The sequence below is a fragment of the Mirounga angustirostris genome, unplaced genomic scaffold (assembly GCF_029215605.1).
Source record: "Mirounga angustirostris isolate CCGP_5_RB_7025 unplaced genomic scaffold, mMirAng1.0.hap1 SCAF_3, whole genome shotgun sequence".
Taxonomy (NCBI): domain Eukaryota; kingdom Metazoa; phylum Chordata; class Mammalia; order Carnivora; family Phocidae; genus Mirounga; species Mirounga angustirostris.
In genome coordinates, this window is record NW_026991711.1 from 128813082 (window position 1) to 128885170 (window position 72089).

Genomic DNA, 72089 nt, shown 5'->3' on the forward strand with positions numbered 1-72089 from the left:
TCCAAATGTGAAACTTCCATATTTCACTCTCTCCTAAGCACACCATGAACTTTTCTACCTCCAGTTTTAATTCATGAGACTGGATTCCCAGCAGTTCTTTTTAAAGATGCGGCTTCATGAGCCTCACTCAGGTCTTTCAGTTCATAATCTCTGTGGGTAGAGCTCAGAAATATCCCATTTTGACTGAGTCCATAGGATATTTTTGTGCACAGTGAAGGTGGAGTATTACTGCTCTAGTCTATTCATGAAAACTAAAAATATAACCCAAGCATGGGATTTTTATTTAGTTTGAGATTTACAGGGTATGCTGATGCTCATTAGGAAATATAGAAATCCCCAAAGATTATAAACAGTGTAAATGTGGGCTCATATAATATTTTCAGTGTCCATAATTTACATTTGGCCTACTCTGCTTCATCTGTGCTCGAATTTCTTGATTGCTTCTCATGCTTAATCATCCACCAAATCTGATCTCTATACAAATTTTAAACAATACTGTGGAGAACAGTTTCCTTGCATTTAAATTTCCTTCGTCATATCTTTCCTCCGTCCTCCCACTCCAGAGCTCAATAACAGAATTGTCCTACATTTGTAAAGCAACTGAAGTTGCCAAGTGCTTTCACAAGCATTAACTCATCTGGTCCTCACAAACCTCTCTGTAATGAATTAAAGCAATTATAAGTATTCCATTTTATAGAGCAAGAGCCTGGATTCATCAAGGGGTTGTTACTGGTTTGGGAATAAATTGAAACAGAATTCAGGTCTCCTGACTTTGTTAGCACATGACTGCTGAACCAAACGGTCTCACTTAAGTCTCCACAAATTTGGACTTATTACAAAAGTTCTGATACGAGGAAACACTAAGGGGAAAGCTAGAATTATAACATTAACACTTAGCTCTTTGATCCAAATTTGAAATAGTCCACGTTGAGGAACCTACACTGCAATTGATCACTTACTGTGAAGGATAGAAGTTGCAAAGCAAAACAATTGCTACATAGGAATAACACATTAAAAATTTGGCCATTAGTCCATAATGTATGAAATGGCCGGATTTTTTTTTTTTTTACAGCCTGGCTGTTTTTGAGGTTTGAAAGTGCCTCTGTTCTTACACTACTAGTGTTGTGTTTACAAAAGGAAGAAGATAATTTCCTATAGGTGGAATTGCTGCACTGTATTCAAAAGTATATGAAACATTCTAGGAATTTAAGCCAATATGCAAATAATTCAAAAGGATGATGTTAAACCCAAAGTGCTGTAGGTTGGGCTACAAGTAAATCTTGTAGCAGTAGGTAGGCTGGCATAGATACACTCTCTTTCCTGTCTAGGGGAACCTAGAGATAAAATCCCACTAGAGACCATATTTTTCTAGGCTTTTTTCCCCCTAGCTAGACAGATTGGCATTTCTTAAGCTCTTGACAGCTGGACATTACAAATTTGACGACTCAAAGATGTGAAATAAGTCATGGAGGAGAAAAGACACCTGCTGACTCTACTCAGATCACCTGAAAAGGAAAAAAATATACATTGGGGTGTGAGAATGGGGCTGAGTTTTAACACTTGCTCATTTGTCTACTGTACTGAGATGTTATGAAGGGGGAGAAATCGGAGGGGTAGACGAACCATGAGAGACGATGGACCCTGAAAAACAAACTGAGGGTTCTAGAGGGGAGGGGGGTGGGAGGATGGGTTAGCCTGGTGATGGGTATTGAGGAGGGCACGTTCTGCATGGAGCACTGGGTGTTATGCACAAACAATGAACCATGGAACACTACATCTAAAACTAATGATGTAATGTATGGGGATTAACATAAGAATAAAAAAATTAAAAACAAAAAAAAACACTGTCATGAGAAACACCACTTGGGTTTTACCTTCAACAGATATTGCATAAATTGTTGAAAAAGAAATAAAGCAGAGATAAAGTCTGTTTCTTACAGGAATTAGGTATTGGAAGAGCCCAGTATCGTGAACTCCACTGCATAGCAGGCCATTGCTAGTAACTCTTATGGGCAGAATACTCTGGCGCATAGACCAGATTTGACCCAGAAAGGAGTTTTTACAGTGCAGGAGGTTTCCTTTTAAAAATAATTATACCTGTAAGCATAGGGCCTACATTTCCTCTGTAGTGGAATATGAATGCTTCAGTTTGGCAGATTTCCCACCCAACCCGCCTCTCATTTATGTTTGCCAGGACCCCGTGGCTTATTCAACTTTTCTCATTCTCCACTGAAGGTGGCCAGAGACCCAAGTCTCCTAGCAATTTCTCTCCCATCACTCATCTTGCCCAGTTGGCAAACGGTTGGTGTAGAGATTTTTTGAGATGAGAATGTGTATAATGATTACACTCTGAGGTATCAATCACTGTGTTGTTAATAAAAGTAAAAATTAGACAAGAGCTAGCAGGGGATTGGTTAAATACACTAGGATATATCCATAAAATGGAATACAACATTGAAACAACTTTTAAGAGGAACTTTTGTTGACAAGGACAGATGTTCATGAACATTGATGAGGGAAAGTCCACCATCAGTGTGCAGAGTTCAGTGATGTGCTGGAGTGGCTTGTAGCCACACTGAAGAACCAACTGGGCACATCCCTTTCCATCTTGTCCTTCAGTGACTTTACATAAGTAGCTTGAAATCAGCCGTAGTGAGAGTATTTCCACTACACAAATTGGCAAGTGCTACAAATCAGAGCTTTATTTCTTTTTCTGGAGAGTTAGTTGAGAAACATTTACCTGCACACTACTATTATCATATTTTTTTAATATAAAGTTGGGAAGGGGGTGCCTGGGTGGCTCAGGTCATGATCCCAGGGTTCTGGGATTGAGTCCCGCCTCAGGCTCCCTGCTCAACAGGGAGTCTGCTTCTCCCTCCCCACCCCGCTGACTTGTTCTCTCCCTTTCTCTCTCCCTCAAAAATAAATAAATACAATCTTTAAAAAAATAAAGTTGGGAAGGTATAGATGAATACAAGAAAATGATGGGAGACCTGTTATGTGAAGCCCTAATACTGTTAATGTATTAACAGTGGAGTTATACTTTCTTTTTTCTTCCATTTGCTTGTCTTTTCTAGATTGTCTTCAACAGTAATGTCACTTTTGTATTTTCTTAAAGTAATGCAATTATGTTTAAATAAAAGTGTTCCCTATATAATGAACTTATTATTAAATGACAACACCTCACCCAGCTGCTATTTCTACATTTTACGAATGCCGAATCTCAAGATTCCCCTGAGAATGCCTGAGATTTAGCTAGGAGTTAAAAATTTCAAATCAATTCACATATATCCATAGCTCCCTAATTTTTTTCAATGATGTCTAAAGTACAGGAGATGAGCTATAAGGACGATAAGACCATGGAGGATAAAGAAGAAAGCAAAGCACTCATCTTTCAACAGTGTTCAGGGCTTGAGAGAGTCTGGTTTTGAAAGAGTCCTGACCCAAATACCTAGGAGAGTTCTGGATATCCTAGGGGTGCTGGGATTGTCCTGGTTTAAAGGTTTCTGGTGTGTAGACAGACCAGCAACACTGGCATTAGCTGGTGGGAAAAGGTAGCCAAAAGGGGCAGGCATGACCATGGGTCGTTTAGTTCTGGTTATAACCACTTTGCATGAGATGACTCCTGACATCAGTGGCAAGTTGCAAGCTAGCTCATCCTCCACTAGACACAGCCTCAAACAACTCAAAGTGTGTAAGTGCACGGCCAAGTACCCAGACCTAAACGTAAATGTGTTAGCTTTCTTTATATAATTCCTAAACATAAATATACTGTGTCAAGGAAAAGTGATCACAGAGATCCTGAAAGGCCTCTCAAAATGCTGTTAAAGTAATATATTCTGTACATAATTCTTAAAATTTTGGGTGCCAAGGTGTGTGCACGTGTGTGTGCGTGTGTGTGTGTAAACCTTTGTCCAGTGCTAGAAGTATGTAGAAGTGGAAGAAATTGGCAGTATTTTAAGCAAGAAGAAACATGACAAATCTTTATTTAGAATCTGAAAACTTTAAGCCTTTTTTTTCCTGGCTGTGTAAGAACCTTAACCTTTTTCTTTTCTTTTTCTTTTTTTTTTTTTTGAATTTGTACATTCACTAATCTAAATTCACCTTCGGAGAATTAGCCTTAAATTTGTTATCCCTGAAATGCTCTCTAGTGGCTGGCATGGGAGTTCACAGTCCTATGCACTGGTGGTTGTTAAATAACCTCGGGAAATTTGTGTGTGTTTGCTTGATTTTTACCTTTGGAGAAAATTTCTTTTGGAAATTATTTTATCTTTCTGTATTCCCTATTCGGTTTTCAAGGACTGCGCTGCTTTTTGCCTCTTGTCATAATTATCTGTAACGTTGAGTCAATTTTGAAAGTAAGCCTAGATTTGCCCTAGAGGTGGCAGAATTTCTGTGGTGGGTAAGTGAAATGATTGCTCCATATAACTTTATAAAGTGTAAAGACCTCTGAGATGAAAGGAGCTATATAAATGTAAGGCTGTCATTTTAAATTGCCATTACCGTTTGAAATTCTCAAGAGAAGCATTACTGAAATCCGGCGTATGCACCATATTAGATTGCTTAATATCATTAAAGCATGTGCGGCAAATGAAAATACCAATTTCCTCTTATATGTAGTTCGTGTTTAAGGCAGCGTATCCAAAGCTAGCATGTTCACAGCTCATTCCGGCATATTAATAGTCACCGAAGGAAGCAGAAGCTAGCAAAGTATGAAGACAATGGTGTTTCTCTAGCCTGGTGATTGCTGTTTGTGTGTGTGTGTGCTGGTGAAGACAGAAACAGATTGGAGAAACTAAATGAAATGAGGTGTAGGCCAGAGAAGGTTTGATAGGACCTGCAGAGAAGCCTGGGCAGAGACATACATGGCGTATCACTATGTGATTTATGTTTAGCTTTGGCAATAAGGAAGCCGAGAAATAATGTGTATTTACAACAGCAGAAAAGAATTGTAAGAACAGGAAAATTATCAAAACAGTGAAAATGGCCTGCCCTCCAACATGAGACTAGCTGTTTCTGTCGCCTCCCTGTTCGCAAGCTTGTTTTAGGAAAGGAGGATGCTCCGTATTATTGGAGCCCTGCACCACCTAGCAAATGCCAAGAAATACGCAAGTGAGAGCGAGGCATCAGTGGCAAATTGGAATCTAAGGCCTTTTGTGCTTGTTAAATGGTGGAGTGATTATAATTGGAAAAAGTGATGTGCATTAGTTCTGAGTGAATGTACAAGAAATGACAAGCGTGTAACTTAATGATTACTTCACAACACTCAGGACTGCCTTCTAGTCTCACACTGAAGAGTTCAGCCCTACAGCAGAGAAAGCCACATGCTTTCTCCTCCTATTCATGAGTATTCTCCACAGGTCACATGGAAATAACCCTGAAGTGATAAGTCTCGGTTTAGGAAGTCTGCTGCTTAAGCTTGTGACAAAGACTGGTGGGATGTATTTTTTTTCTTTTCCTTGCCAACCATCACAATCATTGGCAAGTGAATGGACAGAATCTTGTTTTAAAGGAAATAGCATATGTTTACCCTCCTGGGGAAAGGGAGGATATGAGAAAGTTCCCTGAAAATCAAATCTAATATTCAAATGAGTCAAAGTGCGCCACCTTTCTCTTCACCGTTAAAGGAGATGTGTACACAGTACGGCGATTTTCTAATAACGTCGAAAGTATATCCTTAGTCTTTCTGAACACAAAATTTACTGCATGGAATTCTGCTGTATAGAAGTTAAAAAGTGAAAACAAAGGTAATTTTCAAAAGGTTTCCATAGTGAGAAAAAAGTATCCTTGTGATTTTAGAACCTGAAGTATAAATAATAATAACAATATAACAGAGTCAATAAACTAAATTATTAACTAGAGTCAATAAACACGTATAAAGTGTCAGGATGCAGCTTCGATTTCATTTTATCTCGGGGACCGATTCTGAAACTACCGTGTAGACCAAGCTATGATGCAGGAAGGCTTGTGTAGATGACATTTTCCTAAAACCCAAGCAAAGTCAAAACCGATTTATGATTGCTAGCTAGAACACAGCTTAAAGACTGGCTCTAGAGTGAGGAAAACATTTAAGAGAGGACAAAACATTACAGAAGTGAGAGGAATGTATAAAATTCTCTCACATATTGTAATGTGAAAGGTGAGAGTTTACGCAGAGATGTACTCCGGATTTGTGTACTTTAAGTTCCTCACAAGTGCTCCCACGGAGCTTCCACCAGCTGAGCTGTGACCGGGCAAACTCAGGAAAGCTTACTGAGGCCTTTTGTGTGTGTGTGTGCTAATGACGTAGTCTAGCGAAGAATACTAAAGAAAACCAAGAGAGCCATAGAAGAGCCATAGAAGTGTTCTACTCTTTGTAATTAAAGTTTTCCCTTTTTATTTAAATCCACATCCTCAACAACATAGGATCCCTAAATGCTTTTGCCAACATTTCTGGAAAGGCCCAATGATAGTCAGTGTAGCAAAATTTAACAAGCTTTTCTTGGCATAAAGGAAAGAAAGTTCTTTATTATCTCTCTCCTTTTTTTTTTTTTTTGAAAAGTAATCTTCATTTAGAAATATGATTTACTGTGGAAGGGTTTAATAAGAGAGCTTTTTTTTCCCCCTTTTTAACATCTATTAGTAGGATGAAGTGAAGATAGTTACGATGTGAGAATGTATTATCAAGACCACCGTGCAGGTAATATCCTGCATATTGAGTCTAATCACCCATTTAAGTTAAAGTAAGAGTTGTTAAGAATATGGAGACTCTCACTCTAATGATTAGTGATGAGAATCACCTAGATAATGAAATTAGTATTGAGAAACATATTTTTAGGCAGAATGATTATCCTGGGAGATTGATTAAAAGGATAATTGAAGAACAAAGTAACCTTTTTCATAGTTATCAAGTTGAACTTGGTTAAGGTAATTTATCATAATAGTGTGGCTATGACAAATCATAAAAGGACTGGCCACTGCTTAAAAAGATGTTTATTATATTTTAATTCAGATGTTGTCATACCAGTGAAATATCTCCAATAAAACTGTGGAGGATGATAAGTGTAGTGGAACAATATCTCAAGCCATCTCAATAACTCTTGAGAAGCAGCTGAAAGGAGTTTGCAACGTATGAAAGAGGATTCCTAAAAAGGAGTCACAGTTAAATGGTTCTGTTAGCAACAACAGAAAAACTACTGCTTCAGTCTTGAGATATTTTTTTTTTAAAGATTTTATTTATTTATTTGAGAGAGAGAGAATGAGAGACAGAGAGCATGAGAGGGAGGAGGGTCAGAGGGAGAAGCAGACTCCCTGCGGAGCAGGGAGCCCGATGCGGGACTCAATCCTGGGACTCCAGGATCATGACCTGAGCCGAAGGCAGTCGCTTAACCAACTGAGCCACCCAGGCGCCCTCAGTCTTGAGATATTAACAAGGATTACGTGATAATAATTTTCTTCTTCGTAAATAAAACGAGAAGCAAATGCTTACTTACTTCAAATCAGTCATGAAAATGGACAGAGAGAGGAATTGATTAACTAATTGAAACGGAATATAAAAAATGGTAGGATGTCCCTTGCAAAAATCTGCATTGGCTTTGTGCTGTCTCTAACTGGGCCTTCTTGCCACTCACATTTTTGGATAATTGAATTACTATTCTTTCAATGTCTCTTTTTACATTTTTATTTCTTAATTATATTAAAATGAACTCTTTTAATGAATGGAATTTTAAAGTTTTTATTTAAATTCCAGTTAACATACAGTGTCATATTAGTTTCAGGTGTACAGTATAGTGATTTGATTCTTCCATATATCACCCAGTGCTCATCCAAGTGCCCTCCTTAATCCCCAACACCTATTTCCTCCATCCCCCCCCTCCACTTTCCCTCTGGTAACCATCAGTGTGTGCTCTATAGTTAAGAGTCTGTTTCTTGGTCTGCCTCTCTCTCTCTTTTTTCCCCTTTGCTTTGTTTTGTTTCTTAAAATGCACATGGAGTGGGGCGCCTGGGTGGCTCAGTCTTTAAGCGTCTGCCTTCGGCTCAGGTCATGATCCCAGGGTCCTGGGATCGAGCCCTGCATTGGGCTCCCTGCTCGATGGAGAGCCTGCTTCTCCCTCTCCCACTCCCCCTGCTTGTGTTCCTTCTCTCACTGTTTCTCTCTCTGTCAAATAAATAAATAAAATCTTAAAAAAAAAAAAAATCCCCGTGGAGTGAAATCATATGGTATTTGTCTCTCTGACTGACTTATCTCGCTTAGCATAATACTCTCTAGCTCCATCCATGTCATTGCAAATGGCAAGATTTCATTCTTTTTGATGGCTAAATAATATTCCATCATATATATGTATATATATATGAATATATATATATCAAGATGGTCATGATGGAGAATATATCTATCATCTACCTATCTATCTATCCATATATATATGTATATATGCCACATGTTCTTTACCCTTTCATCAGTTGATGAACACTTGGGCTGTTTCCATAATCTGGCTATTGTAGGTAATGCTGCTATAAATATCGGGGTAAATGTATCCTTCAAAATCAAATTTTTTTTGTCTTTGGGTAAATACCCAGTAGTGCGAATTGCCGGATCATACGGTAGCTCTATTTTTAACTTTTTGAGGAAACTCCATAGTGTTTTCCAGAGTGGCTGCACCAGCTTGCATACCCACGCACAATGCATGAGGGTTAACTAATGGACTTTATTTTTTAAAACAGTTTTAGCTATGGAGAAGTTGAGCAGAGGGTAGAGAGAATTCCCATACACTTCCCTTCCTTCACCTCTACCCCCCACACACGGTTTCCTGTATTATTAACATCCTGCATTAGTGTGTTACATTTGTTACAGTTGATGAACTAGTATTTATACAGTATTATTACAATTAAGGTTCCTTATGTTGTACAGTTCTATGGGTTTTGCCAAATTCATAATGTCATGTAGCCAACATTACAGTATCATACACAATAGTTTCACTACCCAAAAATCCCCATGTTCCACCACTGCCTTTTTTTTTTTTTTTTTTTTACTGTCTCTGTTGTTTTGCCTTTTCCAGAACATCATGTAGTTGGAACATACAGTATGTGGTCTTTCCAGCTTGCCTTCTTTCACTTAGCAGCCTGCATTTAAGTTTCCTCCATGTCTTTTGATAGCTTGGGAGCTCTTTTCTCTTATCATTGAATAACATTCCACTGTCTGGATGTATCACAATTTATTCACCTAATGAGGGGTATCTTGATTGCTTCTAAGTTTTGTTGACTATGAATAAAGCTTCTATGAACATTCATATGCAGAATTTTATGTGGATGTGTTTTCAACTCATTTGGGGATCTCGGGGCACAATTACTGGACTGTATGGAAAGATCGTGTTTAGCTTTGTGAGAAACTGCCACACTGCCTTCCAAAGTGGCTGTACCATTTTGCATTCCCACCATCAGTGAATGAGTTTATTTTGTTCTGCATCCTCACCAGCATTTGTTCTATCTGCTTTGGATTTTGGCCATTCTGAGAGGCACATGGCAATATAAAAGTGGTACATATTGGTGTACTGTTCTGTGAATTTTAACACATGTATACATTTGTGTAACTACCATAATCAAGAACAATTTCATCATCCCAAAAAACTCCCTAATACTTCCTCTTAAATCACACCCTCCTTTACTCCTAACCCTTGGTAAACTTCGATCCATTCTCCATCTCTATTCTTTTGTTATTTCACGAATGTCATATGAATGGAACCAGACTTTATGTAATCATTTAGGCTGGCTTCTTTCACTAAGAATGATGTCTTTGAGATGAATCCAAGTTGTTCCAAGTATCAAAAACGTGTTCCTTTTTATTTATAAGTAGTATTCCATTGTATGAATATATCACAGTTGAATTATCTATTCACCCATTGAAAGATATTTGGACTATGTCAGGCTTTTTGCTACAAAGAATAAATGTACTGTAAATATTTATGTATAGGGTTTTGTGTGAAAATGTTTTCATTTTTTCTAGGGTAAATATGGAATAGAGTAGAATTATTGGATCATATGATTAGTATATGATTAATATATGCTTAACTTTATAAGGAACTGTCAAACTATTTTCCGGAATGTCTTTAGCACTTTGCACTCCCATCAGGCAATGAGTGACAGTCACAATCACTCTATATCTTCTATAGCACTTGGTATGGTCATTATTTTTATTTTAGTCATTCCACTTGGAGTAGACTGATATTTTATCATGGCTTTATTTTTCATTCTCCTAGTGGTTAATGATGCAAAACGTCATTAACATGCTTATTTGCCTTTTCTGTATACTTTTTTGTGAAGTGTCTTTTGAGTCTTTTGCCCATTTTTAATTAGGTTGCTTTTTTTTTTTAAACTGTTGAATATATAGTTCTTATTGTTTTTTACATACTCTGGATACCAGTCTTATGTCAGGTATGTGATTTACAAATATTCTCTTTTATGGTCATGCTTTTTTTTTTTAAAGATTTTATTTATTTATTTGAGAGAGAGAGAATGAGAGAGAACACATGAGAGGGGGGAGGGTCAGAGGGAGAAGCAGACTCCCTGCCGAGCAGGGAGCCCGATGCGGGGCTCGATCCAGGGACTCCAGGATCATGACCTGAGCCGAAGGCAGTCGCTTAACCAACTGAGCCACCCAGGCGCCCAATGGTCATGCTTTTAGTGCCATGTCTAGGAAATTTTTGCCTAACTCAAATCATAAGGATTTTCTCAGATGTTTTCTTCTAACAGTTTCATTGTTTTACATTTTACCTTTAAACCAATATTTACTTTGAATTAATTTTTGTTTAATGCTCATACATGTAGATCAAAGTTCATATTTTTGCATATGGATGTACAATTGCTCTAGCACTATTTGTTGAAAGATTGTACTTCCTCAATTAAATTATATTTGTATCTTTGTCAAAAGTCAACTGACCATATTTGCATGGGTCTTCTTCTGGGTCTGTTCTATTGATCTATGTCAATAGCAGTCTGACTTTATTACTGTAGCTTTAGAATAAGTCTTAAAATCGGGTAGTGTGATTTATTCCTTTTTCAAAATCATAGTAGCTCTTCTAGTTCCTTTGCCTTTCCATATAAATTTTAGGTTCAAATTATCTATATCTACAAAGAAACGTGTTGGGGTTTTTACAGGAATTGAGATAAATTTGTAGATTTATCTGGGAAAGAATTGACATTTTTACCATATCGAGTCTTCCAATCCATGAACTCAGTATGCCTCTCCCTTTATTTAGATATTTTTTTCATTTATTTTGTCAGCATTTAATAGTTTTCAGCATGCAGATTTTGTACATGAAATAGATTTATGCCTGGGTTTCTCTTTTTTGAGAAATGTTAAAATGAATTTTTTAAAATTTAGGCTCTAAATTCCTTATTACTAGTATATAGCAATATAACTGATTGGGCGCCTGGGTGGCTCAGATGGTTAAGCGTCTGCCTTCGGCTCAGGTCATGATCCCAGGGTCCTGGGATCGAGTCCCACATCGGATTCCCTGCTCCTTGGGAGCCTGCTTCTCCCTCTGCCTCTCTCTCTCTCTCTGTCTCTCATGAATAAATAAATAAAATCTTTAAAAAAAAAAAAATATATATATATATATATATATATAACTGATTTTAGTGTGTTGACTTTCTTCTCGTCACTTTGCTAAACTCACTTATTATTTCTAGGAGCTTTTTTGGAAATTCCTTGGGAATATTTTACATAAACAATCATGTTATCTGTGAATAGAAATAGTTGTATATCTTACTTTCTAATCATCTGCATATTTTATGATTGTTACTAATTATTTTGCCCTATTGCTCTGCCTGGGACTTCCAGTATGATGCTGGATTGAAATGATGAGAGCGGACATCCTTGTTCTGTGCATAATTTTATTATGTCACCATTAACTATGATGCTACCTTTTTGGCAGGGGGAGAGGAGTAGATACTTTTTATCCAATTGAAGAAGTTCCCTTCTATTCCTCATTTGCTGAGAATTTTTTTTTTATTATGTCTAATTTTGTCATGTGTCTTTTTGCATCAAATGATATGATCATGTGGCTTTTCTTCTTAGACTGCTAATATGGGGCATTACACTGATTGATTTTTTAATACTAGCTAGCCTTATAGTGCTGAGGAAAACCTCACTTAGTCATGATATATTATATTTTTATGTATTTCTGGATTTTATTTGCTGGCATTTTGTTAAGGATTTTTACATCAATATTTTAAGTGTTATTGATTTTACACTGCCTTTGCCTAGTGTTTTAATATCAGGATAATGCTGGCCAAGTTGTGAAGTGGTCTATCCTCTTGCAATTTTCTGGAAGAGATTGTAGAGCATCGGGCTACTTTGTTTTTAAATATTTGTTAGTGAAATCACCTGGCCCTGGAGGTTTCTTTTCTTTAGAAGATTTTAAAATATGAATATAATATGTTTAATGTTTGTAGAATTATTCAGGTTATCTATTACATCCTGAGTGAGTTTTAATTGTTTGTGGCTTCTGGGGAGGCTTCTGGGGAATGGATCCATGTCATCTATGCTGCTGAATTTATGGATGAAGATTCATTCATAGTATCTCCTTATTATTTTTAAATGTCTGCTGGGTCTGTAGTAGATACCCCATTTTTCCTTCCTGATACCTGTAATTTGTGTCCTTTCTCATTCATTTCTCCTTCTTTTTTTTAAAGACTTTATTTATTTGATGGAGAGAGACACAGCAAGAGAGGGAACACAAGCAGGGGGAGTGGGAGAGGGAGAAGCAGGCTTCCCGCAGAACAGGGAACCTGATGCGGGGCTCGATCCCAGGACCCTGGGATCATGACCTGAGCTGAAGGCAGACGCTTAACGACTGAGCCACCCAGGCTCCCTTCATTCATTTCTTTTTTTTTTTTTTTGAAGATTTTATTTATTTATTTGAGAGAGAGAATGAGATAGAGCATGAGAGGGGGGAGGGTCAGAGGGAGAAGCAGACTCCCTGCTGAGCAGGGAGCCCGATATGGGACTCGATCCCGGGACTCCAGGATCATGACCTGAGCCGAAGGCAGTCGCCTAACCAACTGAGCCACCCAGGCACCCTTCATTCATTTCTTTATTAGCCTAACTAGAAGCTTATCGATTATATTGGGCTTTAAAAAGTCAGCTTTTGGTTTTATTGATTTTACCTATTGCTCTACTCTTTTAGATTTCATTGATTTCTTATCTTTATTATCCTCTTCCTTCTGCTTGCTTTGGGATCATTTTTACTCCTGTTTTTCTAGCTTCTTAAGATGGAAGCTTAGATCATTGGTTTGAGATCTTTTTTTAAAAAAATAGAAGCCTGTATTACTAACAATGTCCCTCTAAGCAGGGCTTTAGCTATATCCATACATTTAGATAAACCATGTTTTTATTTTCATTCAGTTAAAAATATCTTCAAATTTCCCTGTGGACTACTTTGTCTAATAGATTATTAAAACTATGTTTAATTTCCAAGTGTTTGGAGAATTTCTTGTTAAATATGGTATTAACTTCTCTTTTTATTCCATATGGTCACAAAACTTTGTATCAGAAATAAGATTTTGTATCCTTTTAATTCCTTGAAATGTATTAAAATTTGTTTATGACCCAAGATATCTACTATCTTGGTGAATTTATTCCATGTGTCCTTGAAAAGAATATATATTTGTACCAATTTGAGGTTAGTATTCTATAAATGCCAGTTACATCCAATCTGTTGTTGATGGCGTTTAGTGGCTCTATATCCTTGCTGAGTCCCTGTCTGCTATTTCTGTCAGTTACTGAAAGAGGTATGTTTAAATATCCAACTACCGGGGCGCCTGGGTGGCTCAGTCATTAAGCATCTGCCTTTGGCTGAGGTCATGATCCCAGAGTCCTGGGATCGAGCCCCACATCAGGCTCCCTGCTCCACGGGAAGCCTGCTTCTCCCTCTCCCACTCCCCCTGCTTGTGTTCCCTCTCTCACTGTCTTTCTCTCTGTCAAATAAATAAAACCTTAAAAAAAATATATCCAACTACCAATTGTAGTATTTCCTATTTCTCCTTTCAATCCCATTAGTTTTTGCTTCATGTATTTTGAAGCTCTGCTGTTACATATTTAAGATCATTATGTCTTAGCAGAATCCCTCCTATCATTATAATGCACCTTTTTTTTTATCCTTAGTCATTCTTTGCTCTGAAGTCTACATTGTCTTCTATTAATACGGCCACTTCAGCTTCATTTTGATTAGTATTTGCATTATATCATTTCTTCCACGGTTTTACTTTTCATTTACCTTTACTATTACATTTGAAGCGAGTTTCTTGTAGCCAGCAAGTAGTTAGGCCATATCTTTAGATTTATGCTGGCAATCTCTCTCTCTGACTTGTATTTAGACCATGATGTGGCATCACTTTTCCCATGTTTAGGTTTAGGTCTATCATGCAGCTATTTATTTTCTGTGTGGTTCCTCCATTTTCTATCCCTGTCTTTCTCCTCTCTTCTCCTTTCTGTTATTTGAACATTTTTAGTATTCCATTTTAATTTACTTATCGTGGCTTTAACAATATATCTACAGATATTCTAGTGCATGATCTAAGCACTATAATATATCTACTTAACGTTTTACAATCTACATGGAATCAGAAATTTTATCACATCAGGTGGCATGTAGAAACTTCATCAAAATGTAAGTCGCTGTCCTCTCCCTTTTATGCTCTCACATATTACAGCACATGGATAAAAAATCCTGTTAGCAAGTGTTCTAATTTGTACTTTCAACCATTAAATATGAAGACGTAAGAGAATAATTAATTATATTTACTCAGATATTTACCACTTTTGTTGATCTTTCTTCATTTCTGATGATCTAAATTTCTTTCTGGTATTATTTGTTTCCCATGACTTGAAGAACTTCCACGGTATTTCCATTAGAGGAACATACTGGTGATGAATTGTCTTAGTTTTCCTTTGTATGAAAATGTTTTTATTGCACTTTCATTTCTGAATGATATTTCACTGTATATAGAATTCTGGGCCGATAGTTCTTTTTTTTTTTTTTTTCCTTCCCTGAGTTGATAGTTCTGTACCTTGGACACTTTAAATATGTCATCATACTGTTTCCTGGTGAGAAATCTGTGACCCATCAGATTGTAAGTTCCTTAATAAAAGAGATACTTTCTTTGAATCCCTATATAAAACTTGGAAAATTTCTGGGTACATACTAGTTAATTACATATATACCTAGAACGTGATTGGCAGTGGTTTCTAGGTAAGGCAATCATACGTGTTACAGTGTTCAAGTCAAAACAATTCTGAGCATAGTGGGAGCACGTTAATAATTATGTCAGAAAAGCAGGTAAAAACTAGAATTAGGACTTATAGTCACCCTAATTTTAGGCACTAAGGTGCCTTGTAAGGAAGGAAAATACGAAAACCTAGTAGATATTTACTGTTTCCTCTTCTAAGAATAGAAACTCCCTATATGGGAAATCACCTTTCCCTCAACCCATGTTTTCCAGTCAGATGATTTGAATTAGTATAGCTATAGTCCTACAGATTTTGCTGATTCCTTTAGAGATAACTTCTTACCCAGCTATGATTGATTAGAAAAGGTAGAGGCTCCAGACACAGGCTGGGCCATCATGTTACCTTACCATTTCATGGCAAAATTAATTGGCTCAAGGATAGAACTCTGATGAATGCTGGGTTATCATAACCTCTTACAGATTTGTTTTCTTTTTGTCTCTTCATTTTTGTTTTCTCCAAATAAGAGTCAGGGAAGGAGACTCAGTTCTTCTCTGGCAGTGAAACCATGTGGCTTTCAAGCTACTGGCCATGTCGTCTGTCATTTGGAAGAAGTCAGGCTACTGCAGGAGTAAAAGAAGCACAGAAGAAAGTCATAGGACATGTGCTGGGAGCCTTAAGTTCCTAATTCCAGTTGTCCCTCTGTGCTGGCTGCCTCCTACTGGTTTAAATGCAGGAACCAATAGGTCCCTCTTTTGCCTAGGTGAACTTTCTTTGGTTTTTCAGTCCCTTACAACCAAAAGAAACTCAAATAATACTTCTACTCTTGTGTTGCTTCTGAGACAGCAAGAAGCTCTTTATAAAATGATGAAGTGATGGAGTAATGAACTAGTAACAGGTATACGAGCATATGTATTGCAAATAGTGATCTTTTATACTTTTGTATTATATCACTGTAGTATGTATTAAATCTCTCTTATATTATGCCTGCTCCTGTTACTGCTTAGATTTATATTCTCAGTGATGTTTATCTAGCACATAAGCTCTAAGAAGGGAAAGCATGAAATGTTAAAATTACTCTGGATAGTAGCCACTTCATGCTCTTGAGGATGCTTATTATTTAACAATAACCGTGTGGGGAAAAAACAGGAGAGTTTTGATTATTAATCCAATGAACATTTACTGTGCACCCACTCTGTGCTGGATGGGGATGAAACAAAATAGAAAAGGTCATGGCGCTAAGGGAACTGCATGCAAGTTTTATGAAACAAATAGTAAACAAGCAAACAAATAAACTAGATTATTTCAGGTAGTAGTAAATGCTATGAGGACCTAATAAAACAGGGTGATGTGACAGAGATTAAGTGGGTTGTAAGAATCACTTTAGAATGGGGAGTTAAGAAAGACTTCTCCAAGGAGACGAAAGGCAGGCAGACATGAGAATGGGAGGGTGAGGGGGTGGGGAAGGAGCTAGCCTTTGGAAAAGCAGTCTATATCCAGAGGCAGGAATGAACTTGGTGTTTCGGGAGGACAGAAAGCCAGAGAGACTGAATTCTAGTAAAGGAGAAGGAATGTGATACAATTATTTTCTGCACTAAAAGAGGAGAGAAACTAAGAATATTTAAGGAATTTTCTGAGAAATAAGACTGCTCCTAAGTGGACTCAGAAAGATTTTCTGATTAAACTAGTTTGGCATAGATAGAGAATAGGGGGAAAAAAAAAAAAAAAAACATCTCTTGGCTATGTATTTAATGTCCCCATGGTTGAGCGTTCAATTGTAAACTTAGCCACTCTTTGTTAGAATCTTCATCTGCTTGAAAATCTGTTCTAAGAACCTCTCACAACTCTTTTCACCAGCTAACTTACTTTCAAATATATTACATATCTGAAACATGGTATTGTTCTTTGGTTCGTTGGGACAACTTGCTAGAATCCCATTCCTAAATGGATCCACACACCCAAGGTGCTAAGGAAACGTGAAGATCAGCTGGGCTGGTGTCTGTCAGTAAGGGGCACACACTGGAATCCCCTAAGGAACCTTTTCAAAATATCAACTGAGTTCCACTCTTCAGGACTCAGATTCAGAGGACCTAGCAGTGGGATCTAGTGGTATATCTGGCAATATGTAGTTGTTAAGCTATTTTGACGTGCATCCCCCACTGAGCGGGGACCAGAGTTAGGACCAGAACCTTAATCTCCTGATTTATAAGTTTTTGCCACTCTCCAAACAACTGTATACTCTATTCTTAATTAGATAAGCTGTTAAACATGTACAAAAATAGATTATGGACCAAAGACTCCTATTTTTTTATTTTCTTTAGCATCTTTTGGTCAAGCAATTTTAGAATTAGAAATCTTTGCACCAGTGATCAGAAGCAGCAGCCGAAGAGAAGAAAGGAAGAAAGAGAATCTGAGTAGCCCAAACCGAGGATATAAATTCCTGGCATTAAGCTCATGCTGGTTTCTGGTAGGACCCCTCTAGGCTTTTGGTTATTTTAGTGACTTTTTATCTAGACCCAGGTTGGAGACAAACAAGACCCACACTTGACTTGGTCAGGGAATATTTGTTCGTGAATTGATGGAGTGGAGGACAAATGGTTATTCATAATTTCAACCAATCCTTTTTGTAATTATGCTTAGTAGTTAAGGCTGATGATGCCATTCATATTTTCACTAGGGAAGGACAATATTAATTCTTCCTGAATGAAAATTTGTCACCTGTGACTGAGTATGTTAAGTGACTTAAAATAGAAAAAACTTTCCATGCCAGACCAAATTCTCTAGTCTCTTTTTGGCTTTCCGTTGTCCCTGCCTCCAAGAAATGAGATACAGAAGGAGCTAAGAGTCTGCTCGCTCCTCTGAAGCCAGAGGTAGAAGCAGTTTGGAAGACATTTTGTTTCATCTCTTTTTTAACTTCTTTAAAAATATTTCTGGAAAGAGTAGCTAATAATAAGATAGGTAGGTGGATGGCAGGGAGTTAACTAAAGTGTTCAGAATAGCTCTGAGTACAATCACATTTAAAAATAGAGAGAACAGCCCGCACACAAAACCCCACTGACTCAGTGTATCTAGTTCAGATGTAGCTAATGTCCCTATTTAGCATCTTCAAGTTGCTTACACTTTCCTCACCAACTTAAGAATGTGCCTCTAGCACTGGAGACCTTTCCAAGTCCAAGGACGTGGGAATGTGAATTATCAAACAAGCTGGGGATGAAAGGTGCTGAAATCAACTTTTTACAATATTGCCAAAAACAGCTTGAGTTTCTAGGCTGCTAATTGCTGAAATACGTTTTAGCTTCTGACTTCATTCTGAGCTTATGACCCACTCACCAAAAGGTAAGAAGGATGTTATAAAAGAAAAAGAAGAAAGGCGGTAAGAGGGAATAGGGTAAGGGAGTGTTTAGTCCAAGGACTCCCGAAAAACCACACCACATTAAAGGAAGTGTATTTCATGTGTGCCATCCAGCCATACAATTAGAGTTGACCACCAAAGGAACCCAGTCCTTTGCTGTCTTTTCCGAACGGGAGTGAGGTAGCCACGGTCTCAAAAGTGTGACAGTATAAATAGCTAATCTGAATTCACTGTCTTTCTTTTTACTGTATTTCTTATTTAACTTTCTGAAAAGTTATTTATGCCCGTTACCTCATTTCAGCCTCATGAAATGATGATTTGTTAGAGCAAGCAAAAGTCTCTGTGTTTTCTGTAGGGGAAACTGAGGCACAAAGAGCCAGTGGGGGTTGCCCTTAAAAATCTCTTCTATTAGGGGCAGAATTAGGGTTGGGCTGGCATCCCTGGCCCCTGCTGTGAGAATATCCCACTTCCCTCCACGGCCACTAGTCATAAAAGTTCCTGCAATATGTTACAAACATAACATGCAGAAGCTTATTTTGATACTTCTGAAAGAAAGCTTTAGCTAAATTATTTTTCTGAAGTAGTTTATTAGACAGCCCTGTAAGAAAGCAGTTGTACCAGATAAGGGTCCCTTTCAACATTATGAATTTAGTACCATGGAGGGATTTGCAGACTGAATTATCCAGACTCATTGTGGACACATATAGGCAGTCACTAAATATATGAATTAATGTTCAGTTGTGGCTTTAGCAGATATAAATTTAAATGTTACCAATCAAATATACCCATATATGTGTGTGTGTTTATATATGTGTGTGTGTGTGTATATATATATATATATATATATATATATATATATATATATGTCTTATTGTTATTGGAGAAGCTACATTTTTATATGTGATATCTCTTCATGACACTTTTTAAATGACATCTGGAGAATTTTTCACACACAGGTATGGTACTTCATCTTGTAAAATGCTCTCTTCTAAAACAAAACTTTTAGACCGAATTAGTTAAAATGATATATTAAAAGGATGGTACCAAAGTATTATTACCAACAATTATTACCTTTGTATTTTTTGTTTTAGGTCTGTGCTTGAATTGCATTCCAAAGAGAGAGACTCTGAACCAGCTAAAAAATGCAGGAAATGATATCTGGTTGAGACGTCTGTGTATGTTCACATTTTGATCCATCATCTCTGCTCAGATACATAACAATAAAAGGTAAAATTTGCAAAGAGAAAACCAAAATATGCATCTGTATTTGAAAAGAGGACAAACATTTCTGTGAAGACAATGGAACAGAAAAGCAAATTGGTGAGTAAAATTGAAGACAAGGCCCATTGAACCCACTAATTTGGCTACTTGGGAATAAAGTAGATTCCAAGTGTTCTGTGTAAGGCAGGGAGACAGGAAATGGGATCTGATCAAACTGCCTGAAGCCAGGGGCTTGGGGAGGAGCTCCACTGTTCCACTCATGAAATAAGGCTGGGGGTGAACAAAAGAACTGTCGCTACTAACCACTTGGGGAGGGCAGACAAGGATATGGCCTCAAGACAGGGACTGAGCATACCTGTGTGCATGGCCTCCTTGAACATGTCGGACCTATCCCTGATATCTCCATATGGCAGAAGGATGAGTCATCCTTAAAAGACTTGGTTCTGGGCTAGGAACCCAGGGAGTTGTGTGGGCTCAGTTAGAAACCCACTAGAAAGGGAGGCAGGCGAGGTGAGTACAAGTTGCTTGAAGAAGAAAACAAGTGGTCAAAATTAACTAGTTTCCATTCAAAAAACAAGTCTGAAGACAAACATCTCCAGAACATGAAGGCATCTGAGGCTAAAAAAGACAGTAAAAGATACCAAACAATAGATCCTTGCACCAGAAACATCAGCATCACCTGGGAGCTTGTCAGAAATGCAGAGTCTCAGGCCTCACCTGAGACCTGCTAAATCAAAATCCACGTTTTAACAAAACTACCAGGCAACTCACATAGACATTAAGGTTGGGAAAGCATTGCTGGAAAAGATAATATATTTATGGAATTGTCTGACAAGTAGTTTAACATAAATATGATTAATTTGCTCTGAGAGATGAAGGAAACAAGTTTCATTTTAAAAAGAGCAAGAAATTAAGTAAGAGAAAAGGCAGACATGGTATAGTATCTGGTAAGAAAATGAACCAAATCAAAGTCTTGAAAGTAAGAATTATAGACACAGAGTAGGGATGGGGGGCAATCAATAGCTGGTATATGCTGTGACTGGACACACATGAAAAGAAAATTAGTGAATTAAAATATTCCCCTAAGATATTTATGCAGAACCTAGCCTGAGAGAATGAGATGGAAAGAGCATTTATATGAAATATGAAGCATAAACTGAAAAGCTCCAACTGATGCCCCATAATACCAATGGAGTTCTACATGAGAGTGAAAGAAACAATACAGTTGCATTTTTGAAGCTGTACTTATAATAATTTTCCAGCGTTGAAAAAATAATGCAACATTAGGAATATACCATGAATACCAAGCAGGCGAAATAATATGAATCTACATTTGGAAATGTTGTAGTTAATCTGCAGAACAATGATGGTAAAGAGAAAATCTTAAAAACCATCAAGAAGAAAAGAGAGATAATCCAAACAGCAATAATAATTAGACTATAGCATGGGTATCATCAGTAAAAGCAGAAGACAGAAGATGAAGGAGCAATAGGTTCCATGTGCTAAAATAAATAAATAAATCATTTTAAAAATAAAATAAATAAATAAAAGAGCTGATACCAGCTAGAGAGGATGGCATTATTGTTCTCTGCGCTTCAACTTTCCCTGTAACCATGTCCCATGCCATAGAAGTTCACAGTTGATCTCAGGAAACAGAGACTCATAAAATATTGGTAAATTTAACATTGTGTACGTTTTAGAAATAAAATCAAATTTCGAAATATTAGACCAAGATTGGACTGTTGGGTGTTTGATGCATAAAGTATGTTGAGTTCTGTGTTGTATCCAGAAGAAGAATAGATATACTAAATAATTTTTACTTTCTCGAGAAAGGTTAAAGTTTATATGTATGTTAAAACTTAAGAAAAAAATAAATGAAATGTCATGTAGGGCTTCCGAATAAATAGGTGAATAAAAAAGAGAGGATTATGAAAATCTGTGAATTCCACAAAAGATGTAAAAAAAAAAGGAATCAAAGGAGTAGTAAACACAAAATTATATGGTAGAAATAAGTCTAAAATCTTGTAAAAACATTAAATTATCCTATTAAAAAATCAGATCATTGGATTGCTGATTAACAAGCTTAATCTCATTAGTTAACAAGGAAATGCACATAAATTCACACAGATAATAATATAATAAAACTACAGTAACTACAATAAAAACACATTCATCACAGGTAAAATATTTAAGTTCAATAATATCATATATCAAAGAGGATTTGGGGGGAAAAGACCTCCTTAAGGGGTTATTTTTTTTTTAAGATTTTATTTATTTATCTGTCACAGAGAGAGAGAGAGCACAAGCAGGGGGAGTGGGAGAGGGAGAAGCAGGCTTCCCACCAAGCAGGGAGCCCGATGCGGGACTCGGTCCCAGGACACTGGGATCACAACCCGAGCCAAAGGCAGATGCTTAACCATCTGAGCCACCCAGGCGTCCCAGGACCTCTTATTTATTTACTGCTTTTCAAAATATACTCTATATTTCCAGTGGAAACTAACCAGTAGGGTTGTTGATTTAGTGCTTTCACCTCTCAGCCGGTATCGAAGAGAAGCTGCAGTACATATGGGAACACTTAATGCATGCTTGTTGCAGAATTTGTTAGTAATGTGAATATACATCAATAGGAAAACCAGTAAACATTTTTTCTCTTTTATTTATTCAATGGAATATTATATAGCTGTTGACATGGACTAGATACCACATGTATCATTTTAATTAAAGTTCAAAAATGTAATGTTGCTCAAAAAAAGCAAGCTGCAGAAACACGCACCCACAACGAATACAATCATATAATACCTAAAAACATGAAGGGCACAATATATTGTTTATTAGTTCATACACAATAAACAACTAACTCAAAACAATGATTTTTCTCTGGAAAAAGAAGAGAATGAATTTGAGGAGGCAGCCATAAGGATCTTCACTTGTATACATAGTTTTTAGTTTCATAAAATTTTAATATTTTAGTAGGTTTGATCATTTCACAATTCTTAAAAATAGTAGCAAGAACTGAAAGAACTTCTTTTTTTTTAAATTTTTTTAATTTATTTATTTGACAGAGAGAGAGATAGCGAGAGAGGGAACACAAGCCGGGGGAGTGGGAGAGGGAGAAGCAGGCTTCCCGCTGAGCCGGGAGCCCGATGTGGGGCTCGATCCCAGGACCCCGGGATCATGACCTGAGCCACAGGCAGACGCTTAACGACTGAACCACCCAGGCGCCCCTGAAAGAACTTCTAATAACCATGATTCTAGTACTAACTTATTATTTTCTGCAAAATGACCAAATCTGATTTTAAATATGAAACGTCTAAAGATGTGTCCTATTTAATCAAAATGTTTATATATTGAGCATTAGTGCATGGAAGACCATATGTCAGTCATGAGAATACAGCAATGAAGAAGAAAGATAATTCTCACCTCCACAAAGCACAATCTAGCAATATTTGAATAAAAACATGTCCTTTAGAATAGTTGTTTTGAACATTTGGGACAGCAATACTACTCTTCAAAGTCATTCATCCATTTATTCAACAACTATTATGTCCTTTCACACTTTGAACACTGTTCTGGATACTTGGGATACAGAGGTGACGCACAGCAATATGGCTTTAATAATGATAGTGATAATAATTCCTAACATTTAATAGGTACTCACTACTTACGTGAGATACTATTTACATTCTGACAACTACCCTAAGAGGAAAATATTGTTACTACTATTCCAATTTTATAGATGTTTCATTGAATTTTTATTTCTTTTTTTTTTAAGTATTTATTTATTTGACAGAGAGAGACACGGCAAGAGAGGGGACACAAGCAGGGGGAGTGGGAGAGCGAGAAGCAGGCTTCCCGTGGAGCAAGGAACCTGATGTGGGGCTCGATCCCAGGACGCTGGGATCATGACCTGAGCTGAAGGCAGATGCTTAATAACTAAGCCACCCAGGCGCCCCTGAATTTTTATTTCTGATAGCCATCTTTGTGTCTGAAATAACTGTTCTCCCAAAGAATGGGGGAGAAAAAAACCTCCAACTCCACCACATTCTGCCTTTCTCCCCACACCAACTCTAACACTTCCTTTTTAAAATTTTTAATAAATAAATTAATTAATTATTTTTATTATGTTATGTTAGTCACCGAACTGTGGAAAGAGCCGAGATGCCCTTCAACAGATGAATGGATAAAGATGTGGTCCATATATACAATGGAATACTATTCAGCCATCAGAAAGGATGAATACCCAACTTTTGTATCAGCATGGATGGAACTGGAGGAGATTATGCTAAGTGAAATGAGTCAAGCAGAGAAAGTCAATTATCATATGGTTTCACTTATTTGTGGAACATAAGGAAAAGCATGGAGGATGTTAGGAGAAGGAAGGGAAAAATGAAGGGGGGTACGTTAGAGGGGGAGATGAACCACAAGAGATTATGGACTCTGGGAAACAAATTGAGGGTTTTACAGGGGAGGGGGGTCAACACTTACTCCCTTTTTTATTGAACAGTAAAACCAAAGGAGTTCAGAAAATATTTATATACTTAAGCATATTTTATTCTCTATGTACACCAGATGCCTCTGGAGATAACAGGAAACTTTAGCTGATTTTACTTACACCCTTAATCCAAGGGCAGTACATAGCATAATAACAATGTCTTTAGAAGAACCACCATTTATTATAGCTGAGAGGTGTTTTTTTTTTTTATTTCAAAGTATGACTATAGCATCTTCTTAGGGAGTAAATGAGGTTTTGTTTTTCATGTAATAAGATGTAAATGCACAATATTTACACAGGTAGCCCCCAAACTTACATTTGAAAATGAGCATCTACATTCCTAGGCAGGGCCTCCAAAGGAGGTGGTTGTGAGCAAACACTGCCATGCTTTGCTGAACCCCTATCTCCAATCTTCAAATAATGTTGGACCAGTTGGAAGAATGAGACTGGAAATTGAAGGTGGGGGTTCTTTGAAGATAGTTGCCATGCATTCCTTCAACTTCTCTTATCATGATGAATAAGAGGGGACTTCCCCTTTACCCTAAGCTATGTGAGAAAGGTCTCAAGATCACTCTTTAAGTAGCTTAACTAATGTTTCAGAACCTGCCTCTGAAAAACTTTCCTAAAGGTGAGTGATTGTGGCTGGCTGGCTCCTGATGGTAGCAAGGAGACACAGTTCTGTAAGGAACCTCTGAAATACATGGATGCTTGGGTGTTTCCCAGTGCTGCAAGTGAGCACCAGGGGTGACAGATATCTTAAGATCAACTTAAATGCACTTTTCCCAAGTGTGGCACTTTATGAGAGAGAGTCCATGGAGAATGGACCACAGGGAACTAGGGACCTGTAGGGAAATACTAAGCCAGATGAATTCTTCGCCTGAATTAAAAGAAGGATATAGGTTAGAAGTCTCCACAACTAAAGGATCCTCCAAAGAACTCGTGAATACAACTCAAGAGAAAATAAATGGCTCAAATTTAAAACATGTGCTGTCCTAGATGAAACTAATACCAAATTATCTGGGTTCCAGTCAAGGCCAATTTCCCTGCCCTTTACCTCTCCTCTCTCTCTCCACTTGCAACACTGAAGGGACCAAAGCTCTTCACTGTGGAGGAGAAAGAGGAGGGCAGTGAGGTGTGAAGCCAAATAGAGATGATGCTTCAGGGGTTCTGCCCTCAGTAGACCCCCAACTGGGCCAGAGGGAGAAGCTTTAATTTCAAATGAGTTTCAAGGGGCGCCTTGGTGGCTCAGCCGTTAAGCGTCTGCCTTCGGCTCAGGTCATGATCCCAGGGTCCTGGGATTGAGCCCCGCATCGGGCTCCCTGCTCAGCAGGAAGCCTGCTTCTCCCTCTCCCACTCCCCCTGCTTGTGTTCCCTCTCGCTGTGTCTCTCTCTGTCAAATAAATAAATAAAATCTTAAAAAAATAAAATAAATAAAATAAAATGAGGTTCAAAGTATTGAATGTTAAGAGCACAGAGCATTCTAATTTCTGAACTAAGTCTGTTTTTTTGCAATTTAAAGATGTTTATGATAGAAAAGGGACCAGAAGTCACGGGATCTTTACCAGATATTACTCAGGGAAGAGGGAAGAATAAGGACATAAAGAGGGCTTGAGTGAGCATTGGCGGTGAGGGGTGGGTGGCAATGGAAGCAGAGTAAAAAAAAGGATTTCCTTATCTCTTCTTGAGTCTTGCTTGTTCTGTCAACTGACCAGTATGTTTGGCAGGGTTGTTTAAAAGGACAGATGACCAAATTAGTTGCAGGAGCTGTATAGGTGACTAAGGTTGTCTACAGAGAGAAAGCCTTAACTCTGCAGGAAAATCTGAGGCATTTTTAAGAACAGGGGTGTCTAGAATTCAATGTCCAATCATTTCTGGTATTGTACTATGATGTAAACCCCTCACATATACCGACATTGAGGAAAACTCTCACCCTTGTAGAGTCTCATTTTTCCTAACTGATTTAGGGAATTACAAGAGTCTGTGATATACCTTTGGATGAGCCCCTAATGGGGAGAAAAGCAGCTGCAGGAGGTGAGATCCAGGCAACATCAAGAATACGTGGATGTGAGAAATCAGAGCAAGAGGTGACTAGAAAACTAAGACTCAGAAAATCCCTGCTTTTAGAAATCATTAATGGGGGGGCGCCTGGGTGGCTCAGTCGTTAAGCGTCTGCCTTCGGCTCAGGTCATGATCCCAGGGTCCTGGGATCAAGCCCCGCATCGGGCTCCCTGCTCTGCGGGGAAGCCGGCCTCTCCCTCTCCCACTCCCCCGCATGTGTTCTTGCTCTCCCTATCTCTCTCTCTCTGTCAAATATATAAAAAAAATCTTAAAAAAAAAAAGAAATAATTAATGGGAAGTAATGAGTAGGTTTTCTGTATGCATAGGATGAGAACTTAAGAATTTGTATTATAGGGGCACCTGGGTAGCTCAGTCAGTTAAGTGTCCAAATCTTGATTTTGGCCCACGTCATGATCTAGGGGTTGTGAGATCAAGCTCCACGTTGGGCTCCACCCTCAGTGTGGAGTCGGCTTGAGATGCTCTGTCTCTTCCTCTCCCTCTGCCCTGCCCCCTGCCGCACACACTCTCTCTTTCAAATAAATAAATAAATCTTAAAAAAAGAGAAGAATTTGTATTATAAATGAAAGAAAGACATAACTCAGAAAGTTGGAAAATTTAGGCACATCCAAGTAACTGCCACCACCATTACACATACAGAAACAATCTCAGAACAATTATTAGTAATTAGATTGATAGGGGCGTATTTTAACAAATCCCTTTCTAAATAAAATGTACATTAATTATCGCCTGGCACATATGCCCAACCAACACCCTATGTTATTTAACATTTATTCTATCAGTCAGAAGAAAATTAAGGTGAAATCACTGAGAGATAAGGTGCTTATTTATTTCTTCTTATGCCTCCGATAGTGTTTGGGCTGCCTTGTAATCTTCATGAGACTCAGACATGCTAAGTGAAGCTAGTTTTCAAGTGTCACTCTTGGCAAGTGAGATTCCTTTTATAAAAATATCTGCTGAACTTTGACACTTAGACTGAAGTGTGTGTCCACATATCTGCTATAATGTGAATATGTCTTTGTTCATTCTGACTCACAGCTCCTTCAGTCAACAAAAGTGCTTTACAGATGAGCAATTCAAGACTGTAAAATCAAAGGTGGTATGTAAAGCTGTCTTTCTCCAAGGACTACTGATCATCCTACCTTGAGAAACTAATAACTGGGGTGCCTGAGTGGCTCAGTCAGTTAAGTGACTGCCTTCAGCTCAGGCCATGATCTGAGGGTCCTGGGATCCAGGCCCGCATTGGGCTCTCTGCTCAGCAGGGAGTCTGCTTCTCCCTCTGTCCTTTCCCCCACTTGTTCTCTCTCTCTCTCTCTCTCCCAAATAAATAAATAAAATCTTTAAAAGGAGAGAGAAACTAGGGCGCCTGGGTGGCTTAGTCGGTTAAGCGACTGCCTTCGGCTCAGGTCATGATCCTGGAGTCCCGGGATCGAGTCCCGCATGGGGCTCCCTGCTCGGCGGGGAGTCTGCTTCTCCCTCTGACCCTCCCCTCTCTCATGTGCTCTCTCTCATTCTCTCTCTTTCAAATAAATAAATAAAATCTTAAAAAAAAGAGAGAGAGAGAAACTAGTAACCCAGATGTTGCTATTTAATTTCCAGATCTCCACACAATGTTTATGCATGGTCCTGTCATTGACATTCTCTGAGAAGAATGGTTACTGGAGACCAGAGATAGCACCAAGTTAGCTGAGAACTTGCTTGACTAGCCACTGATCTATAGGAGAACATCTCTTTTCTCCATCTAACATCAGTATCTACAAAATATCTGGAAACTTCATTTCTTTTGTGGGATTTTATGAAACTCTGTGTTTGGAGCTGCCCTTGACCACTTTGTTAATGATGATGACGTTTGTTAATATATTTTTTAAACCACAGTTTCTCCGTTCGGGTTCTCACATGACACTATTTTCCATTTTTAGTAATAAAAGTAATTTCAAAGCAGAAGTCTATAAGACAGTCCAAAACCTCAACATTTATGATGATGGTCAAGCGGTCACATGAAGTCATCTCAGAATATTTTTAATGATTTTTTTTCATACTTGATCAGACCAAAATGATATCAGTGAGCCGATAGGATTTTACATTTTCTCCATGGCATTTTTCTGGCAAGCCGCAAGTCTTAAAGACGTTCAGAAAGTTGGCAAATTGCTAAAACAATGATGACTCTGGTTAGAAGGCAGCATCCAGAAATATTTTTGTAAATATCAAGAAGTCTGCCAAACAAGTGTGAGCTCAGTATTTTGCCTCGCGTGTCTAATCTCCAAGCAGCAAAGCCTATTAAGGAAACAACCTGCATTTCCAGACATAATAGTAAAGAAGAAGTTATACCTGTCACTGAGTACTTAGTTTCTTGCCTTGCGTGTCGAAAACTACCTCTCTTCAATTTACAGGTGCCCTCGCCTAATTCAACAGGTCAAAGGTCCTAATTTCTAATTTGCTAAGCAATTTATCACATATTACCTACACCCTCTCAAGTCGGATCAAAAGCTACCACCAAATCATGGCAATGAATCCAGATGTGAGGAACTTTGTGATTAATTCACTGGGAGGGTTTGTTGTTAAATACTAGAAATATACCACCAATTTGAAACATAAGGTTTGTATTCTATTATGCAGCTATTTAAATAATATTTGTGTAAAACATATGTAAAAAGGAACAGGTAAAGCCTAATTCGTCTTTCCTGAAGGAATTAAAATTAAGTTAAAAGTTATTTAGAATTCAACTTCAGTTGAGAAACCTCTTGGGTTCTGCATAGATGTTTCTGGGAGTCCTTAGAAATGTTGCATGAATCTTCCCATTTGGGAGATGCTCTGAAATAACAGACCACATGTTTATATTTAACAAATAGAGATTTCCTCTCTATTTGACCCGCATAAGGGGGCAGAAGGCAGACAGAGCAGGAATTCTGTTTTAGCTTTTTGCTCAGCAAGAAGCACTGACACCTAAAGATCGCTCCCTCTGGAGTCAGACAGCTTGGATTCATGTTGCTGTTCTGCCACTTATTAGCACCTTCACTTGATAAGCCCTGCGTCCTTACCAATACCAGTGGGGCAATATAAAATGGTGATAATCATAGTCACTACCCCACAAAAATGGACATGGAATGATTACCCACAGTATTGGTTGTTATTTTTAGCATGACGCCCCGACAACAATATTTATGGTAAAGATGATGATATCCCAAAGCCCTGCAACAAAGTAATGATAGTCATCAAGTAGAAATGATGATAGATCCTGAAAAGCTGGAAATTGGATATTGTAATATGTGAGTAATTGAAGAACTCAAATATTAATTAAAACTCCTAACAGTTAGATATATGTCTACATCTAAGGCTGTTTGTTAGGTACGGTTCTAAGCAGATGGTGTCAGAGAGAAAGAGTATTTTTTATTCAGTCACGTATTTAGTTAACTTTCTCTCATGTAATTATCTGTATCATACTTTACAAGTAAGGAGAAACTAAGCAAACGTTGGAAGTGTAAGTTTCTCCCTGAATCTCTCTGAATAAGCTATTTAGTTTAGTGACATTAGGACAACCTTTGAAAGTAGATCTGGATTCAGATTCTGACTTTTCCTATTGTTACTTGCCATAAGTTACTTCTGAGTCTTAGTTTTCCCATCTGTAACATGGGAAATACAATACCCATTTTGTTGAGCTGTTATAAGGGTTGGATGGAAGAATGCAATAAAGCTCTAACTACGGTACCTAGTCATGATTGAAACTCAATGAAGTTAGTAGTAGTTATTATCCCTGTTATTAATATGATTATTTTCAATAAAAGGACACAAAAATCATGTCTTCCACCATCAAGTATAAAATCATGTCTCCACCATCAAGTATAAAATCCTAAAAGTTGAAACTATTTTCACAAAGTCAGCTTATTTCAGTAAGTGCTATTCAGTTCTTTTAGTTACTGTCTAGTGGTAGCAGAGACATCCATGCATCCGCTAAATAAATTTTATTGAACACATACTGTGGGCCAAGTGTGTGACGGCAAACAAAATAAACTTGGTCTTTGCTGTCATGGTACTTTGAATCTTGTGAGAAGGTTAAAAATATGCAAAAAGACAACTACAATAAAGGATGGTTAGTGCTACCCTTGGAAAAGTACAAGTCAAATTAATATCAAATTTAAAATCTTTTTGAGATTTTATCTATTTATCCACCTTAGAGAACTTGAAAATTGTAATGAGAATTATGTAAGGAAAGGGAAAATTATTTTTCTTAGGAACAACACTGAGAAGATTCAGAAGCCAGAGAGAATGCTATACATTCGAGTAACAGAAAAAAAAAAAAAAAAAAACAAGAGTATTCAGATTTGTAGAGTGTGGAAGAATGAGGAATATAATAAATGATACTAGAGAGATCATTTTGAGCCCAATGTTTCAGGGCCTTGTGAATCTCAAGGAAGAGTAATGTATGGAGAACAATTAGAAATAGAAAAAGCAGGGGTACCTGGGTGGCTCAGTTGGTTAGGCGTCCGACTCTGGATCTCAGCTCAGGTCTTGATCTCAGGGTTGTGAGTTCAAGCCCCACACTGAAAAATAGAACAACCATATTATCCAGCAATCCCGTATCTGGGGGTTTACCCAAAAGAATTGAAGTCAGAATCTCAAAGAGACATTAGCACTTTCATGTTCATTGCAGCATTATTCACAATAGCCAAGATGTGGAAACAACCTAAATGTCCATTGACAGGTGAATGGAAAAAGAATATATGTTATATGCCTGCAATGAAATATTATTCCGTATTGAAGAAAAAGAAAACTCTGCGATATACAATGACATGGATGAACCTTGAGGACATTATGCTAAGTGAAATAAGTAAGTCACAGAAAGACAAATACTGTATGATTCCACTCACATGAGGTCCCTAAATAGTCAAATTAACAGAATCACATTGTGGAATGGTGGTTGCCAGGGACTGTGAGGAGGAGGAAATGTGGAGTCACTAAGTAACAGAAATAAAGTTTCAGTTAAGCAAGATGAATAAGCTCTAGAGGTATGCTGGACAGAGACTGTACCTACAGTCAAAACTACTGCATTGTATAGTTAGCATTTTGTTAAGAGGGTAGATACCATGGTCAGTGTTCTTACCAAAATAAGTTTTTTTTAAAGAACAATCGGGGTTTAATGTTCAATTATGCTTTGACAAAACTTTTTCAAAAGAACATTTCACAAATCTAGAGATGCTTATATAAACTTAAGGTTTGGAATCTCCTCCTACCTGAGGGGCAGTAACACACAGGCCACCAGAACTTGACACTGCTTAAGCCTTTCAGCTCTACACAAAACAATGTTTACGCTGGAATTTTTCTGTTAATACCAAGGTGTGCCAGTGGCTTTTCTAATGGGTTAATGGCAGCCTCTGTCTCCTCAGATGGGGAGTATCAGAAATAAGATGTTTTCTTTTGTGAGTTGGGCTATCAACTGAACAGGGATAGAACTATTCAATTGGAAGCCACTCGAATGGTGACACCAAGCTTAGGTACAAACAAATGCTGACCTCTGTGTTGGTTCTAAAATGCTGCTTCCTTTCTCCACAGCCAATAAGGCAGTATCTTTATTTCTTTCAGTCACACATGATAGAGTTCAGTGAGAAAGAGTAATTCCTCAGCAATTTGTGCAGGCAAGGAATTGAAGTAAATGGGAGGTCCTGTCTATTAGCTCATTCCACGTCCAGGATAAAAGAAAACTGTGGCTTTAAGAAGAAATAGGAAAATTGGACCAAACTCTTTCTGGATTTTAAGTTTTAAGAAGTCTCACTTTCTGCTGATTCAGTTGAATAAAGCTTTTTGCCCTTTGCCTTTCCTTCTTTCCAATTCTTAATTTTTTTTCTGTCACTCTATTCTACACAAACTGACCACTTACATTTCATATTTTGAAATAATCACTTATTTTTACAGGGGGGAAAAGACTATTAGATACCCCATTAACATTTTAAGTAATTGATAAAAGAGAGAGACTTGAAATTTTGCTTTTTGAGATTTTATCTATTTATCCACCTTAGAGAACTTATTAACATAAAATTTTTCAAGGAATATAATTCAAATCTTATAAACTTTGCTCTTTGGTACTCTCACTAATCAGCTTACCTACCTTAACTTAAATTTTCTTTTATATCTATTAGCCCTTTCAGTCTCTTAAAGATTTCTCATAAATTGTTAATAATTCCCCTTAGGCTTTAGGTTCTGTTCCAGCAATCACAGATTCAAATTAAGTCATGAAAGCTTTTGTTAATTCAATATGGGGTATTTTCAGTAGAAAATAATGAGAGATTCCTAAAGTACCATGAAATGTTACATTTAGATTTAATATCAATACCTGCACTGACCGAACTGTACCTCTAAATGTGAATCCTCCTAAGCAAAGATCCTGTTCCCTAACATATTAAGGATGATGCCTAGGGAAAGAGGGGTATGAGCAGGAGAAGAACAGAGTCGGCACATGGGAGATGTTTTTTCTCTTTGTAACTCCTGCTTTGTAGTGGGATTGGCTTTATATTCATCCTTAAAAAGATTCCCCAAGGTCCATGGTGCCTTATTTGGCCTACCTCAAAGCCCATGCTTTCACTTCTCTTGAGGGTTTTTCTCTTTGAGTCTATTCTCTTAAAAAAATTAAATCTTTTAGTGAACTTAATGAATACAACAAATAATGATTGTATCACCCCTCAAAAATTCATGAGTTGACAGACCGTAAATTATAGACCAACTAAGAAAAAAAAAATTAAACAAGAAACCACACTTTGGGCAGATTAGCCTAACAAGTTCAAGAGTATGCTGACAAAACTGTAATGCTTGGATCATTAACTTTGGGACTTGATTGAATTAAGAACTGCTCATAAATTAAACATTTTCAATAATATTACACAACCAAAATAACACTTAAATATTATTTTAACTTTAAGAACATCTTTGCTCCCCACCCCTCACTGGTTTCTTGTGAAATACGAAAAACATGAGTGACTTTCTGTCTTTGAATTTATCAGATAGAAGCATTTTCACTTGAGTAAACCAACCTTGATGACATTAGGTCTTCAAGACAAGTAGTGACGTAGACACATAAAAATAAATAAAGGAAGAAAGGAAGAATTAAAAGACCCAGGTGCTCCCTTGCTCACACGTATAGAAGGAGAAAGAGAAAGGGAGCACACAAATGGCAGAACCCACTGTTGCTATCAGCAACCGCCATTCAGTAATAGCCATAAAGATAGTTTGTAACGTATCACACTTCCGAATTATAGTCTGCCATGGTGTGTATATAAATGACAAAATATTTTAAAATTACTTAGGTTGTGTGTCCTTTTTTGTTAAGCAGAGCCTCCATTGTTGCCAAAAGGTGAATGGTTCACAGCTGTACGAGCACACTTTTGTGTTTGAGTCCTTGTGTGTTCATTGAGAGTGCTGTCCTACTCACACTGTCGAAGAGAAATTGAAGTTGTTTGCCCCTAAGGCTGCTCAGGCAAGACCGAAGTGAAGAAGAGATGGATGAGAGGAAAAGGAAGAAGAAGAACCAGAACTTTTTTGTATTTATTTTCACTCAGAGTGCTCTAAGTTAGTAGCAATGATATGGGCTATAGTATAGTTCAGTTTACACTGAAGAACAGCTGCTGTTTCCAAAACATTAAAACTTCTCTACAGAAAGAGAAATAGCAGTGACTTATCAGACTTTGGGAATCACTTGACTCTTCATAGTCCAGAACATAAAATAACTCGGTGAGAAAAGACTGCGCCGTGTCAAAAGCAGTTGAGAAACCAGAATGAGGTATTCTGGGATCATGATGACAGTTTATAATCCAACAAGAACCTGATTATATTCTTTCTTCATGTTCTAGAAAGCTGTGTAGTCAGATGGATTTCTATGTGTAAAACATTCATTTCCCTTTTGGTTCTCTAGGCTGACCTCAGTATCTCCAAAACCGTTTGACACGATATTTCTAATCTTTTCTCACCCAAGTTGCTTACGACAGGACCATCTGCGATATCCTCTACATGTGGAGTGTCAATGCCATCCTCATAGTATCTCAGTACTGGTAACAAGGTGTATAACTACCTGACTTTGTACTGTTCATTACACTTTTGAATTAACCATTAGGCAGAGTAGAGTATATAATGAAATATTTAAAAATCAGTGAAACCGGGGGAATAGCTTAGAATTACTTAGGAGACCTCATTTCACTTTTCCAAACCAAATTCACAGCCCTTTGTCCAAAACTCTTGGACCAGATGTGTTTCAGAATAAAGGTTTTGTTTTTTTTTTTTCAATTTTGGAAAGTAATATGGTGCATTCACTACATATTAGGGAACACTCACAATGGATTCTAGGACAACACTCTGTAATCAAGCACATTAATATAACTGCAACAAAATAGTTGAATAATCACACTGAGTAGAATAAAGGCTATGAATAGCCACACAACAAGTTTTTCTGCCAAATGAGTTAATTTTTTGGCTTTCGGTGCTTTTGGATACAAGGTTATGGATAATGGATGGTAGACCCACAATTGTTTTTCCTCTAGATATTTTGAAGGTAATTCTTCCATGATAGCTGCAAATATTAATACATTACTAAAAAACCCAAAACTTGTTGGGCTTGATTTATTAACACTCATTTACTGAAATCTTGTATTTGTATTAAGGTCATTTACTGAGAAAGAGAAAAAAATTTTGATAGGTCTTTAAGTGGTCTAAAGATTACAATAAAGGTATCAGAGTAGTGATTCTCTATTTCTGTTGAAGATAGGAGTAATGGAAGTGACATAAGGCTTCAGGAGGTTGGCCGGAAAGAACATTGACTAACATGCTATGACTGTTGGACTTACAAGACATTAAAGGAAAATGGTCAGAAATGCTTAGAAAATAGTTTTTTGCATAGAAAGAGACCAAAAAATGCAGACAATTGTCCATCTGGAATGGTCATATTCTGTTTAAACTTAAGGGAATGAGCCCCTTAAATTTATGATACAATGAATAACATTCTAAACCACGAATCCCAGCAGTAAGAGACCCATCACTGTCACCTCATCAATACCACTGTTTTGCCTGTTTCTTTACATTATCCATGCCCATCATCCTGAATGGATCTACATCATATCTTAAATACAAAATGGTGGCTGGGTAGCTAGTCTACTTCCACTTCCAAGTTTCTATATTTATCGATTTTACATGTGGTTAAAGTGTCTTATTTAAGAAAAATATATCATTGACAATAACAGAGTAATTACACAGTCATTGCTTCAATCTGGCTATATAAATCATTGTGATTTAACCTACAGTAGTAATAAAAATAAATGATATTGTTTTTGGTTCATTACTGCTGATCTAATAAAATGTAATGAATTAAGAAATTTCCTGAGTGAAACAGACTCATAAAAATAACAATTTACTAATGGTTCTGTAATACGCAATGTGAATGAATAAAGAAAAAAATAAGCATTTTAATAAAAATCCATCTTTAAGAAAATGTCTTCCCCATTTCTTTCATCTTCTGTCTTTGAGTGCAAGTGCATGTTTTGATGACATCCATGGAGATCATTACCAGGAACTAGAGTTTCAAAATGATTGCTTGTTTGTATGAAAATTTTAATAAAAATTCCAGGAATTCATGAGTTTCTGGGTAGCCTACATGAATTTAAGGAGAAAGACATATTCCATCTTCTGGGAATGTGTATGTGCCAAGAACTAACTCTTATTAATGAGCCAACATTCAGAAATGGAAAAAGTAACTCTTCTCCCTCTGTGTTGGAGGGCCACCCCAACTCTCTCTTCCTGGGCACTGATCTCTAGATTAGCTGTCTTCTTCTCCCTCCCCGCATCTCTCCTCCTTAACCTCTCCCCTCTGTGCCTTTTGCACATGTACCCACAAACAACAGTGGCAGGAACACATGGCCCGTTCGTTCTCATGTCAGAAATACAGAAATTAGTAGACATTTACATTTCTATATGGCTTTAACTTTAAAACACAATTACCTAAAATTCAGTCGGTACAGTTTAAGTTCCTAATCGAATTATTACATTCCTTGATAATACATTGTTGTTGCTGTTTTTTCCTCTGTGTGTAAAAGTCATGCATGCTAATTGTAGAAGGAGAAAATAAACAGGGCTCAAAATCCCACTCCTTTATAATGCTCTTAATATCTGGCATACTTACATTCTTCCATGCCACAAATTCAGATGTGCAAAAAATATTGCTCCTTCTTCTTTTTCTGTAACTATTCTCCCTTTTTGACTCTGAATCCCCGTTTCACCAGACTGTCAGGCAGACAAACATGACTTCAGTTTTTCTTCAAACATCCTCTCTCGCCTAGGGTTCCGTCATGGTTCCCTGGATATACGCAGCATTAACACACCACTGTTATTGATTATATAGGACACTGCTGAAGAGTGATCAGGAAAAAATCAGGAAGAGTGAGAATCATAAAATGACACATACATAGCTAAAACTATTTTCACGGAAAACAAAGACAAAGGCATAAGCATTTGAAAATATATTGACGTGGGACCAAAATTTTTTCTATGCTTATCTTTGAAGGGATTTGCATATAATGTGTTCTACAATTTCAAGTATTGGTTTCTTCTTTTTTAAAGATTTATTTATTTATTTGAGAGAAAGAGAGGGAAAGGGGGAGGGGCAGAAGGAAAGGGAGAGAGAAAATCTTAAGCAGGCTTCACACTCAGTGCAGAGTCCCACACGGGGCTCAATCTCAGGACCCTGAGATCATGACCTGAGCCAAAATCAAGAGTCAGATGCTTAACCAACGGAGCCACCCAGGCACCCCGCAAGTATTGGCTTCTTAAAAGTGGTAAGGAAACTTAAAGATGTGTGTAATCGGAGTGTGAATTATTTTAAATTTTTACATATTGTATCCCCTGTGTGTAACACAATAGCAGTCTTGTTTGTAGAGACTCATATTCATTCCATTTTTCCAAGTAATCAGTTTTGTTTTTGCAGAATAGCACTTACTTTGCACACTCTATCAGTTTATATAAAATTTAATCAAATTGTTTAATTGCAACCATATGTTCAAACAGCATAAAGAGATCTTTGAACATTTATGTAACTCACTCTTGGTAAGCAAACAGTTCAAAAGGTGAGTGTGGAAGTCATGAATTAATGCTGTGGCCAACATCAAGCATTCTGAGTGTGGTGCAATTCAGCGATTCATTTTTTGGAGGGAATAGTAGTATTGGGTTAATCTGGTGAGTCGGTTAAATAAAAGTTAGCTAAAAAAAATCCTACTGTCTATTTCTCATTGAGTCTGTAAAAATCAGTGTGTAAAAATCAGTGATTGCTAGCATATGCCCTCTGTATTAAGTTTTTAAAAACCTGCCCATGCTTTTTTTTAATTAAGATTTTATTTATTTATTTTGACAGAAAGAGAGAGACAGTGAGAGAGGGAACACAAGCAGGGGGAGTGGGAGAAGGAGAAGCAGGCTTCCCGCTGAGCAGTGAGCCCGATGCGGGGCTCGATCCCAGCACCCTGGGACCATGACCTGAGCTGAAGGCAGATGCTTAAAGACTGAGCCACCCAGGCGCCTCCCCCCTCTTTTTTTTTTTTTTTTTTTTACAAACAATGATAATTTGATCTTGTTATGCCTATGTATCTTACTTCTATTTAAAATCTTGTAATACAGATGAACATTTCTGGGACAAAGTTGGATAATTAGGACAAAATATCTTTGTTATAATTCTAATTATTTCAGTAATTTTGACTCTAGAGTCTCACATTCCTAAAAAACATTTTCTATCTGTTGTCATGTATAGTTTCTCATATTAAGAAGAACCTTTACATTACTTTGCTAAGACCTCTTTTGTCCCCAAAAGTGTGGCAATTTTGGTCAAATGTCATATTCAAATAATGCTTTGCTTTTTTCCCCTTTTACAATGTTAACATTAATTTGTCATATAATATTGATATAAATATTAAGCAACTCTGCATTTCTGAAAAATACCTCCTTGTGTGGAGTATCCTTTCAATATAATGTTGAATTTCCTTTCTAATGTTTCTTTTATGATTTCAACACCTATTTTTATAACTAGTTTTCTTTATTTTTTTATACATGGTTAAGTATTTTTTTTAAAGATTTTATTTGTTTTTTGAGACAGAGCATGCACACGAGCAGGGGTGAGGGCAGGGGTAGAGGGAGAGGGAGAAGCAGACTCCCCATTGAGTAGGGAGCCTGGAGCAGGGCTGGATCCCAAAACCCCAAGATCATGACCTGAGCTGAAGGTAGACACTTAACAGACTCAGCCATCCAGGCACCCCTAAACATGGTTAAGTATTAGCACTTAAATTATATGGCACATAATGAGTTTGAAATATGTAAACATATTCCAACATATGGAACAATTTGTTATAGCATAGAGATGATCAATTCTCAAAAAGTTTGGAGAAAAACTGAGGTAAAATCAGTTATTTCTGATGCTTTGTTGTAACCTGCTCATTTTAGGATCAGCTTGCCAATTTGCATTAAAAAAGAACCTGGGATTTTTGATAGGGATTGCATTTATAAATTCATAGATCAATTTGGGGAATATTGCCATCTTAATATTAAGTCCTCCAACCTATGAACATGGAATGTCTTTTCATTCATATAGGTCTTCTTTAATTTTTTCCGCAAGGCTTCCGAGTACAAATTTTTCTGAGTACAAGTTTTGTCCTTCTTTTGTTAAACGCATATCTAATTATTTTATTTTTCAATGCTATTGTAACTGGAATTATCTTTAATTTTCAAAATGTAATTGCCTGTAGGTAGAAATACAATTGATTCTTGTACTTTTTCTTGTATCCTACAACTTGCTCAATTGATTTATCAATTCTAATAGCATTTTAGTGGTTTTAGTAGGATTTTATATATGCTAGTTTGCTTCACATGCAAATAGAAATAGCTTTACATCTTCCTTTCTGATCTGGATGCATTTTCTGTTTCCTTTTCCTTTTCTTTGCTTGATTTGCTTTGCTTTTTTCCCCCTAAATGTCCTGGCTAGAATCTCCAGTACAATATCAAATAAAAGTAGCAAGAGCACACACCCTTATCTTTTTTCTGATCTTTGGAAGAAATCTTTTACCAACAATATGATGAGATCTTCAGGTTTTTCACAGATATCATTTATCAGGTCGAAAATGTTCCCTTCTATTTTGATTATTTTATCATGAAAGACTGTTAGATGTTGTCAAATGTTTTTTCAACATCTATTGTGATGATAATATGAATTTTATCCATTATTTTATTAATACGGTATATTATATTACTTGATTTTCAGCTATTAAATAATTCTATACTCCTGACATAAAACCCACTTGGTCATGGTATACTATCCTTTTTATATGTTGCTAAATCCAATTTGCTAGTATATTGCAAAAGTATTTTTGCATGTGCACTCATAAGAAATATTAGTCTGTAATTTTCTTGGGATGTTTTTTGTCGTTTTTGCTTCAGGGTAATATTGGCCTCATAAAATGAGTTGAGAAGTATTTCCTCCTTATAGAAAATATATTTTTTGTTTTAAAGTCTCTTTGATGTTAATGTAGACAATCTAGCTCATTTATAGTTATTTGCATAATATAACTTTTTCTATCCCTTTGTATGTTTGAGTCTAAACCAGATATAGTTGGATCTTTTTCTTATCCCGTCTCTCAAAATCCACATTTTGAGTGGACTGCTTAAACAGTCTATTCAGATTTAATGTCATTATTTATATGGTTAGGTTTAAAGCTGTAATCTTGCTTTTGGTTTTCTATGTGTCCCATGACTTTTCTCATCTCTCTTTCTCCTTATTGTCTTGTTTGTACTAAGTGCATAGGTTTGTTGTATAACATTTTAATTTCTGTAATTTTTTAAAATTTTATTTTTGAGTTATTTACTTAGTGAGTGCTCTGTGGTTTACAATATACTTTCTAAATTATACCAGTCTATTTCAGTTTATACTGACTTCTGTTCAGTACAATATAGAAATTTTACTACTATATAGCTCCATCCCCACCTCAATATTTTTGTGCTATTACCATTATTTATGTCTATATGTTACACACTCAACAGTATATTCCCTTTGAAGGACACTGAGAGGAAATGAAAGCAAATGTATATTTATAGACTTTGGTATATTTATCCTTTCTGATTCTCTTCTTTTCTACCTGTGGATTTAAGTTACTGTGCGTTGTTATTTCTTTACTGCAATACAACCACCCATTTGTGTTGTTGTTGTCAAATATATTTCTGTAATGTCAAACAATGCAGTTATGTACCTAATGTTTTATGCAATTGCTTTCTAAGTCAGTCCAGTAAAAATTAATCAAAAATATGCAATTATACCACCATTGTATATCTGCATAATTACTTTTATGTTACTCTTTTTTTCTTTTACTGTTCAAATTACTGTCAGATACCACTTGCTTCTTGCATAACTCTCTTGTAAGCCATTCTGCTAAAGACAAATCCTCTCTCTTTTTGTTTATCTGAGAATATCTTTTCATGAAGGAAAATAAATTTCTCCTTCATTTTGGAAAAATAGCTCTGCTGGCTATAAAATTCTTGGTTGACCATGTTTTACCTTCAGCACTTTTGAGTACGTCACCCTAATCCTAGTCTCTACTGTTTTGATAAAATTCAACTATTAATCTTATTGGGGTTCTGTTGTACAGAACCTATTGTACAGATGACTCATTTTCCTCTTGTACCTTTTGATATTTTCTCTTTGTGTTTGGCTTCAACATTTTGACTGGGGTGTGACTACGTGTGGATATCTTTGTGTTCAGCCTACTTGGAAATTTTTTACTGAATTGGTGCGTAGATTAATATTTTTCATCAAATTTGGGGTGTTTTTAGCCATCATGTCTTCAAATATTTTTTCTGCTCATGTCTGTCCTCTAATACTCACATTACAAATATGTTGATCCCATTAATGAGGTCTCACATTCCTCTGAGGCTCTGCTTTGTTTTACTTATTCTTTTTTTCTCTGAGTTCTTCCAATGCATAATCTCTATTGTTCTGTCTTCAATTTGGCCAACTCGTTTTTTTGTTGTTGTTGTTTTTGCCAGCTTAAACATACTTCTGAGAATCTACATTGTATTTTTCATTTTAATTATTGTATTTTTTGAATCCTGAATTTCTATTTGGTTCTTTTTAATAATTTTTATATTTTTACTGATATTTTTTATTTGATAAGACATTATCATCTTCTTTTCTATATTTCTTTGTGTGGTTTTCTTTAGTTCTTTGAATATATCTATAGATGCTGCTTTAATGTCCTTGTCTGCTAAGTCAAGGGCCTTCAAAAGCGGTTTATATTGCTTGCTTTCTCCCCTATATATGGGTCATGATTTCCTGTTTCTTTTCACATCTCATAATTTTTTTCTGGAAACTGTACATTTTGGGATAATATATTGTAGTGACTGGGTACTGATCCTCCCAAGAATTGCTGTTTGCTTGGTTGTTTTTATTTGTTTAGTAACTTGGCTGGACTAATTTTACAAAGTTTATTTCCCCTGCAAAATGTAGCCTATAATGTCCTTGTTCAGAATTTTTCTTTTTAATTTTTATTGTTTAGGCTGGCTACAGGTGAAGGGTTCAGTTCTACAAGATTACCTTTTGACTCCACAATCACTTCAGATGCCAGTGATAAGCCCAGATTGTTACCAGTACTTCTGACCAACCAGCTATAGATTGGATGCTTCCTTAACCTCCTCCTTGGACTGCAGACACCAGTTGAAAATCCAGGTTGTTACCTATACTTCTGACCAACCAGGTCTAAATAAGATGTTTCTAAAACTTCTTCCTTGGCTTTGATTAATTTGCTAGAATAGCTCGCAGAACTCAGAGAAATGTTTTACTTACTAGATTACCGGTTTATTATAAAAGGATATAACTGAAGAACAGCAAGCTGGAAGAGATGCATAGGGCAAGGTATGGGAAGAAAGCAAGGAGCTTCCAGGCCCTCTCCAGGCGTACCACTCTTCCTGAATCTCCTCATGTTCACCAACCCAGAAGCTCTCCAAACCCTGCTTCTGAAGGGTTTTTATGGAGGCTTCATTACATGGGCATAATAGATTAAATCATTGGACATTGGTGATTGATTCAACTTCCAGCCCCCCTTCCCTTCCCTAGAGCTCAGGAGTGGGACTGAAAGATCCAGGCCGCTAATCACACGGTTGCTTCACTGGCAACCAGTTCCCATCCTTAGAAACTTTGCAAAAGTCACCTCCTTTAGGAAATTCCAAGTGTTTGGGGGAGCTGTGAGATAGGAACTGTGGACTAAGACCAAATATATATGAGAAATGTATTTTGGTTATCTAAATACTGCAGATGGTAAACCAAATTCATGAGATGCTTACGAATCAAATTCATGAGCAAAAGCCGAAGACAGGGTCTTGTCAATTTTAATGTAGTTTTGGTTCTTTATTTGGGTTTTTTGTTTGCCATGTTGTGGTTTATTTTTGTTTTAGAAGAACCAGATCTTGGATTTGAAAAGTTCTGATTTTCCACTTCCTCATTACTTAATTTCTTTTTTCAAACCATATTTTCTTTAGTGCTACTTTCCTGAGGGCTTTATTAATGGCTTCTTATGTTGAATAATTTAATTTTGTTCTTAAATAGAAACATCTACACTAGAAATTTTTTTATGTGCAGAGTTTTAGTTTTAGTTCACCTTATGCAAATATTAGTTTTATTTACTTTATTTTTTAAATTGTTCTGTAATTGTGTTAGTAATTTCTTCTTAAACTAGCTTGTTATTTGCTGTCAATAGTTTTTTTGTTTTTTTTTATTTTTTTTATTCTTATGTTAATCCCCTACATTACATTATTAGTTTTAGATGTAGTGTTCCATGATTCGTTGTTTGTGCATAACACCCAGTGCTCCATGCAGAATGTGCCCTCCTCAACACCCACCACCAGGCTAACCCATCCTCCCACCCCCCTCCCCTCTAGAACCCTCAGTTTGTTTTTCAGAGTCCATCGTCTCTCATGGTTCGTCTAACCCTCCCAATTTCCCCCGCTTCATTCTTCCCCTCCTGCTACCTTCTTCTTCTTCTTCCTTTTTTTTTTTCTTAACATATATTGCATTATTTGTTTCAGAGGTACAGATCTGAGATTCAACAGTCTTGCACAATTCACAGCGCTTACCAGAGCACATACCCTCCCCAGTGTCTATCACCCAGTCACCCCATCCCTCCCACCCCACCCCCCACTCCAGCAACCCTCAGTTTGTTTCCTGCAATTAAGAATTCCTCATATCAGTGAGATCATATGACACATGTCTTTCTCTGTTTGACTTATTTCGCTCAGCATAATACCCTCCAGTTCCATCCATGTTGTTGCAAATGGCAAGATCTCATTCCTTTTGATGGCTGCATAATATTCCATTGTATATATATACCACTTCTTCTTTATCCATTCATCTGTTGATGGACATCTTGGCTCTTTCCACAGTTTGGCTATTGTGGACATTGCTGCTATAAACATCGGGGTGCATGTACCCTTTTGGATCCCTACTTTTGTGTCTTTGGGGTAAATACCCAGTAGTGCAATTGCTGGATCATACAGTAGCTCTATTTTCAACTTTTTGAGGAACCTCCATACTGTTTTCCAGAGTGGCTGCACCAGCTTGCATTCCCACCAACAGTGTAGGAGGGTTCCCCTTACTCTGCACCCCCGCCAACATCTGTCGTTTCCTGACTTGTTAATTTTAGCCATTCTGACTGGTGTAAGGTGGTATCTCATTGAGGTTTTGATTTGGATTTCCCTGATGCCGAGCGATATTCAGCACTTTTTCGTGTCTGTTGGCCATTTGGATGTCTTCTTTGGAAAAATGTCTATTCATGTCTTCTGCCCATTTCTTGATTGGATTCTTTGTTCTTTGGGTGTTGAGTTTGATGAGTTCTTTATAGATTTTGGATACTAGCCCTTTATCTGATATGTCATTTGCAAATATCTTCTCCCGTTCTGTCGGTTGTCTTTTGGTTTTGTTGACTGTTTCCTTTGCTTTGCAAAAGCTTTTTATCTTGATGAAGTCCCAATAGTTCATTTTTGCTCTTGCTTCCCTTGCCTTTGGCGATGTTTCTAGGAAGAAGTTGCTGCGGCTGAGGTCAAAGAAGTTGCTGCCTGTGTTCTCCTGTAGGATTTTGATGGACTCCTGTCTCACATTGAGGTCTTTCAACCATTTGGAGTCTATTTTTGTGTGTGGTATAAGGAAATGGTCCAGTTTCATTCTTCTACATGTAGTTATCCAATTTTCCCAACACCATTTGTTGAAGAGACTGTCTTTTTTCCATTGGACATTCTTTCCTGCTTTGTCAAAGATGAGTTGACCATAGAGTTGAGGGTCCATTTCTGGGCTCTCTATTCTGTTCCATTGATCTATGTGTCTGTTTTTGTGCCAGTACCATGCTGTCTTGATGATGATAGCTTTGTAATAGAGCTGGAAGTCCGGAATTGTGATGCCGCCAGCTTTGCTTTTCTTTTTCAACATTCCTCTGGCTATGCTGGGTCTTTTCTGGTTCCATACAAATTTTAGGATTATTTGTTCCATTTCTTTGAAAAAAGTGGATGATATTTTGATGGGGATTGCATTGAATGTGTAGATTGCTCTAGGTAGCATTGACATCTTCACAATATTTGTTCTTCCAATCCATGAGCATGGAACATTTTTCCATTTCTTTGTGTCTTCCTCAGTTTCTTTCAGGAGTATTTTATAGTTTTCTGAGTACAGATCCTTTGTCTCTTTGGTTAGATTTATTCCTAGGTATCTTATGGTTTTGGGTGCAATTGTAAATGGGATCGACTCCTTAATTTCACTTTCTTCTGTCTTGTTGTTGGTGTATAGGAATGCCACTGATTTCTGTGCATTGATTTTATATCCTGCCACTTTACTGAATTCCTGTATGAGTTCTAGCAGTTTTGGGGTGGAGTCTCTGGGGTTTTCCACATAAAGTATCATATCATCTGCAAAGAGTGAGAGTTTGACTTCTTCTTTGCTGATTTGGATGCCTTTTATTTCTTTTTGTTGTCTGATTGCTGTGGCTAGGACTTCCAATACTATGTTGAATAGCAGTGGTGATAGTGGACATCCTTGCCACGTTCCTGACCTTAGGGGGAAAGCTCTCAGTTTTTCCCCATTGAGAATGATATTTGCTGTAGGTTCTTCATAGATGGCTTTTATGATATTGAGGTATGTACCCTCTATGCCTATACTCTGAAGAGTTTTGATCAAGAAAGGATGCTGTACTTTGTCAAAAGCTTTTTCTGCATCTATTGAGAGGATCATATGATTCTTGTTCTTTCTTTTGTTAATGTATTATATCACATTGATTGATTTGCGGATGTTGAACCAACCTTGCAGCCCAGGGATAAATCCCACTTGGTCATGGTGAATAATCCTTTTAATGTGCTGTTGGATCCTATTGGCTAGTATTTTGGTGAGAATTTTTGCATCCATGTTCATCAGGGATATTGGTCTGTAATTCTCCTTTTTGATGGGGTCTTTGTCTGCTGTTGGGATCAAGGTAATGCTGGCCTCATAAAATGAGTTTGGAAGTTTTCCTTCCATTTCTATTTTTTGGAACAGTTTCAGAAGAATAGGTATTAATTCTTCTTGAAATGTTTGGTAGAATTCCCCTGGGAAGCCATCTGGCCTTGGGCTTTTGTTTTTTGGGAGATTTTTGATGACTGCTTCAATTTCCTTAGTGGTTATAGGTCTGTTCAGGTTTTCTATTTCTTCCTGGTTCAGTTTTGGTAGTTGATACATCTCTAGGAATGCCTCCATTTCTTCCAGGTTATCGAATTTGCTGGCATAGAGTTGCTCATAATATGTTCTTATAATTGTTTGTATTTCTTTGGTGTTGGTTGTGATCTCTCCTCTTTCATTCATGATTTTGTTGATTTGGGTCATTTCTCTTTTCTTTTTGATAAGTCTGGCCAGGGGTTTATGAATCTTGTTAATTCTTTCAAAGAACCAGCTCCTAGTTTCGTTGATCTGTTCTACTGTTCTTTTAGTTTCTATTTCATTGATTTCTGCTCTGATCTTTATGATTTCTCTTCTCCTGCTGGGTTTAGGCTTTATTTGCTGTTCTTTCTCCAGCTCCTTGAGGTGTAGGGTTAGGTTGTGTACTTGAGCCCTTTCTTGTTTCTTGAGAAAGGCTTGTAATGCTATATACTTTCCTCTTAGGACTGCCTTTGCTGCATCCCAAAGATTTTGAATAGTTGTGTTTTCATTTTCATTGGTTTCCATGTATTTTTTTAATTCTTCTTTAATTTCCTGGTTGACCCATTCATTCTTCAGTAGGATGCTCTTTAGACTCCATGTATTTGAGTTCTTTCCGACTTTCCTCTTGTGATTGAGTTCTAGTTTCAAAGCATTGTGGTCTGAAAATAGGCAGGGAAGGATCCCAATCTTTTGGTACCGGTTGAGACCTGATTTATGACCTAGGATGTGATCTATTCTGGAGAATGTTCCATGGGCACTAGAGAAGAATGTGTATTCCATTGCTTTGGGATGGAATGTTCTGAATATGTCTGTGAAGTCCATTTGGTCCAGTGTGTCATTTAAAGTCTTTATTTCCTTGTTGATCTTTTGCTTAGACGATCTGTCCATTTCAGTGAGGGGGGTGTTAAAGTCCCCCACTATTATTGTATTGTTGCCGATGTGTTTCTTTGCTTTTGTTACTAATTGCCTTATATAATTGGCTGCTCCCATGTTAGGGGCATAGATATTTACAATTGTTAGATCTTCTTGTTGGATAGACCCTTTAAGTAGGATATAATGTCCTTCCTCATCTCTTATTACAGTCTTTGGCTTAAAATCTAATTTGTCTGATATAAGGATTGCCACCCCAGCTTTCTTTTGGTGTCCATTAGCATGATAAATGGTTTTCCACCCCCTCACTTTCAATCTGGGGGTGTCTTTGGGTCTAAAATGAGTCTCTTGCAGACAGCATATCGATGGATCTTGTTTTTTAATCCAGTCTGATAGCCTGTGTCTTTTGATTGGGGCATTGAGCCCATTTACATTCAGGGTAACTATTGAAAGATAGGAATTTAGTGCCATTGTATTGCCTGTAAGGTGACTGTTACTGTATATTGTCTGTGTTCCTTTCTGGTCTATGTTGCTTTTAGGGTCTCTCTTTGCTTAAAGGACCCCTTTCAAGATTTCTTGTAGGGCTGGTTTTGTATTTGCAGATTCCTTTAGTTTCTGTTTGTCCTGGAAGCTTTTTATCTCTCCTTCAATTTTCAATGACAGCCTAGCTGGATATAGTATTCTTGGCTGCATATTTTTCTCATTTAGGGCTCTGAATATATCCTGCCAGGCCTTTCTGGCCTGCCAGGTCTCTGTGGATAGGTCTGTTGCCAATCAAATGTTTCTACCATTGTAGGTTACATATCTCTTCTCCCGAGCTGCTTTCAGGATTTTCTCTTTGTCTATGAGACTCGTAAGTTTTACTATTAGATGTCAGGGTGTTGACCTATTTTTATTGATTTTGAGAGGGGTTCTCTGTGCCTCCTGGATTTTGATGCCTGTTTCCTTCCCCAAATTAGGGAAGTTCTCTGCTATAATTTGCTCCATTATACCTTCTGCCCCTCTCTCTCTTTCTTCTTCTTCTGGGATCCCAATTATTCTAATGTTGTTTCGTCTTATGGTATCGCTTATCTCTCGAATTCTGCCCTCGTGATCCAGTAGTTGTTTATCTCTCTTTTTCTCAGCTTCTTTATTTTCCATCATTTGGTCTTCTATATTACTGATTCTCTCTTCTGCCTCATTTATCCTAGCGGTTAGCGCCCCCATTTTTGATTGCACCTCATTAATAGCCTTTTTGATTTCTACTTGGTTAGATTTTAGTTCTTTTATTTCTCCAGAAAGGGTTTCTCTAATAACTTCCATATTTTTTTCAAGCCCAGCTAGTATCTTTAAAGTGATGATTCTGAACTCTAGATCTGACATCGTACTAATGTCCGTATTGAGTAGGTCCCTGGCAGTTGGTACTACCTCTTGTTCTTTTTGTTGAGGTGATTTTTTCTGTCTTGTCATTTTGTGCAGAGGAGAATAGATTAATGAGAGAATAAAATGCTAGCAGAGTAACAACGTCCCCAGAAAATATACTCTAAACAAATCAGAAAAGACCTGAAGCAGTGGAAAAAGAAACGGAAAGAGAGAAAAAAGAAAAAGAAAAAAATGAAAAAGATAAAGATAAAGATAAAAACAAACAAAACAAAACAACAACAACAACAAAAAAAACAGAATGTGATCAAATATGATCAGGCTGGTATATAGATCAGTGCCACACACTAGATTTGGGGTGTATTTTGGTCTGTTAGAAGAAAGTGCCTCCCAAAATTTTAACGAAAGAAAAACTTATATATGTACAAAAATAAGGGTTGATATAATGAAGGGATGGAATATGACTGTAAAGATGGAAATTATAAAAAATTTTATAAAAGGAATTGATAAGAAGTTGTTTGAAAAAAGAAAGTAGATTTAAAAAAAGAAAAAAGAAAAAAAAGGGAGAGAATGTGATCAGGCAGGGGAGTAGAAAAAACCATATACTAGAGATTTAGGGTATATTTTAATCTTTTAGAAGAAACTATCTCAAAATTTTAAAGAGAGAACAACTTATATATATATATGCCAAAAATACGGGTAACTACTATGAAGGGATAGAATATGACTCTAAAAATGAAAAATAAAAATGTTTTTTAAAAAAAGGGATTGATAAGATGTTGGTTGAAAAAGGGAAAAAGAAAAATTCAAAAAGAAAAAAAAAGAAAAAAAGACAGTTAAAAAAAATTAACTTTGAAAGACTAAAGAATCATGGTAAAAAAGCCATGAATTCTATGTGCAGTATTCCCCTAGCGCTGGAGTTCTGCCGTTCTCATTGATCGGTAGACTTGGCCTTGGCTGGCTGTTCTCGCTGATCTTCTGGGGAGGGGCCTGTTGCCGTGGTTTCCAAATGTCTCTGCCGGAGGCAGAATTGCCCCGCCCTTGCCCCCTCCCGGCTAAGTAATCTGCACGGGTTTGCTCTCCGGAGCTTTTGTTCCCTGCGAGCTTTCCGTACAGCTTCGGAGGCGGAGAGTGAAAATGGCGGCCTCCCAATCTCCGCCCCGGAGGAGCTGAGAACTCGGGGCCCTGCTCCTCAGTGAGCCCCCAGAGAAAAGCCGTCAGTCACTCCCGTCTCCCCGGTCTCCGGCCGCACTCCGTGCTCGTCCGGCCTGTGACCGCGCGTTTCTATCTCTGGCACCTGACCCCAGGTGGAGTCTCCAAACCCAGCAGATCCCTGCGGTGCACTCTCGCGCGGCTCCTCCCGCGGCAGGAAGGTGAGTCTCCCGGGATCTGCCGTTTGTTGGGTCCCTGCTGGAAGAGTAGGGGCCCGACTGGGCCACGGATCACGGTTTATGGCCACCCCGAGCTGAGAGCCCGCCCTGGGCTCTGCAGCCGGCTTCCCTGCTCCGTTACCTGGGAGCTCTGCCACACTCAGGCAGCCCCAGTCTTTCTGTGTCCCCGAGGGTCCTGAGACCACACTGTCCCGGAGGGTTCCACCCCCCGCTTAGCCACCAGAGTGACGTCCCTCGGCGGAGCAGACTTTTAAAAGTTCCGATTTTGTGCTCTGCGGCTCTATCACTTCCAGAAGCGGCCGATGGAGGCCCCTCCCTCGCCGTCTATCCTCTCGAATATTGCCTAGGATTCACTTCTCCTCATGTCCTACCTTCCAGAAAGTGGTCGCTTTTCTGATGAGAGAGTTGTTGCTCTTCTTTTCTTCGATCTCCTGTTGAGTTTGTAGGTGTTCAGAATGGTTTGATCCCTATCCAGCTGAATTCCTGAGAGGAGACGAAATCCAGGTCTCCTACTCCTCTGCCATCTTGCTCCGCCCCCGCTGTCAATAGTTTTTTAAAATGTCCAAGTGGAGGGGCATCTTGGTGGCTCAGTCAGTGAAGCATCTGACTTCGGTTCAGGTCACAATCTCAGGGTCCTGGGATCGAGCCTCACATCAAGCTCTGCACTCAGTGGGGAGTCTGCTTGGGATTCTCTCTCTCCCTCTGCCCCTCACCCCGCTCATGAACTCCCTTGCTATCTCTCTTGCTCTCAAATAAATAAATAAAATCTTTTAAAAAATAAAAATTAAAAAATTAAAAAAAGAAAATGTCCAAGTGGCTGCATTGTACCTCGTTCTTTGAATTGCTCTCATGTTCCTCCTAGCTGCTCCCTGGGATCTCTCCCAAAAAGCACCCACATTTAAACTTTGTCTCAGATTCTGCTTTCTGTGGAATTCAAGCAAACACCCAGATCAACTCACTCAATAAGCCCTCCAATGTCTTCCAGCACATTTAGAATAGTATCCAGCTACTTTACCTGACTTAAAAAGCTCAGCATGTTCTGGCTTTAGCTCCAATTATATTTTAACACAGTCTCTTTGTCTACTAAGATTCAGCCATACTAGTCTTCTCGTCATTCCTTAAACACACCCAGCTTGTTCGTATCAAAAGTGTTCTGGCACTAAATATTTTTCTCTTAGAATTTCCCCCTTCCCTCTTAAAGACCAGCTTTTTGTCATTTGTGTCTCAGTTTTATGTTATTTTCTCAGAGAGATCTCCCTTAGGCACTCAATGCTCAGAGTGGGTACTCATTTACTTTCTATTATACAATTTACTTGAATTCTTCTAGTACTTTTCATTATCAACTCTTTTTGAATTTTTGTCTGAATTGCTCACTGCCATGTAAGATTAGGGATTAATCTTAACATTAACTTTAAGATTAGAGACCTAAACTCTGTTGTTTATTGTTATATCTTGCTCACTGCCTGCAAGTCTCGGGCAGAGTAAGCACTCAATAAATATTTGGTTAATGAATGAATGAATAAAACCACCATCTGAAAATTAATCATCTGTGTAGATTACAAAATGAATTTATATGGCCTAACTTAGCTAGGTATTTTCCAGCGTTACTATACTTTCTATGATATCTGACTCCCTTTTTATTTCATTCCACTGTGATTTCATCTCATCCTCTCCTTTCCTTATAGATGTTGGTTCCTACTTCATAAAGGGGTTTTACAATTGTTGCTCAGTTAGTGAGTTTCTACCAATGGAGAGCTTTATTAACAATGGTATGGAGTTCATCTTTGATCCTGAGGGCAGTGGATGCTATCTGTGACCTTAATTAAAGCTGTCAAACAGTTTTATAAAATTATCTTGTGGATATGGTTAAATTTTTTTTAGTATTTGCTCTGGATCTTCATGGCCTTGTGGACTTCCAACTCCTCTCCTCTTTCCCCCTTAAACTATTGTTTTCTCTTTATTCATCCTCAGTGGAACAGAGATCTATCCAAATCCGGTGTTTATCATGAGACATTGTGTTGTATGTATTACCTTTTTCCCCAAGTCTAACAAATTCAAATGCTCTCCCTTCCTCAGATTTGGACATGGTCAGTGCTTTGAAGTGCATGAAGTTCATCACAACTTCTACCGGCTGCAAGATACTCAGTTAGTGGAGATTATAGTGACCTGACATAAATTTCTGAACTCCTGTTGGCCAACACTCTGTACAGATGCAGCACATATTAAGTTGCAATCCTTAGTACATATTATGTTCCAAGGCCCATTCTAACTCTATATCCATTTTTTTTTCTCTTCCTAACATTTTATTCTAGATCCTACAGCTGCCAGGATATAGTACACCAGAACTCTAGCTGCTTTAAAAAAAATAGCACCTTCATAGTTGTTTTGATTGGCACTGACCTTGTATTTCTGAACCAGGAAATAGAGTCTAAGGAGAGAGATGAAAGGTATTCCTGACAAGTTCCAAGAAAACAGGACTGCTACTTTTCTAAATCATACTAAGAAAAGACTATCAATCTTTTGTTTTGGTACAGTTTCATCAGCCTTAATGTTATGGGACATTACTTTCAGATTCCAGCACCAAGAGGACAATCCACCATAGTTTTAAGGTTTGTTACGAGTTTTGTAATTTTCCTATATCTGCTTAGATATTTTAGGGGGCCACGTCAAGCAGTCAACCAGAAGATCCCATTTTAAATTAAAACTTCTGTTGGTTACCTTTTAAAGTGACTTATTTAATCACTCATGAAGGTTTAATTTTATTTTTTTCTGTATTTGTTTCCATTCTATTTTTCCAAACATCACCCTGCTCAGCAATATTCAAAAGTTATAAGTGTGGGAACACATGTAGAAACTAGAAGGACAGAGAAGGGAAAGAGCCACAGAATATGATTTTTCAGTTCATACTATGTGCCAGACATAGTGCTGTATGATTTATTTTATCTTATTCTCATTCAATCATAGAGTTAAGTGATGTTATCCTGTATTACACTGAAGAAACAAAGGCTCAGAGAGATTGGGTAATTTGTTCAAGGTCATACAACTGTATATTTATTCAAGTTTGATTTGGAAGTACTCTAATAAAGTAGAATCAGAAATTATTAAACATCTGTTTGTTCCTAACCCACAGCTCTCAGTTCCAGATTTTAAATGAATTGTTTAACAGAAAAACAAAACAGAATAATTTCCTCTTTCTAATTCATTTGCTTTTATTTAAGAGGTTTTTCTTCTTTATTTTGTGATAAGGACCCATACATAATATGTGACTGGATATGTAAATACAATTCCACAATCCAAACTGAAAAAGGGTGTTCACAATATCTATGAAACTATATAAGGGCCCTGCTGTGTCCCCAGGTTGTGAAATCTAGTCTTCTCTCTTTTTTACTTTAGCCTATCAACACGTTTCCTGACCACAGACTGGACACCTAAATTATCAATTGAATAAAAGGACCCTAGGACTCAAGAAGCATACAAATCTAACAGAATCACTACCCCACCTCCACAATAAAGGAAAAGACATTTGCACTTTCAGGAGCCCTGGCTTCATTGTGGATTTTCCCAGAAGAACTGACGGTGGGGAGCTTTGGAGGAGGCAAGCCTTGTGCTTCGTGTGAAAGGAGGGAGAGAGGTGAACCTGCAAGAGAGGAGGCAGGGTATGTGTCTGGAGAGTCTCAGGAAAAGGACTAGGGTGGCAGTGGAAGATCTCACTATGATTCCACTCTAGAGAGAATGTCATTGACAGGCTCCAGTTTAGAACAAATAAGTGGAGTGAGTCCTACTAATGGAGAGCTCTGAAGGCAACAATCAGGAGTTTATCTCTGATCCAGAGGGCAATGGATGCCATCCCGGAACTTAATGAATAGGCTCTTTCTCAGGCCGCGCAGTGGCCATGCAGGGCTGTTCCATGACACATTTACCCGTGGAATGCTGCAGCCAGCAAAGGGCAGAAGACACAAACAGGCAACTGCTGAATTCAGTGAGGAGGAGAAAGCAGTCCATTTTCATGTCATTGATTTATCCAGTTTGTTCACCTGTTTGTTGAGGGTCGTTTCATTTACTTGCTATTCTTTTTTTCCCACTGCTCAGCACTTCTTTCAAGTATAGCTTAGTTATTGACTGAGTGTGATACTTCCTGTGTAAGTCAGGCAACTGGGGGAGAAGGAGTGCGTAATGAAGGACAGTAGGTGCTGTTTAGTAAGTTATTCTACTCATGCATAAAAAATTCATTGACCAGAAAGGGTTAATGCCCCTCCAAATGGCTTAACTTAATCCCCAAGTGCAATTGGCTCATTTGAAGGATCTGGCCCATTGAGTGCATGTTAGCAGAGAAGCTGAAACACCTCTTCACTAAGTCCAGTGCAGTGAGGTTAAACCCAAGGGCATATAATAGGTCAGTAGCCGAGTCAGGAATGAAATCTCAGCCTTCTGAACCCCCCTTAAAGCACTCTCTTCACTTGACTAAGTTTCTTTCTTTTATGAGAAGAAAATATAAGAAAGAGAAAAATTAAGGCATCAAATTAAAAAGTATTTTATAGTAGATTTTTTTTCAGACCCATAGGAAGAAAAAAATTGGAAGTAGATGAAACATACTTCAAGTACAAGTTAAGCAAAAATTTTATAAATGCTTAAAATACAACAGAACAGCAGAAAGGCCAGCCAACTCTCTTTTGGGATTGTGCATCCCTGCCCTTATACCCTGCGGTGTGAAATCAGCCATCTCTCCTTTGATCAACTCAAGAGATATTAAAATTAACATCATTTCTAAATTACATATAGAACACACCAATTGGAAAGATGTATGGAAACATATAGAAAAGGTCTGTTTGCATTCCTGCTCTGCTGCTTTTAGTAGTGATGATCAAAGTTATTTAACCTTTTAGGCCTCAGATTTTTTATTTGCGGAAATAGAGATAATAATTCATAGTATTCCTTGAGAATTAAATGAGATAATTCATATAAGGTACTTAGAACAGTGTCTGGCATGTAGTAGACACTCGAAATATGTTAACTCTTATTATAACTTGCCATAGGACTAAGTCGAGATTGTGTTGAACAGAGAACAATCATAGGTTTAGGGAGATAATTTATAGTATCCTATATATTTTGCATTGAGAGCACCAAAGGTAAAGAGTAACGTAATCAGGACATTTATATCCAGAACTAGGGAAAATTGAAAAGAATTTTTAAAAATAAAAAGTCAAGGTAGAATGTCTAAAGTAACATAAATACACAAGTGTTACAACAAACAGGCAATATGACTTATGTTCTAACAAAGGATATCTGTATTAAAAATATTTTTAAAGTCCTATGTTAAATTTCTATATGGCCTAGCAAATCTGTTCTCTCTTATATATCAGATTCTACAATTTTCTAATTAAGGTATCAGTGATGTGGTATAAACTGGAAGAGGGTTTTAGGATATGTGCTTATTTAGATCAAAGCTACGTCCATGGGCAATATAAATTGAAGACACATGAGTCTGATCCTTAAAAATATATAATCAAAAGGCCAAGCATAATTTTTTTTCAAAAGAATTTCTGGTCTAAATTATCTATATTACTTCCCACACAGTCTACTGTGATGATGTTTCATTTAAGACATTCTTTCATGCTGCAATTGAGAAGAATTCTTTTGTCCAGTTAGTTACCCTGGCTACCCAGACTTTTGTCCAACAGCCTTACCTTATTCTAGATCAATAACCTGTTACCTACCAGAACTCGAGAAAAGTCTGGCTGTGCATTTGTGTGTATACATATATGTGCATTTCTTTGGGAACGGAGTATATAGCATTTGTCAGATCCTGGAAGGAGTATATTACATCAAAAAGGTGGGAATCATTAACTATTTGGGTCTCCTTAATTTTTGCCCAAGCATTTTCTGACCAAGGTTTCATTTTGAAGATTTTATTTATTTATTTGAGAGAGAGACAGAGAGAGAGAAACAGCATGAGAGGGGATAGGGTCAGAGGGAGAAGCAGGCTCCCCGCTGAGCTGGGAGCCCGATGCGGGACTTGATCCCAGGACTCCAGGATCATGACCTGAGCCAAAGGCAGTCGCTTAACCAACTGAGCCACCCAGGCGCCCTTCTTTTTTGTTTTTTAAAGATTTTATTCAAGGTTTCATTTTGATCTTTAAATGACTTTTGCTTCTGGCCCCATGACCATGCCTAGCCTATACCCCCATCACTGAGCACACTTGATTGTCTTATTCCGAGTTCCTTGTTTTGTCCCATAACCTTAGCTAGCCAAAGTCAAGTGCTGACGGGATTTTTTCTTTTCTGATAGTTTACTACACGGCAGCTGGAGCTACATGGAAAATGGATTTATTTGGATGTAAGAAAGTCACCAACTCCAGACGAAAGACCTCTGATGGAGGGAGCATCAGGCTTGCCGACTGAGAACAGAAAAAAAACCCCAGGGCTTTCTTCATTTCAAGGAACTGAAAGGTAGATTCTGAAAGGCAGTAGAAGGGGCTTGAATTCCACTGAATCACATGCTGCATGATATTGATGTTGAACTTCTTTCTTATGGGTGTGTGTCATAATGCCCATATTTTTCATGACAGGGAAGATAGAGTTTAGATGACATATTTAGGTACATTTTATAACCTCCTCCAACATCTAGAAGACTGCTATTTAAGTAGGGAACGTGTAAATTTTAGGGAGATTAATTTGGTCATATTCTTCCCTTCTGCCTTTTTTTTCCTTTTTGTCTTTATCTCCTGCTAATTCTTATTAATAACATTTATATGAATATTTGTGTTTTCTGATCAGCAGAAATGATGATAATTTTTCCTCTTCCCAGCAAGTAACATTGACTTCTCTGATGATGATGCCTGAGTTATCATTAGTTAGAATTTGTTGTGTCATTGCCATTTGAAAGGCACTTTCCTAGGCTTTCCTCTTCAAAGAAGTAGTCAGAGAATTCAAAATCTCGTGGTCTATTCCACTGAAGTGCTAGTTTTTAATGGGGAATACTTACTGCTTTTTCCTCACATCCCCAAGTCAAAGAAGTCCCTCATGGTGGTTCTTAATCAGGAACAATTTTACACCCCCACCCTCACTGCAGACATTTGGTAATATTTGGATATATTTCGGGTTGTCACATCTGATGGGGGCCCTCTGCTACCTAGCGGGTAGATCCAACAATGTGTAGGACAGCCCCCTACCACAAAGAATGACTCAGTCCAAAATGTCAACAGAGCTGAGGTTGAGAAACTACCCCAGAGTAAGGTCCACTCACCACGCCTTACATTCCTCTTCCTCACTGAAGAAGAGTGACTTACTTGGTTTGCAAGTATGACCTGGGCATGGTTACTGTAATCTGTCCCTTTACTTTTCTCTTTGGAATCCGAGAGCCTACAGAAGGTGGATTCGCACCTGCCATCAGTCATGTGATGGAGTTGGTCCAGCAGGCTGTGCAGCTACCACTGTGCATGGCTGGGTTTTGTTTGTTGTCTGTTTGGTAGTCATGGGAAGAGGGGTGACTTCAATTCAGAGGAGCCTCAGCAAGCCTATTAGGACTTATCTAAGCCATGTCCTTCACTATTGCCTTTATCAGTAATAAAGCTGACATTTTGATCTCTAACTGTCTGACTCCTGTATCATTCTCGGTAAATTGGTTCTGATCTCAGGTTGGGAATGGTGGTGTTATTTTTTGACCCCTTAAAACCCGAAATCTGTTACTGTCTGATGGTTCAGGATCTTAATGGCTTACCTCCAGAATTCCTGGCCTTCTGTGTCAGAAGATCTCATTCAGCAAAGACAGCCAAAATATAATGCTAACTAATCGATTTAAGACTCACACGTTAGCACCAAAATGATGAAAATATGAACACTAAATGTCAGTCGCAAGCCTTCTTTTTGGAACATAGTGTTTTTGCTTTTTTATAGGTAATAGAAAGAAAAATTTATTATAAAAACGTGTTTATGAGGTTTTTTCCCCCTGAAAATGTCAGTTAATTCCTCACTCAGAAAATGAAAATAAATCCTGACATAACTGTATGAATTGTATAACTGCCTCCATGAATTTTCGTCCCTGGTGATAGATTGACCAGCAATACTGAACTCTGGGTAATAAGAAGCAAAGTAACAGAGAATTAGAGTTTGTGGCTAAAATAAGAGGGAGGAGTTAAAGTGGTTCAATAAAAACTATGGTCCTGACATGAAATAGATTGTGAGGTATTGTCATAAATAATGAGATTGATTGCCCAAATCCACACATAAGATCAAGCTCCCTGGTTTGTGTCATACCCATATGTGAGAAGAATGTACCATTCTCACGACACTGCAGAGGGTTGACATTCCAAAGGATGCCAAAAGGAAGAACTTTCCACAGGGCAATGCCAAACACCCTACAGCCTTTCCAAAACCTGCCCCATCAGTCAGATAGGCTTAGCACAACTAAGATGCAGTCTATAAGACTACACGTCCAGCCCACATCCAGTGTAAGTCTGCAGGGGTCCCTGCGGCCCCCTGTAGTCATGAAGGTACCCAGAATGACAGAGGGGTCACCTTCCACGATCTCTTCAACAGACAAAAGGGAAGATGGGAAATCACCTTTCAGTGTATAATTCTTCGTCCCAGAAGAGACATATGTCACTTCTGACCTAAGCAAATAAATGATTGCACCTACTTCAAAGGTGGTGAGTAGCGTAATGCTACCGTGTGCCTAGAAAGAGGGGAGAACTGCAATGTTGCGAAGAAATAGCTCTAATGACTACCCGCATTTTTACCAAAATTCCAGAGCAAACCAATTATACTGCTTATCAAGTATTTAAATGTGTTTGCCATTGATGACCATAGTAATTTACGAAATGCCCTAAATTTCCAGGATAATTAGGATATCACAAAGTACTTGGGTCTAGGCAGAATGTCCTCATCATATTTTTGGATGGTGCAGTGTTTAATATTAGGGTTACAGAGTCTCTGTGGCCTGCACAGCCCAGTGATCCCCTGCTCTGCTCAGGTCAGGCACGGCCATGTACTAACACAGTGTACAATGTCATCTGGGAAGACCCGCAGCACCGTAACCCCATATTCTCACAGGTGCCCAGCCTGAGCTGCTGTGATATCCTTATGACATTTCCTAAGGAAGTCTTAAAGGCACATGCAGAAGTACTTCTTACTACTCTCTTTACTTATGTCTTTATTTGCCGTGACATTGGTTTAGAGTGAGTATTATGGGAAATGGTAGCTGCAGCACAAAGACTGCAGGGAAATGAGAGATTTTATCTAACTTGTTGGGAAAGGTCTCTTGTCCAAGTTCAATTACCAAGTCCATTTTAAGAAGAACACTGAATACAGAAAAGGAACACATAAGTGACTGGGGTTCTATTTTAGTCTGTGTGTCCTTTCATCACATCACTCAACTTTTCTCAACCTCCCTGAGTTTCCCGTCAAATAGCAGAGAGGACTCAGGCATGTTGTTCTTGTTTACATTGTTCTTACAAATCTAAAATGTGATTGTTCCTGTGGTGGTGTGTTGGGTATGTAAAGGTATAGAGGAAAGACGGTGGACAGGTAAGGGGAGGGAGAGGAGGTGCAGGTGGAAAGAGGAAGAAGGAGGAAAAGAAGGAGAAAGGTGAAGGAAAGGAGAAGAAAATGAGGTCATATTTGCCAACGGAAGTTTATGACACAGCACGAAAGCAAATATGGACTCTGAACTAGGAGACAATAAGCTTTCACGGACACCCTCCAATCCTAACAGCAAGGAAAGGCACACAATTTCCCAAACACCCTTTGAGCAGGGAAAGTTTATGATGGTTTTAATGTGGTGTTCTAAATCATAACTTTTTGCCATTAAGCAAATGTTCCATGATAATGTGGTGACTTTATAACTTTCTTGTCTAATCACCTAAATCTGGGCATTCTTGGATATCTCTATGTACATGAGATGCATTACTCTACGAAGTCTTTAGAGATGCCGGACACTGAACAGACAAATCCTTGCTTTGTTCTTTAATAGTGATAATAGAAGCATTGGAAGCAATGGGATCAGGGGAATTAGAGGAAATGCTCATTAAAACAAATTTAAAAGGTCTAATGATTAAAATATTGATTAATTAGCCAAACATTGATTAGCAGTCACACTTTATCAACTACAAAGTTTCTAATTACTGCTCCATTATTCCATAGATTGACCTGTTCTCTCCTGTCACTTATGATGAAGAACAATTTTTATTAAGTGGGTTTTGGATTTTTGACCTGTAAAATTTTAATAAGGAGTGCAAAGTAGGTTTCGTGTGTGGTTTGGCATTTTATTCACCAAGGGACTAATAGTTACTGTCTCTACTTAACCAGAAGCACAAGAGTGCAGGAAGGACAAGAACTCTTAGGGATTAAAATCTTACCATCTTCCCAATCGAGGAAGAAAAAAAAAGTCACATGTTCATCCATTGGATGGGGAAAGAGGAAAATGTTTGCCCTCCTGGTTCTTAGGCATAGAATGGATTACAAAGGAGCTCTTAACCATAGTGCATCAGTTATAGACTGTCCAGAAACATGGAAACACTATGAGTAATACAGAATAAAGAATTTGTTATAGAGATGGAATTTTATGCACTTTGGAAGCACATTAAGCCATCTATGGAAGGCTGTTGCTTCTGCATCTGGTGCTGGGCATGATATCAGAGGGGCAGACAAGTGGGAATTAATGATGGACAGGAAGTGGCAGAGAGCAAGGACAAATTGGAACTCACATCTGTCTCTCACTGCCTCCAACTTGGATGATGCGGGTGACCTGCCGGGGAAGCTGGCGCTCTGCACCTTGTAGCTGCCCACCCACAAGGTCCAGGACTCAGAGAAGCTAAAAGACCAGGAGCTGAAGGAGCGGCCAGCCCAGCTACTGCTCCATGCCAGGAAGGACATCGGCAGATCGGGACAATATGTGTGAGCTGCCACGGTGTCCGCTCACATGTTCAGAGTGCAGCCACGGTCATGCCCTTCCTTCTAGCTTCCAGATCTTGCACACAGATTTCTCTTGTGACTATCCGCAGACACCATCAGCAGGAAAGGCAGTTCTGGGAAACGAAGTTGCAGTACAACTAAGTTGACACAGTCCAAAGCCATTCCATAAAGCAAGAGATTCTCATCCTCGGTACCAGGGATCCTGATGTCGGAACTTCGGTGGACACATCATACGAGAGCAGACATCGGGGCCCAGGCACCACTTTGAGGAGGTTTGTCCCTAAACTAACAATATTTTCCCTTTCAATGAAAATCCTTTTTTTTTTTTTTTTTTACAGATACCAAGAAGGAAAAGAGAAACAAACAAACAAAAATGAAATACCCCATTTTTAATATTTCAACTAGGCAATTTCTGGACGTCTTGCAAAAGGAGATCTTGTCGATCTCAATAACTGTCCATTTAAATCTGCTGAGGTCGTGCTGATGGCCTGGTCCACCAAAAGGAAAGGCCACTACACCACACAGGGTTACCATCTCAATATAACTTGTCTGCTCCAGGTTTACACCTGATGAGATCGGCTGGAAGGCCAGAAAGCAGATTTACAGCATGAACGTAAATGAGCAGGGGGCACACCTTTTTGATCATGCACATGCCTGACAGGCAAAATGTGCTTCCAACCTTATTGCCAAATAAGTAACAGCAGATAAGCTCCTTGCAGTCAGTGGAAAATGACATCCTGAAGACAATTCAGAGCAGAATGTTGGGCTGATAAGATCAACGACCACAGTCTGGAAAGAGCCAGGATGGAGAAGCTCATGCTCCGTGCCCCGTAGGAGAGGGACTCCTATAGCCTTAGCTTCTGGGTCCCACCGAGGGGCCATGTTTTAGAAACCATCAGCTTATTCTGAAGCGCTTGAAAGGAGAGCTGGCATTATGCCCAGATAAAAAGTGCCTTACCTGCTTCTGTGTGTGAGGAGACAAGAAATACAGGGAACACACAGCAAGACTTAGAAGCCAAGTGAACAAGCCTGAGGTCTGAAGAGTTCCTGACATTCCTCTCATGTATGTATCTGAATGTACAATAGCGCATAGAAAGGGAGGTCCTTTGGCTACCAGTGGCTTTATTGTTCTCCCGTAATTTAGATGATAAATTTTGTTCAGTGGGGGGGGGGGGGGCGGGGGGGCAGGGGGGGCGGGGCGCCTGGGTGGCTCAGTCAGTTAAGCGTCTGCCTTCGGCTCAGTTCATGATCCCAGGGTCCTGGGATCAAGCGCCGCATTGGGCTCCCTGCTCCGCGGGGAGCCTGCTTCTCCCTCTGCCTGTCGCTACCCCCTGCTTGTGCTCTCTCTCTTTTTCTGTTAAGTAAATATATAAAATATTTTTTTTAATTTTGTTCACTAGGAATCCAAAGCTAAAATTACAAAGTGCAAGGCAGTATTTAAGAAATAAACTGGATAACTCAAAGTTATCTGGGCACGTCAGACAAAATGCTTTCTGATCCTGAATGAAGAGTTTCTGTTCATGACCATTTAGATTTTCATATGTTGCCGTAATTATGTGGAGCAAGACATGTAGGTACAATTCTAGTCTGACATGGTACTATTATATGCTGCAGATCTAAATATTAATTTAAATGTAAACATTAATAGATGAGCCAGTCACAATGCTACCTTAGAGTGAAAGGTCTTAACAGTTTTTCACTTTTCTGGTGAAAATATGGAAACAATGTCAGAGAAGTTACACAGAATGCAAAATTTGAAGCTACTTGTGGTATAATATTTAGCCTAAGAGAGAGACAAACAAAATCTACTGGTAACAATAAAAGAAGGAAAATAAAATATTTTATTATTAACCGAATGTCTTCTTCCCATTTTAAAATTGGGTTTTATTATTGCTTATGAATTTGGAAGAGCTACTTGCATATTAAGACAATTAAAACTTGCTTTGTCACCTTTGTCGTAACCATCTCTGGTTTCTCCCACAATTTGGTGACTACTTCAAATATACTGATGTTTCCTTTCTGGTTCTTTTTTTAACTTTCATGTTTAGAAACTCGTCTTGTTCGGGCACCTGGGTGGCTCAGTTGGTTAAGCGACTGCCTTCGGCTCAGGTCATGATCCTGGAGTCCCGGGATCGAGTCCCGCATCGGGCTCCCTGCTCGGCAGGGAGTCTGCTTTGTCCTCTGACCCTATCCCCTCTCATGTGTTCTCTCTCTCTCTCATTCTCTCTCTCTCAAATAAATAAATAAAATCTTTAAAAAAAAATTAAAGAAACTAGTCTTGTTCAGATAAAAGTCTAACTACTTATAGAAGAAAGAGAGGAAGGGGGAGAGGGAGAAGAAAGAGAAGGGAAAGAGAGAGAGAAGAAAAGAAGCAGAGAGAGAAAGAGAATGAATTACCATCTTCATGGCAGTATATCCTCTGGTTTCCAAAAAAAAGCATTCAAGATATTCTCCTCAAGTGCTTGCTGACTTTGAAAATCATGTCAGTTTTTCCTCATTTTAAAACTTTTAAAGACATATTCAGTAGTTATGAAGTCAACAGTGAAATACATGAGTCTCAATATAGGATGTCTTGAATTTTATAATTTCTTACATTAATATCTAGGAATTGTTTTATTTTTATTTCATTTCTGAATTCTTAATTTTTTTAATATAGGGAGTTATAATTATATTAAGTTAGTAGTGTAGTTAAATGTTTATTCCAACACATATTAGATGCTGCAGATCTATTTCAAAAACAGTTATATATTAAAATATACTTTATTTCTATGGTTTAATTTTAACATTCAATTACCTCGAATTTTTGAATGACTGATATAAATTGCATATCCAAATTGATTATTTTTCTAAATATTTGAATTGCCATTCCTTCTACATTGCTTTCTATTAGTTATTTCATTGTTCACCTAGTATGCAGATAGGTGAGCTATATGATGGATGGATAGGTAGATAGATGATAGAGAGAGAGCTAGACAGACCCATAACTGAATTTATGACTCATATATTTTCCATCCTTTCTTAAATAATGAAAGAAACACCAGCTATAAATTTGCTTTGGGTAAAGTACTGCCTTTACCCCATAAATTCTCTTATGTAATGTGGTAGACACAGAAATGCACTGTGCAGATCTCCCTTCAAGGAAGTACTTTCTACTTTGTTTTTACTGCAGGGAGTATTGTCAACCTGTGGTCTCCAGCTGTTAACACCTATAATGGTCTGTCTCGGCTGCAGAGAGCCCTTTCACCCAAGGTTGTCCCTTTCCTAGGGCAGCTAGTTCAGGTGATGGGAAGAGGTGTAAATGTAAAGATCTGGCCATTTGGGCCAGCCCAGGACACTACAAAGAGCAATCTTGGCTTCATATCTCCCTGCCAATGCAGGCCATGGCTTTGTCAGACCTACATCACAGCGACTTTCTCCTCTGCTCAGTTCCAGTTTATTCTTCCCTGCTTAACCCATGTTGATCCCCAACAAACATTCTGTATCCTTGTCTTCCCTTGGCTTCTGGAGAACCTAAGCAGTGACAGTGTTTATCAGGAGCATTCTGAGAACTCATGCAATAAGGTGGGATTTGGGAATTTAATCAGTCCCTACCCAGCTGGCCGGGAGGACCCCTCACTCGTAGTAGATGGAACATAGGCAGCCACTGGCAGGAGGTAGTCTTCCAACCATTAAAACTTCCGCTGGTGGAAGAGAATGACTAAGAGCACACAATGTCTCGGTTGTTTAAGATGTAGGAAGAACACAGTAGCTCTAGGGATAACAGGTTGGGATGGCTGCTAGGTCCTACTGATGCTCTGTGACAGATGATAAAGAGCTGGTAGAGTGTGAGGAGGTGTCAAATCCAGAACGCCTTGTTGGTTGCATGTAAGGAAGCTCCCATCACCTCCAACTGGAGGGAAAAGAAGTCTGAGAAGAATGCACTACTCAGGATGCACTACTCCAAGTGGCTGAACTTCAAATACAGTTCAGCCCCCAAACCAAGGCAGGTCTGTTACATCAATATCAGGGTAGACTCCTGAGACTTTGACACCAGAGATGAGAATATCTGCCCCCCTTCAGTGGAAGGCAATGCAGAGGCTTATCCCCAGCAAGGCATCACGGTCCCTCTCAGGGACTGCCACACTTCCCCTCTTAGCTATTGAGTCTTATGTAAGGTTGAGTCAGCTAGAGACATACTGGGTCTTATAAGAGAGGGATGAAACTGTATTCCAAAAGAACCATAAGACCTAGCCTGCCTATGCAACAGAACTGGGAGAATACGCAATGGACTGAATCATTTACTGGGGAAATTGTTCACTGGGGAAAAGGGAATAGTCTAGTATTTAGAGGATTGCGGGACCCGCTATGTACAGAGAAATTGATTCAAGTGGCACAAGGGATTGTCTGCCATAGACACAGAGATGCATCTCCTAGATCTCCATTTGAGGGAGAATTGCTGCAAGCAGTCTGCAGCTGTCAGGTCCTTCAGGGTCTGCCTCAGCGGCCATGCCAAAGATCATTCCTTTCCAAGAGTGCCTGTAGCTGAGTAAGGCCAAGGCATCAAGGCTGATCATTTCAGCCCAACACAACACTGATGGGCAATTCTTACTCCAAAGTTCCATGCTCAGTTGATGTATTTGTTTCCTGGGGCTGCTTAAAACAACAGAAATTTATTATCTCACAGTTCTGGAGGCTAGAAGTCCAAAATTTAGGTGTAGTAGAGTTGGATCTTTCTGAAGGCTCTGAGGAAAAATCTCTTCCGTGCCTCTCTCCTAGCTTCTGGTAGCCTCAGGCATTCCTTGGCTTGTAAATGCATCACTTTAGTCTTATAAATTCACATGGAATCCCCTCCATGTCTCTGTGTATTTACAGGACTGTTTCTTAGAAGGACCGCATTCATACTGGATTAAGAACTCATCCGTATTCCATTCAGAACTCATCATATTCCATACTCATCATATTTTGACTGATTACATCTGCAAAGTTCCTATTTTCTAAAAGGGTCACATTTACAGTCACTTGGGGTCAGGGAATTCAACATCTTTTTAGAGGGAGAGGGTAGACACAATTCAACCCACAACAGTTGGCCAACGGTTTGTTTCATCTACATGGCAGTTTGACCTCTCCCTCTGCCCAACCCCATTTCTTTCCCTTTAACTTCCTATCTTTATAGGTTTTGATCCTAAAAAGCATCTTGCACCTAAAACATGTTAGCTTCTGCTTTCAAATAAACAAAACAACAACAACAAAACCCAAAAACCACTCAACTTCTGACTTAATACTCAGATTACCATTTGTTTTACATATTCTATCATTGTTACAAGTCTTTCCAGGGTCTTCACTGAGTTTCACGTTTTCCTATTCCAATGCCACGTCCTCTTGTTATAGCTATGAGTCCTCATATCAACTTCAATGAGTCATCCCGTTCTTCATCAAAATATCTTTGATATCTTTTTTAAGATTTATTTATTTATTTGTTTGAGAGAGAGAGAGAACACAGAGGGGAGGGGCAAAGGTGGAGTAAGAGAGAGAATCTCAAGCAGACTCCATGCTCAGCTCGCAGAGCCTAACTCTGGGCTCGATTTCACCACCCTGGGATCACAACCTGAGCTGAAACCAAGAGTCAGACGCTTAACCAACTGAGCCACTCAGGCACCCCTTTCATCAAAATATCTTAGTGCAATTTTTAACCTTTACTCTACCAGATATGTTTTAATATCAGTTAAATCAATATAATATCAATTCCATGAAAACAATTTGGTTAGAATTCCTTTGATTTTATATATTTATTAATTTGAGGATATTTGACATCATTAAGAATGATACATTCCCATGTGTGACCATGGAGTTATCCCCAGTTAAATCTTCTATGTCGTAGTAAGATTTTATGTTTGTGCATAAAGTTCAGACACAGTATTTTTAGATATATTTGTATCATATTTACATACATTTTAAATTATATATCATTACAATTGAGACATTATAAGTAATTCATATCCTTGAAAATTGTCTAAAATATCCAGTTATGACTTGAATTTGTTCAAATTTATCTTTGTAATTCTGTCACATTTTCTTTTACCTATTTCTAGGCTACGTTCCTAGATGTATACAAATTTGTAAATTTTGAATATCTTCTTGGTCAATTGGTCTTTTTTTGTTTTCTTACTGTTATTCTTTATTAATGCATTTGCTTTGCTTCCTACTTTGTTAATATTTATATTTCTTCAACTTTCTTTTGTTATTTGTTTTGCTGGTGTATCATTTTTTTCCATTTGCATTATTGGATTGGATTTTTAAACTCCAATCTGAAACTTTAAAACTTTTAATCAGTGCGTTTAAGCCATTTCATTTATTACGGTTAAGATCTATGAAATATGGGCACCTGGGTGGCTCAGTTGGTTAAGCATCTGCCTTTGGCTCAGGTCATGATCCCAGGGTCCTGGGATTGAGTCCCGGGGGGCCTGCTGCTCCCTCTGCCTCTGTCTCCTTCCCTCTCTCTCTCTCTGTCTGTCTCTCATGAATAAATAAATAAAATCTTTAAAAAAAAATAAAATATTTGAAATAATTCCTATGTTTTTATTTTTATATTTTATACTGGCCATGCTTTCTTTTATTTCAGAATTTTCTCCTCTCCTGCCTTTGTTGGAAAAAAAGCTTGATTGATTTCTCCTTTTCTTCTCCTCTGCATTCTTGGAAGCTATGGGTTCCATTTCTATTATTTTAGTTGTTACTTCTACATTTTTACCACACATATAGAAATGTTTTTCTTTGGACTATGGGAAGAGGGTAACTTAGAATGCTTTATTGACAATAATAGCTCTGAATAATTTTCATAAATTCTATTTAAAAGAAAGTATAATTTTTATAGGACACTTTCTATTAAATCAATTTCATTAATAAATAAATAAAATTCTACGTTCACATGAAATCAATGAGTCTTATATTAAAAGAATTTAATGAACTTAAATAACCTGTGAAAATGACCTAGGTGATAATAAATCAGAACCAGTCCTCAATACTCTCAATTTAATTTTTTTTTTGGCTGGTATAGGTCATTCAGACTAAGAAATCTAAGTAGTATTCAATATCTGGTCCATAGTTAATAAAAGGATTATGCTATTTTTTAAAACATTTTTTATTTATTTGTCAGAGAGAGAGAGCACACACACAAGCAGGGGAAGTGGCAGGCAGAGGAAGAAGCAGGCTCCCTACTGAGCAAGGAGCCTGATGCAGGACTTGATCCCAGGACCCTGGGATTATGACCTGAGCCAAAGGCAGACGCTTAACCGATTGAGCCACCCAGGTGTCCCTTATGCTACTTTTCAAGTTTTTGTTTTTGAAATCTCCTGATCTCAAGTTTTAATGGGCTTAGGGAATGATACAGGCAGATAGGTATAACTTCATCTGTTGAGACAGTTATTGAGGGGTAGTCTTCCACCCAAACCACAACGCAAACTTTTTACATCCCTGGGACAGAAGACTTGTCCTCATTGATGTGTTTTATGATCATTTCATTTTACTACATCCCTCACTTTGGTCCCTTACTTACCTACCATTATACCATTTGAAAAAAAATGGAGGGCACAAAACACTTTTGCATTCACCTTTCTCTCCAAAATAAATTCAATCAATACCTTTTAGACCCAGTGCTTTGAAGGCTGTTGAGGTTTATTTTATTTTATTTTATTTTATTTTATTATTATGTTATGTTAATCACCATACATTACATCATTAGTTTTTGATGCAGTGTTCCATGATTCATTATTTGCATATAACACCCAGTGCTCCATGCAGAACATGCCCTCTTTAATACCCATCACCAGGCTAACCCATCCTCTCACCCCCCTCCCCTCTAGAACCCTCAGTTTGTTTTTCAGAGTCCATCGTCTTGCATGGTTCATCTCCCCCTCCAATTTCCCCCCTTCATTCTTCCCTTCCTGCTATCTTTTTCTTCCTCTTTTTTTTTTTAACATATAATGTATTATTTGTTTCAGAGGTAGAGATCTGTGATTCAACAGTCTTGCACAATTTGTTGAGGTTTACTTTAAAGTTTAAATTAACATAAACAATAAACAAAGTCAATATAGTTAAATACAATTAAAATGTAAAACTTAGGTTTTTGCTGTCAATTTAATCTTAGAATTTAAAATTGTTCTATATTTAAGATCTAAATGTACTGTATAAAACATTTAAAAACTTGCAAAGAGATCTACATTTTTCTGAAGCTGTTTTTAAAATCAATTGCAACCATTAGTCTATTTCAAATAGAACAAATTATGTAATTATTATAAAACAAGATATATATGTATATTTTTTAAGGATTTATTTATTTATTTAAGTGGGGGATGGGGAGAGGGAGAGAATCTCAAGAAGACTCCCTGCTGAGCTTGGAGCACGACCTAGGCCTCAATCCCACAACCGTGAGATCAGGACCTGAGCCAAAATCAGGAGTTGGACGCTCAACCAACTGAGCCACCTATGCGCCCCAAGATATATTTTTCTAGTACTTGGAAATATATTTTATTCTTAGGAAATACACTTATGTATAAACTAGGACTTTAGATTGCATGTAACAAAAATCAAATCCAAATCTTGTTTAAGAGACAGGAGGAATTCATTTTAAGGACAAAGAAACAACTACATTCAAGGACACAAGTAACATTAGGATTCTCCCTTCATATCTGGCTTCCGTTCTTTGCAATTTATTCTCTTTCTCTTTGCAGACCAACTATTGCTGTTCTCGTCTTCTGAGCAGAGAAGATGGCTGTTGATTTCTCCGGAATTGCATATGGCACAGCATCAAATGCCCAGAGAGAAACTGATCTTGCAGACACTTTCTTTTTTCCTAAAATGATGTCAGAGCCCGATGGGTTCGGCTTGGGTAAAGCACCCAAACTGCTGGACAGTTGTTTGAGGCCAGCAGACAGTAACTAGAGAAAGGACTGAACCTTGTTTTACTTGGGTTAAGAGTCCTTCCCTGAGCCTATCAATTGCAGCCAGCAATTGTATGACATCATACTCCATGGCAGCCTACATTATATTCCTTCTATTCTCTGAACCTCAGTGAGGTCCTCAGCATTGAGATAACATTCTTTTGGCATATCTTTGTTTTTGCCTTGGCAATTCCGAGAAATTTCAACAAAGCATTCTGAAAGTTAAGGAAAGGGGCTCCACTTGACTCCTTTAAGAGTCCCCTGTGACAGTGACACAGTCTACAGAGGGTAGTAAAGAGGATAATGGAGAGATGTACTTGCCAAGCCCTTGTCATGGTAAATTTTAAAAATTAAAAACTTGTCAGACTTGGCACTGAAACTCATGATAATAATGTGTGTCTGGAAAATGGGTTAACATTGTTAACGTAGACAGAAGACATTGTTTCATCTCCTCTGTCCTTTCTAGTTAGATGAAAACTGTGTAGAAATACCCCTTCTCCATCAGGGCCTGCTGGGTGGAAAGGGGCGCTACAGGCTGGATTATAACCTGCATTGGCCCCAGCCTCTTAGTCCCATTATCTCTGTGCAGTTAAGGACAGAAACAGAGATTAGGATCAAGGGTTCTCTGACATTGCAGGTTTGTATTCTGAGTGATCATAAAATAGTGCTGCCAACATCCTTTGCTTTTACAGCTCTGCGGGGAGAGGAAGAAAATAAGATGAAGAGGAACTGAAAAGTTGTGATAGAGAGCATTTTAGGTGTTCCAAAGGGCCCTCAGTCTATAATAGTGGAAATATGCATATGTGTTCAGAACAAAATCATTCTTGCCAACATCAACAAAAGGAGTTTTGAAGGGACTGTACCTTGGCATTTAGCTGGATACAATTGAATTTTTTCAGGTGCTGATTTGTAAACTAACAACTTTAAAAAAGCTCTTTGTTGCTTTACAAACGTGAAGTGGTGTGATTCCTCTGGGACGTCTGAACAAGCAAATATTTTTGTTAGACGTGGCAGTGTTTTACAGGAATATGTTACTTTCATTGGTTTCAGTGTAAATCCTGAGAAGAATTTTTTACTTCACATGTAAAGGCTTGGCAAAACATCCCATCTGGGTTACAGGAATCAAGTCTATTAATAGGAGAATTACAAACACATCTCCCAAGGTATGGATGGGAGAATAAACTTCATACTCCATCTATGCAGGAGCTATATTAACATGATAGACTTTTCAATGCTCTACAGGACCCATTACTGTGTTTTGGGCCAATAGTCCATGAATTTGAAGGATTTATACAATGGACCATAACAGCTCCTTAGGTATGATTATGTCCCATCAGATGAAAAAATGTCTTTTTAAAACCTTCCTATTAACCTGTTTGCTCCATAGACCATAATCCTTTGAAGGTTAAATTATATACATAGCAAAATGGGCCAAATTACCTCATTTTGTGTTTTAAAATGTATTTATGGTGAAAAAGCTCTCCAAAATGGGAGAGTGGAAATTGTACCCAAGAGTACCATCAAATCAAGGTGATTTTTAAATGTGAGCAACAGGCACTGCTTGCAATTTCTGCTAAGGAGAGAAATCTTAATAATCCAAAGATAACACCTATTCCTTTATGTACCGTTTACATTAACAATCATCCATAAATAGATCAAACAATTGAATACAATCTAAGTAGTCATATAGCATGAGATAACAGCTCTCAAATCTTGGGCAGGCACAAAGAATCATGATAAAGATGTAAGTACAAATTAAATGGAAAAACACTATTAAAATATTTTATATGGCCTCTGTTATCTATGTTTGGTATTTGTATGAGAAAAAATAGGTCACATGAATTTTGAATTATTGATGGAATTTTATTCCTTTCCAAATATTGTGTACCTAGTATTTTGTTGAGGACAGGCTAAGTATTTCATGCATTTTAATTAATGTATCGATGAAATCTAAATTATTAATTTAATCTCTCTCTCAGATAAGAGAAGGCTACTGGTACCACTGCCTTAAGCCATAAAAGCAACTATAAATATGGAACTGCTGGAGAGGAGTATTTGATGACCAAGGCATCGTTATACCACTCGTGATGAACCACAAATCAGCCTCCCACTCCAACCACCTAGAACCAGTCTTGACAGAGATGATTGCTCTCATTTCAAAGTTAGGTACTGATGGCAGAGAAACGTTTAAGATTTGGAGTGTATAGGCTAAACTATTTGATTAAAATGTTTGAGGGACACCTGGGTGGCTCAGTCGGTTAAGCATCTGCCCTCGGCTCAGGTCATGATCCCAGGGTCCTGGGATCAAGTCCCGTATCGGGCTCCTTGCTCAGTGCAGAGCCTGCTTCTCCCTCTGCCTTCTGCTCCCCCTGCTTGTGCTTTCTATCTCTCTCTGTCTGTCTCTCTGACAAGTAAATAAATAAAATTTTTTTAAAAAATGTTTGAGAGAAGTGAATGGGTCAATTCGAAGAAAAGATTATTTGTTTTTTCAGTCAGGTACTTCGGTGAATGTCTTTCTACTACTATCCTTACAAGTTGTTCTCCTTCTTCCTTTGAATCCCTGTTAGTGATGTTCATTGTTTTTTCATAAATTTTGGAAAAGTA